The 63,206-nt window shown below is 46.1% G+C and overlaps 1 protein-coding gene across 1 annotated transcript; it reads right to left on the reverse strand.

Annotated features, from left to right (window-relative positions):
• Nucleotides 1–1,249: 1,249 nt before the first annotated feature.
• LOC108940899 (immunoglobulin superfamily DCC subclass member 3-like) lies at nucleotides 1,250–55,435 on the reverse strand. The gene is made up of 14 exons (XM_029256370.1): nucleotides 55,384–55,435; nucleotides 48,438–48,743; nucleotides 17,077–17,221; nucleotides 16,154–16,284; nucleotides 15,439–15,576; nucleotides 13,016–13,174; nucleotides 10,750–10,915; nucleotides 4,937–5,184; nucleotides 3,755–3,919; nucleotides 3,446–3,634; nucleotides 3,194–3,298; nucleotides 2,879–3,014; nucleotides 2,590–2,786; nucleotides 1,250–1,374 (listed from the first exon to the last, which is right to left on the reverse strand). The coding sequence occupies exons 1-14, from the start codon at nucleotides 55,433–55,435 to the stop codon at nucleotides 1,250–1,252; spliced, it is 2,262 nt and encodes a 753-aa protein (XP_029112203.1).
• Nucleotides 55,436–63,206: the final 7,771 nt, after the last annotated feature.

The raw sequence follows: 63,206 nt of genomic DNA on the forward strand, positions 1-63,206 counted from the left end.
CACACACACATATATACAGTATGTGTATGTATTCACTCGCTCTTTCTCACATACACTTATACATATATCTTTATGATGTACAGTACCCATCAGTCAAGAAGTTAACATATTTTCCTACCCTTCCCCTGTAAGTGTGACACAACTCAGTCAATAGCTGTAAAAATATCCTGAAGGTATTAGTCGCAGTACAGTGCATCTCTAACAGTCGTAATTCAACTGAGGCAACTAAAAATAAAATATTCTGTTGAGGTAAAAAATAACTTTAGAAGCACAGAGATGTGTCTAACTAACACTATAAAAAATACTTTACAAGTGAAATTCATAAACAATGCCATCTGTTACACTTGCGTGAGGTACCGCCAAATTCCCCCCTGCCAACCGGTCAGCAGAAGGAGGTCAGGATCTCACAAGGAAGTAAATGTTTCATTATGAAAAGAATAACAATAATGACAACAACAACATCATTATCTTGAGGTAGAACATTGACTTCAGTGTTTGGAAGTGCTTTTGACATAATTCTCATTTGAGGACAGTGAGAGTTTGGGACAGTTGAGGTAACGTAGAGCCCGTTTCAGTTTCTTTTTTCCTCTTCGCTCTGTGTGTGAAGCAAGCAAGCATGAGGGAAGACACCGGTCCCCGACGCTTCCCACCCAACATTCATCTCGGCTGAGGTAGGTTAACGTTGCGCATCCTAGGGTTCGCGTAGCCAAGTCTAAACAAAACCTTTGATATGACTGGGGGAAAAAAATCCTGAGACATAGAAAATACGAAATCCCTGGAAAAAGGCTCATTGTGTTCTTCATGGCTGGGTTCGTGGAATCATTAGCAGGATGAAAGAAGCTGGGGGGATCTGCAAGGACAAGTCAAAACCAAACAAACTGGAAAAATTTACATGATGAAACTGAAACAAAAAAGTGAGCTAAAAAGTACAGAAACATCAAAGACTCCTACGTTCTATTCTATATGCTGCCGGCAGCTGGTCAAAGACATATTCAATAAAATTAGGAAAATGAAGAAAAAAAAATCTGTCTGCCAGTGCAAAAAAAAAAAAAAAAAAAAAAAAAAAAAAAGTAGCTATCTGTCAGAAAAATCACACGAGAAAACCCAGGCCATGTATCCCAAGTTTCCAAAACAGGATTTAACTTAAAATAGGAAATTCTTCGGTTTGACCTGAGAATGAGAAGTAGTGACACATGACACGCCATTATCGTGGCCGTGCCCAAAGACTTGGCGATAACCCATCATCTGTTCACCCCTCCGAGAGCCTGCCGTCTTCTGGCACCTCCTGGAACTGAGTTTCTCCCTCTGGCTCAAGGCTGAACTCATCCAGAGACAGAGTGGACACCTGAGACTCATCCAGTGGACGGGAAGCGCCTGGACTCTCCATCTGCCAACCGTAAAAATACTGCCTTTAGCTCAGTGGTCAACACATGGAGAAGTTCTGTTGAGCATCTGTTGAGCTAAATATGTTATGAGGATTTTCAGAGTGGTGTGGAACTTCCTTTTACGCCTTTCTCTCACATATCGCCTGCGGGTACGACCTGTGATGCGCCTCTCTGAGGAGTCCAGCTTAGCACATGGCTTTCGGGTGCACCTATCTGGGCGAATAATTGTCTGATCTGTAGGTAGTGCAGCAATTAGAGCTGTAACCTTGCAATCAAAAGTCCTTCGTTTAGATCCCCGATCCTCCCGTAGTACCCTTAAGCAGGGTACTTAACTCTGAATTGCTTCAGTGTAACTTCCCCTGTTATATAAGTGGGTCCATTATTGTTCATAACTGAGTAAAGAAACCTATCATTGTAAACTGCTTTGGTGAAACGCATCAGCTAAATGAAGAAACAATAACAACGAACAGGACACAACTGAGTCTTACATTCATTCATTTAGCTGAGGCTTTTCTCCAAAGTGACTCTCAATGTTAAGCTGCTTAGTTATTTACCCAATTACACAGCTGAGTAATTTTTTTTTTTAATGGTGCAATTTAGGGTAATTACTTTACTCAACGGAACTACAGCTGGGATTCAAACCTGCAACCTTTGGGTTTAAAGGCAACCGGTCTAGCCGCTCTGCTACCAACTGCCCGTACAGTAATGGGTTAACTCTGACTGCTCTAATGTGTTTTTTTGGACACTTCTTTCACTAGTAAAAGACAATCTTCTGCTACGAATCCTCCCAATAACTTGCCATGACATACCAGTGTAAAACAACCTTAAACTATGATCGACTCTATTAGATGTGGTAAAATGAGCACTTCTGTGGCACTTTCAGTATGGATGCGGGTTCAAGTTACATATCCGAAGACACCAGGTAGCACAGGGGTTATATCTGCTTCCTCAGGTTCAAATCCCACCTCCTGCTGCAGTACTCTTGAACACTACAGTACTTATCCAGAACTGATATAGTAAAAATTACCCCTCTCTGTAAACAGATAAACTAGTATAAATAGTTTGACGAGATCATTTTTGGAGAAAAAGTGTCAGCTAAACAAACAAATAAATGTCACATTTGCCATGGTTGGACTTGTCTTTGGATCCGAGTACCAGCGTGTCTCCTCCCCACCGCCCGCTGTGCTCACCACAACTGTCCAGCTCACACTGCCTCCCTGACAAGTCCTGGGGAAAAGCCTCTCCAGCTCGCTGACGTCTCCCCTCGCCTTGCCTCCGCCATCACTGTTCGCAGCCAGGGCGCCGTGCGACCCAGAGGAGGCCGGAGGGGGGTCCGCGGGTACGCTGCGTGACGACCGGGGAGCGGCCAGCCTGTCCTGAAGGGTTTTGCACATTGCCAGTCTGCGGGAGGACAGAACAGGGGGCGGGGGTCACTGAGCCACACTCCGGACAAGGGCAGGCTGCCACAGGCATAGGCCCAGCATATCCCCTACCTGCCCCTGTAGCCAAAAATGAGGAAGAGCACGCAGAAAATGATGCACGTGACCCCGATGTGTATCCCGATGACGATGGCGGTGGAGGACGTTTTGGCCGACTCCTCCCTCGCACACTCGCAGGGGGCATCCGGCGCTGAAGAAATACACCCTGTCATTGCGGACACCGGGACAGACGGAACGTCAAGGTGCGGCTGCATTCAGAGGGCAACCGATTCGGAAGTTTAATCATTTACGCGGCAATTGCATTCCACCCGTGCGAGCGACGGTCCGGCCGGCGCGTCGGTGCGTGTAACGCGAAGGGCGGAGAGTCACCTGACGTCTCCGCGGGCTCCTTCAGCGAGACGAAGCGGACGGTGGCGTTGCCGTCGCCGTGCTGGTTGAACGCCAGCAGCTTCACCTCGTACACCAACGCCGACTCTACGGCAGGGACAAACAGCGTCACGGAGGGAGCGCGGTGGGGCCACGGGGTGCGTCAGGCGGACGTGTAGCCGCGGGTGCGAAACGGGAGAAGCGGCACGTCTAGCCGCGATGCTAAGCGGAGCGTCGCCGCGTACGGCTCCTCACCCAGCTGCGTGATGTTGTACTGGGTGACGTTGCGCGCGAAGGTCAGAGGTCCGGAGAACGCGGCCGATTGCACCTTGCGGTAGAAGAGCTTGAAGCCGCCTTGCTGGCCTAGCTTCCCCGAGGGCTCCCACACCGCTTGCACAGCGGTGGAGTTCAGCACCCGAGTGAGCAGGGACGGAGGAGCCGGCGCTGAAAGATCGAGGGCGGGGCGGACGTGCGTTAATCGCACCCGGCTCACGGTATCCGGTTTAAAGCAGGGGATTAAACCAAGCTTCCTCTTGCCCACCCCCCCACCGCCCGTACACTCACCCTCTCCCTGCGTGCTCGCCACAACCGACTCGGAGGGCTTGCTGGCGCCACGCGAGGTGTAGGCCTTCACGTAGAAGGTGTAGCTGGTCGAGGGTTCGAGGTCGCTCACCACCTGCTGCAGAGTGCCCTTTCCCACAGCCTCCTGGTACTCCATCTCCACTGGGTCTGTGAGTGTGTATGGGTGTGTGTGTGTGTTAGGTTAACAAACTGATCATTACTGGTTCCATGAGCGCTGCCCCCTTTGTTGCTACTGTTATAGATTTTTTTTTTTTTTTAATACCTTCTTTGTGGTCTTTTTAAGCTGTTATGAACGCAGCATGTGTTTTATTAACACTCGTGTCAATAACAATCAAGCGCTGAAAACGAAACTGTGGCAGGAGCTTGTTGTTCAAGGTTTGTTAAAAACACAAGAGGGAGAGAGGGAGGGGGGAGGGTTAACTTAGGCCCGCTTGGAAATTACCGCTATCGAACCCGGGCCAGTGCGGATCTCCCCGTTTTTGGCTGGTAATTAAAGTGTTTCCTACTGGATGGCCCCCAGGGTCTGTAATTACCCCTCCGAGCTGGAGTGCCGGGAGGAGCAGCTGGGCCCCGGCGCCGAGCACGGTTCCCTCTCCGAGGGTCACACCCCCCCTGTAAATACCCCCGCCCCCAATTTGCCTGCTTTCACACAAACAGGAAACAAATGGCAGGAAATAAGCCGCCATAAAATTAATTCCAATATCGTTATCAATTAAAAGCCCCTTTACAGCTTGCGGGTGCAGGAGACGGTATCGCACAGGAGCTGTCCATTATGGCGTTTTTGGAAGCAGGTGTTGCGCCCCCCGAGGAAACGGCCGTCTCAGCAGCGCCCAGATCAGCCCAGACCGGGGTTTTGCTTGTAGCTGTTGTGTATCTCCCAGCTGTCAAACCCCTTCTGCATGGGGGGCCTTAGTCTCCGTTTGCACCGTTTTATTTCCCTTTTAATTCTAAGAACATCAGATCCTGGCCACATTTACAAAGGCTGAAATGAAGCTGCCAGCACAGATTTAAATTGTCAGCCATGCAAATGCCTTGTTTATTCCCGAGGGAAACCGTCCCTTTGCTAACGGCTCCCACTTAAATGAGCAGGGTGGGTGGGCCGGAGTTTAACTTAATAGATCAGTTGGCTTTTTTAGGGGTAAATGCGGGGGGGACGACACCGACCCATCGTCCTGCGGATGTGCACCACGTATCCGATGATGTCCTGCGTGCCCTGCTGCGGCCTCTGCCAGGAGAGGCGGATGGTGGTGGGCGACACGGCGGCAGCATGGAGTAAGCAGGGAGCCCCCGGAAGGCCGTCTGCCCACAGCACAGTCAGCCGTGCGCTCGCCTGGCTGGAGCCAGCGCTGTTCTCCGCGATGCACTGATAGATAGCCTCATCCTCCTGGCTGATGCCATAGATGGTGAGCGTACTGAAGGGGGGGGGGGGGTGGAGGTGGGACAGAAAACGGGATGGGGGAACAGACAGAGCACATTATTGTCACTCATCAGAGCACACTTATGTGTATGTTAAATATTATTTATTCCGAGCTTTCTCCAAAGCAATTTACAATGCTTGGTTTCTGAAGTTATTATTATTATTATTTTCTAATTTAAACAACTTGGCCGTGTTTTATTGTAGTATGATATTCCAAATTTCAGTATTGTTAAGGTCAGCACTCATATATTATACAGCAAATTTATGTGTATTAACTGCAAAGGAACTGCAAGGTTGAAACTGAAAGTGCACAATAACGCCCACTCTGGGTAAACCACAGACTGAACGGAGAATCAGCACGTCGAAGAATCAGCGTGAACAAAGCCATGGCCACCTGTGGCACCACGGACACTACGGTTTACACGTTTTCCAGATTCACAACGGAACATCTGCAAAACATCCTTTAGCACGATTCAGGCAGAAAAACTTGGGACGGCTCACGGTAAAGCCCGCATCCCGTTTCATCATTTAGTGGTCAGAAAAAGTACCTGAAAGCGATAAAATTTTCTCCCCTGGGCTTATATGTTCGAAAGATAGGTTCCCCCCCGACCCCACCCCTGACTCAGAAGTGTCAGCCATGTGTGTGAGAGGGTGGTGGAAGAAAATGAGCGCAGTGCGTGATCAAATATCTGGTACGATGCATGGGGAGCGAGGCGTGCAGGGCAAACGACTAATGAATTTAAAAAAGAGAATAGAAACGCGTGGCTTTCCAGAGCTAAAGGGGAAGACTTCCGGAAATATCACTCAATTCCCCTTCAATATGATTTTTTTTTTTCCCCCAGACAGTGAGCCCCAGCCATCTGTCAGCACACCTAGACCCCCCTGTGCTGTTTCCCACCCCCTCTTTCTCTCTGCAGGTTATTGCTGGAGTACTTTGGGGGGTGGAGGGCATTATTAAAGCTGAATACATAATCAGACACTTTGCTCCCCATAATCCTTGGGCTACAAAAAATGAACACTTAAAGGAGAGGAATATGTAAATCAGCCCTAATTTCAGCCACAGATGGCAGGAACCCATTAACTTACTCATGATGACATTTATAACCATTTTTTTTTCTGGGTGTCCCCCCCAGTCCCCCAATATACGATCCGTGCCGCGAGAAACACGCTCCTTCCAGAGAAAGCCGGCGTGTCTTTGCACAGGAAGCGGTCCGGCGTGTGACATTCCGCTGCGTCAGGCTGCTTATTAGCTGCGGCCACCTCCGGACTACGCGGCGCAAGAGCACGAGATCAGATATGCGATCAGAGAGGGGGAAGGAGAGGTCATCTCCCAGGATTTCTCCCTGACGTCTCAGGCATTTTTCAAGGTAAATTTGCCTTTCTCTCCGCACTGACACTCGAACCCCCTAGGTCAGATCTAATCAAACGTATTCGTGGTCATCTGTCTCCGTGATAGCAGTAAAGACGAGAGCAGTCCGGCTACGGGGCTTTCATTAAATGGGAACTGGGCCCGGGGTGGAGGGGCTGAGAGGGCATACTAGAAGTGACAAATGACAATAAATATTCCACGTACACAGCCAAACTTTCTGTTTTGCTCCAATAACAGGATGGAATGGACTCCTTCTTCGTTGTGCTCAACAGGCTCATGCCTACTTAGCGCCAAGCTGACCTTTCGACCCCCGAGGTGGCGGCGGCCCCCGACCCCCTGCCCCCGCTAGCTTTTATGTGACGAATGGATGAAGTGTTCTCAGGAAGGCTACTCTAACAGTACCCCGAAGGCCCCCTTGGGTAGAGCGCTTGAATGGTTCCTGGCTTCGGCGAGAAGGAGAACGTGGGACATTGCATGAGCCGCTCGCATATTGCAGCGAGCCCGGTGGCCCCAGCAGCTCGAAAAGCAACCCCCCACTCCGAGACACATACACTCCTTTAATAAAAACACCACCGCCCCCAGCGGAACCTGACATTGACCCATGGCTTGTGAAATTCCACACCCGCTGGTGACATTCCTCACCCCCGCTTTGGCGCAGGCAGCTGGTAGCACTCTTTGAAAGCTGCGTCCGCTAGACTGGGTGGTGCCTACGGCGAGTGCCCGCTGGATGGGCTGAAATCGTATGCCGTCATGTGGTGGGGAGGGTGTTTTTACTACAGGCAAGGACATGGTGGCAATGCTGTACAAATTACACCCCACGTCCAGTCAACAACATTGGCTTTGAAAGGTCAGATTCTATGCAGTGTGCAAAATTATCGCTGGTATTGAGTGAAACAGCTTACATTTATTTATTTAGCCCATGCCTTTCTCCAATGCAAGTGAGATTATTAAGCTATTTCTAATGATTAATGGACTTATTTAACTTGGTAATTTTTACTTTGTTAATTAAAGGTAAGTACTTTGCTCAAGAGTACTACAGCAGGAGGTGGTTTGAATGCAGGTACTTCAAGTCCAAAGGCAGAGCTCAAACCATTCCTGCAACCCCATACTGTAATAAACAGGATATATGTCTAATCTTACTATTTTTATAACATTGATTACTGGATGCTGTGAGTATTTTTTTTACCCATTTATACAGAGGGGTAATTTTTACTGTTTCATTTCAGAGTAAGAACCTTGATCGAGAGTACTGCAGCAGGAGGTACCCGGGTCCTTCGAGTCCAAAGGCAGCAGTTTTAACCCTTGCAGTACTTAAGCTCTTAAATACTACAGCACCTAAATCCTTGGGTCTGGTACTTTTCACCGAAAGCTGAGATGAGATTGTTTCGATGCATGTGTGGTACATTGTGATCAGCTTATTATGAGCCTGCTATCTGCTGACCACCTCCGACACTCTACCGAGCCAAGGGTGGGAGAGAGGAACAGGGATTTGGGATGAAGGGGGAGGCGTTGCAGCATTTACAGAGCACCATCTAACCTTTGTTTGAAGGCCAGTATCAACGTCAGACAACTTAACCATCTCTGTTCCTCAGGTCATCTCCGGTGAGATGATGCATGTTGTTACTGACACTCTGAAAAGAGGAGTAACTACAAGCCAGTACACAAGAATCAAATAAACAAGCAGTGAATGAAAGCAAACACCATTGTTTTGGCACTTAGACAAAACGGCAGGCTGAGCTTGGAACGGCTCCACGCCAGCTGAGTCTTCAGGCCGGTGGGTGAGAGCTGTGTGAACGCCAAGGGAGCGTGCACGTGAGAGAAAGCATGTGTGTGCATCTACAGCAGGCAAGGAAAAAAAATACCATTGAACCCCTCGCCACCACCCCCACCACTCCCGAATGGTGCTAGGATGAAGCAGCACTGTAAATCTCCCCTGACTGGTATTCCCCCTTCATCTCGGTTTGGTATGGATGTTGTGCTAAGCATCCCTGACAGATCAGACACAAGCTAAACACAGATAAACCATCTTACACACCCGGGCAGTTCTTGCACGGCACTGGTCACAGCTCCATCGCATATTTTAAAATTTAGTAGGAAAGTATCACTGCAAATATGCTATGCCTTCCATTCCACCATATTACATGTTTGGGAATAGTTTTGGATTACTTTACTTTGTATTCACTGACTGCTTTATACTTGTGTACACACTCAAAAAAGAAAGTGTTTGGAGAGACACCACTATATAAGTTTAATAAATAAAGGTAATGGGGCAGAGAGGGGGTGGTTGTTAGAGCTATCACCTTCTAGTCAAAGGATGCCGGTCTGAATCCCACCACCTGCCACAGTAACCTTGAGCAAGGTACTTAGCCTAAATTGTTCCAGTGGAAATCACCCAGACGTGTAAATGGGTAAATCATTTTAAGTAGCTTAGTATTGCATGGTGCTTTGGAGAAAAGCATCTGCTAAATGTGAAACGTCATGAAAATGTAATGCAGACGATGTTATGGGTTTTATAGTAACAGTCATGGAAGCAAATAGGCTGTCGACTGAATACAGTTGACCCTTGAACAACTTGGGATTGAACTGTGCGGGTCCAGTTATACATGGATTTTTTCTATTAAATATTTTAAACATTTTTTTGGAGATTTGCAACAATTTGAAAAAACTCGCAGACGAACCGTGTAGCCTAGAAATATCAAAGAAATTAATTAAAACTTAGGTTATGTCATGAAGGCATAAAATATATGTAGATACTAGTCTATTTTACCATTTACTACCATAAAATATACACGTAATATGTATTAGATCTACAGTGTTTTGTATCATATAAGACACTGTTGATGTAGGTACTGACAGACAGACGAATCATCTTGCAAACGGACGACAAACTTATGGTATCGATAAATACAGTACAGTCCTGTAAATGTATTTTCTGTTCCTTTTGATTTTCTTTCTCTAGCTTACTTTATTGTAAGAATACAGTATATAAATCATATAACATACAACATATGTGTTAATGGACTGTTTATGTTATCAGTAAGGCTTCCGGTCCAGGGGGGTATTAGTAGTTAAGTTTTTGGGGAGTCAAAAGTTAGATGCGGATTTTCGACTGCGCGGGGGGCCAGCGCCCCTAACCCCCACGTCGTTCAAGGCTCAGCTGTAAAATTAAAATTAGGCAACACAGTCAACACAGTTACTCAGATTTTATCCTGGCAGGTCAGTGTACAGCACATGTAGGTTTTTTTATGGGCTTGACTGAATCAATCGTTTCCTTAATTTAAACAATTCAGACTTACTACGTAGTACAAAGGCTGGAGAGTATAAGAACAACTTGAGATCTGTTTTAGGTTTATAGAGTCCACTTTATTGTCCACTAGGCCTCTTCTTGTTTCTGAGTCGCATCTACAACCGGCAGGTACGGCACGACCCTGTTTGCCTTGTCAGGGTTGAGGATGCTGCTGTTGTAGAGCACGGATTTGATGACCATGGAACTCTACCCAACATTTCAAATCCAGGCCATAGCACAAATCCCACATCTATAGCCTACCCTGCAACTCAGAGTGAAGGCAGTCTGATCCCCTACACAAAGGACAGGACAGTTTGCCCCTGTGGCATGGACTACGGATGCAAACCCATCAAGGCTAAATTGGGTCGCTTCCCTCATTACTGCAGTGAAAGGCGCTCCTGCAGGAGCTGACATACCGCGGTGCACTCTCCTGTGTAGCAATGCCTTCCAATATAGCTTCAAAACAGTCAGCAATCATCTGTCAGTGTGTCTACACGGGGGAATATATCCGAACAGCTGTTTCCACGCATTCAGGCATATTGATGCAGCAGTATAAACATGAGCGAAAATAAACACAAATAACCAAGTTCACGTTATGTATGGTTCACCTCCCCGTCTCTAATTACAAATATGCATAAGAAAATGTTTTCTTCAGTGCTGACCACCCATACCGTCCTCAGTGATGTACCACGTAATAAAAGGCTGTTGTTCAATTACTGGGGCACTCACTTTATCATTTTTAATATTATTTCATGCATCGATGTTACTGTACAGCAATAATGTGTCACTGTTATTTTCATTGCGAACGCTGCTTCAGGTTTTTATTCCCATGAATATGTGCAAGTGATGCAGTGAAGGTCCATGCAGGTACAAGCTGACATATAAGTTAGTGCAGCGGGGCTCACCTGTTGTTGTTCCTGAGCTTGACGTGCCCCCCCGGCTCCAGGACCTGGCCATTCTTCAGCCAGGTGAGCTGTGGAAGGGGTTCACCCTGTGCCAGGCAGGTGAAGATGGCCGTGGTGCCCACTGGACGTGCAATAGATTGGGGTGGTTGGATGAACTCAGCTGGGGCTGAGCAGAAAGGAGAGACAGATAGCACATGAGTACATCGTTCGTTCGTTCATTCTATCTATCTATTTAAATGCTGAATGCATTTCTGGAAACATATCATTTTTCCTATTTACGCAGAATGATATTTTTTACTATAGCAGAAGCGGTTCTAGCAAACCCGGGGTACGTTACTTGAGCAAACCCGGGGTACATTTTGCTTCTGTGCATTTCAAATAATACATACTTTCAGTGTAAAAGCTCCAATCATTGATGGGTGCATAGTACGCAACAAGGATTCCCCGCTGCAAAGAGGCCTGTCCCAGCCCTTGAACGCAGGATGGCGAAGGCAGCGAGACAGGACACACACCCCAGAGAGCTGAATCTGAGCTCATTACGTACACTACACACAGTATTGTGAGCGGGGCATTATCAGAGGGCTGGCGACAGAAACCCAGCTATGAACCAGATTAACTTGATAATAGCTGTGAAAAACAGGCTTAAGGAAAAAAGGAGGACGAGGAACAGAGAATCCATTCATGATATGGAATGCGAATCATAAAACAGATAAATAAAAAGAGGCATTGGCGAGGGCAGCCCATTGTTGGTTCACCCTCTGCCCTCTTCCTGGGAGAGATTACCTGTCCCCTGGACCCCCCCTGTCAAACTCCCCTTTGTCTGAGTCATGCTTGACCACCGACAGTGATTAAAACTGTCCTGCTGGGGTAGCGGGCGATCAAAAACTCCATTACATCTGCACTGAACAGCATTCATTTCAGTGGAACTTTATGTTTACTGTTACATTAATTAAGGTTGCTATGGCTTCTAATATCGGTAAAACCAAAGCATCTGTTTAGATGAAATCTTATTTATCAGATGTGGTCAATCAGTATACACACACACTTTCTGACCCGCTTGTCCCATACGGGGTTGTGGGGAACCGGAGCCTACCCGGCAACACAGGGCGTAAGGCCGGAGGGGACACACCCAGGACTGGACGCCCATCCATCGCAAGGCACCCCAAGCGGGACTCGAACCCCAGACCCACCGGAGAGCAGGACCCGGTTCAACCCACTGCGCCACCACACCCCGTCAATCAGTATATCTATTCTTTATATTCAGTGGGGGTGATTCCTAGAAGAGACCAATTGCACTGCGATGGGAAGGTGTTCAGTTATAGGGCCCCTTGAAATGCGGAGTAGCTTACAAGCCAATGTTAAAGATACCCCTTTTGGTCAATACATACAAATCTAGTTTAAGGACCACTCCTTTTTCACTAACGTTGATTAAAGCCATTGGTGGCGCTGTCCATTCAACTGTCCAGTTGTCCGCCTGCCTGTTTGTGCTCCCATTATGTGTAGTAACCTTAAGTATCTCTTGTTCCCTTCCCATCTCTTGTGGTGATACGCCAAGGATGAACTCAGGGTTACGGTTGGGTTCGGGTTAAGACCTGCAAGCCCTCACCATACTGCCCAGTCCCCGGGCAATTACCTTTTTGACACAAGCATTTTACTAGCATTTCTCTCTAATTGCGTAAAGTTACCAGGTCTGAATAGGCAACCGTATATCACGGCATCTTCACCACACTTTGTATCACTGTTATTAAATGCTGGTGGCTACATGTCACTCTGCCTTTAGTACAGTATGCTACGTGCTCATATCTTCTCGTATCTCATTGTATGATCATCTTTCAACAGTCCACAGACATATCAGTCGTCGTTGCCTTGCGTTTCACCACCTGTACCGAGCAGCCACCCCCACATGTTTCCTTAGACTTTTTTTTAATTATCCCAAAGTGAATTCTGCTCTCATTTTTCATGTCAAATGAACAAGGCCAATACTGAGACTTCATTAAAAGCCGCATTTTCAGCCGGCATGCTTGAAAGCAGTGGCCAAGGAGATTGAATGAAATATTGACCACCTCTAATTGATCAAGCTTGGAAGTTCAAGTAACAAAGCTGTGGAAACATAGCTAAGAGGAGATGTGGGAGGCCTGAGAGTCGGATAAATGTCGTAGAAAATTGTAGAATATAAATACTGCTTAGTACATTTCCGACAGTTGTAAGATCTCTTCTTGAAATTGTCCTTCTGGTATCTCCCCACACGAGCTTTTTCCCAGCTCACCTTGCACCACCAGACGACCTTGTGCAGTTCTGCGTACGCGGGTCCCTGGCTTGTTGGCTGCGCAGACGTAGACCCCTGAGTGCTGCACTCCGACGTCAGAGATCATCAGATTCCCTGTGCCCAGAACCTGGATCCCCTCCACGCCAATGGGACGCCCATCTGTCAGACAGCCAGTGAGAGCACAGAATAGAAACTATGAGTCAGAAATAATGAGCAATAAACTAAACATCGTAACGATCTCATTAATCGGGACATATGGAAAATCGACATACAGTATTTAATGATAATCAGACGCAACGCGCTACCCAAGGAACCTGGGCCGCTGTCTTCTGCACTTCGATAGGATGAGGTGTGAGGATGATAATTGGGACGACAACCTCCCCGTTGCCACAGTTACCATAGACTCACGAGCGACAGCGCAGCACAGGGCCAAAGTGTGGTATTACAAATGTGGCAGAGCTGTGTTTCCCACACCAGTGAGTTACCCTGGTGCCTGCCTTGGTCACCTTAGCAGTTTGTATAATTGTATCTGTTAAAGAACTTGTACAATATGTCTAAACTGTCCAGTTTTTGAGAAAGCATGGAAAAGTAAACTACTGTGAGCAAGGTAAGTTATTATGCGCAGCACAATAGTGTAGCAGATATCTCACAGTGTGTGTGTGTGTGTGTGTGTGTGTGTGTGTGTGTGTGTATGCGTCTATGTGTGTGCATCACACTGATGTGTTACGTAGATGGATGAATGATGAGTGTCACTGCGTGAGAAGAACACTGTGTAAAAATAAACTGTACTGAATTGAATTCAACAACTGGAGGGTTTTTAGTGGGGGCACAGTGGTGCAGTGGGTTTGGCCTGGGCATGCTCTGTGCTGGGTCTAGGGTTCGAGTCTTGCTTGAGGTGCCTTGCGACGGACTGGTGTCCCATCCGGGGTGTGTCCCCTCCCCCTCCAGCCTTGCACCCAGTGTTGCCCGGTAGGACTCCGATTGTTGGGACAAGCGGTTATAGACATTGCGAGAGTGAGGGAGGGTTTCTACTTTAGTGTATCTGCTATCGCAAGTCCCCTTGGACAACAGTGTCCGAGAGATATTACACAGCATTCACTGTACGTGGCTTTTTGAGAAAATAATCTTTCAAATCAATAAATGCAAATGTGTCCTAGCAGATTACTGCTAAGAAAGCAGTTGCTTTTTAGAACCCAGGAGCACCTTTACTCCCTTTCAGGAGGTACAGTCTGAGCCGGGCTTTTAAACTCTAGAGGTTTCACGTGCTGCTCGCTGTCAGAGCTCACGAAACACGTAGGCCAAGCCTCCGGGCTGTCGCGTTACGGCCCGATAACGCTGACGCTAACTAGATTACGGAAAAGAGGAGAGCTGACCGCAGCGAGAAGGGTGGTCTTTTAGGATAAAAACCACCAAACCGGCAATCACATTACGAAACAACTGATGTGAATCTATCGGGTTCATTACGCGGCTCACCCCAGGCTGCCTTTCTGTAATCTAATCCTCCAAGATCCCATCATGTTAACATTTAATTCTGGCAACACTGTAAGAAGCAATATCCAGAATCTGATTAAGGGCTACTGTGGGCAGCAATATAAAGCAGGCTAATATTTTGATATTGCTTGGTGTTACCGGGAGGGGCAGAGAGCGGAACTTGCGTCAAGTGGAGATGAGATCGCGACAACCGTCAGCACCGTCGCGCAGCTATTGCCGTGTATTTGTATAGCATTGATCGCACACACCCACGGGAGGAGGAGAGGACAACCATCGGCATCAGGAAAAACACGCTGCTCTCACCCCATCGCCGTGCGAGTCCATTACAGCAGAAGGGCATGAGTGCACTCACACATACAGTGAACGTGGGAACTTCATTATTTTGTCATGATTACCTGAAACCTGTTGCCAGACACAATTTCGTGTTCATTCCTCCACAATATTGTCAACACAAGCAATTTTCTGGCTAAAAGCCTTTCAGCAATCCTCATATTGCAGACCCATTTGAAGCCACTTTAAAGGCAATATTAAGGTATCATGTGTTTCTCGCTAATGATGACATCAGTTGCTATTAAAACTGGTTATATTATAAATTATAATTTAATACCAGGAGGGAGCAAATCTCAAAATTAGGATTTCTAAAACAAAACACAGCCAGGCATATTTTTGTAATATGTTCATCCCTTCTGTATTGTGAAAGGCATGAGATCCAGAGCTGGACCACAGGGGTGTGGTATGACCTGGTATTTCTACGAACGCTGACAAATTACATTTATCATGTACTTACTGAGATTTATACCTTTATGTAAGAATGAAGATGAAAATGCCTTTAGTGAGTGCAGTTTGGACTTTTTGTGTACTATCACGGATTAATGTGGTGTTTTATGTTCAAGATATCGTCAGCCTTTATTTTAACCAGTTGACTGCCATACCCAGCCGGCTCCAGGAGACGATGGGGCGTGGGTATCCCGTGGCAACGCATTCCAAAATGGCAGTTTGGTGAACAGTGAGTGTGAGGTTTTCGGGGCCCACCACGATCATCGGCTCTTTGTAAACGGAAGACTGTGTGCCTGAAAGAGAGAGGAAATAGCCCGTGTCATGTCTGCAGAGGCAATCGCAGCACGTCAGATCATCTGGCTTTCTGAGGGAAGAGCCCTGGGCAGAACGAGAAAGCGGACGGAAGCCCAGACAGAAACAAAATCAAGTCCAAAGGTTCTCGGTCCAAAGTGGGGGAATGAGTACTCCTCTCTCACTCACAACCGCTGAACCCCTTTCAATACTCAAGAAGGGTCTCAAAACAAAGTTCACTCGGACCCTTTTCTATCCTTAGCTCCTATCTTCTCCAAGAACTTTCAGCTGACTAGCTGTAAAAAAACTCCCTACCCAATCTATGTACAGCTATTTGGGAAATGTATGATTGCGAACAAGGTGGTACGAGGATAAGGGACTATACTGTGAATTGCGTGTCTGCATCTCTAATCTCATCTGGTGGTGCGATGCAACTCTCTTTACTCTGAGTTGCATAAGTCAAAAAGTACCTGCAATAATGCGTCATTTTTTAAAACAAACATTATTTTGGATAGATTTTGACTTGGAAAAGCAGCTGCTCGGTGAATGAATGTAAATGTGAACAGGGCGATTGGGTACCTGAGATGCTGAGCCTGGCGGTGGCGCTACGCTTGACGCCGGCACTGTTGTGGGCCACGCAGCAGAACAAGCCACTGTCCTCAGGGTGCAGGCCTGTGATCTGCAGGACACCCGTGGGCAGCAGGGTGTACCTGATGGAGGAAAAGTGCAGGCTTGACACTGGATGAAACTTTCTGTACCCATGGACAGCCATCAGTCTTTACAAATTTTGTTCTAACACATCAATTAGGTTTTTTATAGAGCAACTTCTTTAACTTTTCCTTTTTTTAAAAAATGATCAAATATAAGGAATGGGAAATAAGGAATTATTTTATATACTGTGAATACAATACCAGACAAAAGTTTGGGAGAACTTGCTGAAGGCAATTATTTTAAAGACAACAGGTTATCAAGGTTGATCAGGAGGTGACATATCTACCTTGTACAGTAATTCCTAGATATGTAAGACAGTTCTCGGTCACTTTTGTTTTCCCTCTGTTGTTTAGTTCATCCTAAACAAGTATTGCCCTGGTTGCCCACATGTACTCGAACTTTTGACTTGCTCTGTAGATTTTTTCCAGTTAAGCAATTTACTCAAAAGTACATCAACATGTCCTCTAAAAATTTGAATCTTTTGGTCACAACTCCTTGATTTTAACTTCAAATGCGAAGCAGAGATTCATACGGCCGAGAGCAACAAAGAATGGATTACGACAAGACAAGCATGAAACGGGGTGGGTTTGGCTAGATTTCAGAGGGCTCCTGTCTGAGACACTAAGGGGTTGCAGCTGGATTACTGCTCCTTTTCTGACATAGAGTGATGGTCTGGCTTTGAACCCCACTGGGACAGACTGAAGGTTGAGTCTTTGGTAAATGGAATGCAGTATGACAGAACAGCCTTGACGCTTGACACAAATGAAAATTTACAGCAATGTCCGACATACCTGTCATCCTCGGTGTCCACAGGCCGTCCGTCCTTCTCCCAGCTGATGATGGGTTCTGGGAGGCCGTGGATCTGACACTGGAAGCGGCCTACACCTGCCTCCTCTGCGTGCACTGATTGGGGCTGCACATGGAACTCGGCCATCGCTGGGACAAAGAGGAGAACATACAGGAGTTATAAAAGCAATACTGAGGTAGGAGGAAGGAGGAGAGGAGAAGTAAGAGCAAAGTCATTGGGGAAAATTGGTAAGGGCCATGGGTTTACAATCTTTATCCCAGTATAGGCCTGTGGGGAAAAATAATTATTCTAGAGCGTAAAGGGTTGCTTTTAGCACAGAGGAGGGCAAGGAAGTTACTCACAAATTAGTGAACAACAATCACCTTACTACGACATTTCTTAGGTGGGGTGGGATGCGAGGAGAAGCGAGGAACAGGTTAGTGGTTAGCATGACATAGCAAGAATATAGTGATGACATTGGAATGACATGATTCGGAGTGCTCATGAGCGGAAAAGAGATGGGAGAAGGCGGCAGAAAACATAAGGGTATGAGCTGGCTGTCTGGGTGTGTCTGAACTCTTACAATATAGTGGTGGTTCCATCAAGTCTTACAATGTCTTGTCTAGTCTCTTTTATTAAGGGAAGAGTTTACTGTGCATGGACTAAGGCAGAAAGTGGTGATACACTAAAGCCTTGACCGTTACAACATCAAATTAATCACAGCATAGATTGTTGTCAACATTACAATTACTGTCATCATCACACAATCACAGCAACCCATTAGCTCAATAAAAATGGACAAACAGACAGATCACCACATCAGTAAAAAGATCAAGGCAGGAAACAAAACATGTGTATCAGTCCCATAACTCTCACCCTACATCTCAGCAGCTATTAACACTGTTAAATGACTTTGCTCAGAGCAAAGACAGTGACTCAACAAGGAGAAAAAAGGAGGCTAGAGAAGTGTAAATATCAATGCAATTGCATAATTACCCATATGTTACCGTATACAAGAAACTGCTGTCTGGATATGTTTGCGCTTCAGTTGTTGCACTACAATCACGAGTTCATCTACACGGTGAGAAAAAATGACAGTAAGCAGATGATGGACTGCCTCAACACAAATGACTTAACGTAGAATACAGTTTAACCAGCAATGCAGGTGGTCTTTTATTATTAATAGCCAGACTTTCCAAATTTTATTCTTGAATGTGGACACTGAAAGCACAATGAAGGTTTATTTTCTGGCACAGTTGGCTTGGATCAGACAAACGCGCGCGCGCACGCACGCACGCACGCACGCACGCACGCACGCACGCACGCACGCACGCACGCACACACACACACACACACACACACACACACACACACACACACACACACACACACACACACACACACACACACAGAGCAAGGACGAAACAATTGTGAACCTTTGAGCTACCAACAGGACGTTTGAATATCTGGCTACGCGTGAAATTAAATTTAGATGTAGGCCCCCATAGACAGATTGACCAGGCCAAGGCAGTTGGAACAATGAGATTTTTGAGAAGAATGAGGGCCCATATAGAAACACACAAGTGCTGCTCATTCAGTGGCCAAACTGCAAGGCGTATCCGTTCTGCTAAAGACAAAACCGACCGAGGTGGGGGGGCCGGATCTTAAGTTTCGGTAAGGGACCCTTCAACACGAACTTAAATTAGGGAGAGGCCTGTCTTTTCCGCAGCTCTCTCACCATCTTCAAGACAAGTGCACTCATTTAAATGTCAGGCGTAATTAACTCGCTCTGAGCAGAACTCGTATGGAACGCCTTTTGCATAACAAGAGGGTTAAAAATACCTCCTTGTTGTTCAGCTCGCTCTAACCCAATGGACAAATTTATTTAAGCCGGGCTAGCACTGTGAATCGGAACAAAAACGTAGTTAAAAGGCTATGCAGACAAGCAGATCTGCCGTTCCTTCTGAATTGAAGGGAATATACATGTATATTTACACAGTTAAAAAAGTAGCGGTCGTGGTGGGAACCACAAATCAGTCATTGACCAGGTCTAAGGGAAGTGTCACAGATGACGGATTCAGACAATTCTGGCTTGAAGGGTTTCAGCCAGCAGCTGGTGCCTCTATTGTCTGAACCCACATGAACTGATCCAACCTGTAAATGAACATCTGTACATGGCCTTACATCAGAACAGGCGGTCTGATTTTACATTTTTCTTAAGGGATATAAGGAGGGTAAAGCGATAAAAAATGTTTTAAAAGTATTAAAAAATCATAAGACACGAAGCACTAATATTATGATTTACTAATTATTTATTTATTTATTTATCTATCAAAAGAGCATTTTAGTGGAACAACTTAGGTTGAATATCTTGCTCAATAGCTTGCAGCCCTTCCTGACACTGGAACCCTTGACAACTATAGGCCTGCGTTGTTAACCGTACTACCAACTGCCCATATACCTATAATGGTTACAGATACAATGGAAGGACATTTACGCTGTTGACATCTTTTTTTAGTGGACAATTTTCCAAAACAATTTAAAATGTTAAACTACTTACAAATATTTCTTCAGTTTACACAGCTGGGTTTTTTTTTTTTTTTTTTACGTCATCAGGATAAGGTAAGTAACCAAGGGAACTACAAAAGGAGGTAGGACTTGAACCAGCAGTCTTTTGAGTCCAAAGGTGGCAGATTCGACCACTACGCCACCAGTCAGCACAAGAACTGGAGAATAAGGCATTAAATTGCAGACATTGGCAGTATCATTGAGTGTTAAACTGTGAATGGGACAACAGCCGTGGGAAAGAAAGAGCAGATCTATGATATTTGAGGGTACGAGAGTAACTTTTTCTCAGTAAAGGAAAGACAACGGCAGGTGAATACCAGGGTGACAGTCCCCTACCTCTATCGTTTTGGTGCTACTTAACTTGGACTCCTTTCTTTGTGTCTCTAGTACCAGGAATGACAGTAGGTGAAAAGAGAGCGTGATTTCATGCTTAGTCTTCAAAAATGTAAACTCTGTCGATGTACAACTGCTCCCTTCCCTCAACCCAACCATAACTCCTCACTAAATAGTGTCATTTTTAGCTTAATCGGTCTTTCAACGGGTCTATGATGACACCTGTAAGAAAAGTAAGTCATAAAACACGCAGTGGCTACTGAGCCCCCAGTGTCGTTCCGTCTCCAAGTTGGGGAGAGGCACTAGTGACTATAGCGGAGGTGAAGACCACCACCGCTGCTGTTCATCATGCAGAGCTTCCATACAGTGGTGTGCATCTGTCATGGAGGCAATCTCCTGTCCTCTTATCCCCACCCTCCCCCTTTCTTGCTCATGCAAACATGCAGGCCAGCCCAGATGGACTCTTGCTCATGCATTAAACATGATACCAGCTTGGAGAGGTCCACAACAGCCCCTCTTCAGAGACCTGGCACCTACCCTCAACCCTTATAAACATCTCCACTCTAAAGTCAGACCCCAAACCTTATGAAACACATATAAAACAACACAACCCATACGAAATATGGACCAGGCATCCGGCACTAGACAGCCATTTACACACAAAGCCGCAAACACACACACACAAGCATGTGGCAAAGTCATTAGAGCCACTGCCTTGGATTCAAAGGACCTAGGGTTAAATTCCTCTCCTGCCATAGCGCCTTTGAGCCTAGAACTTCCAAAAAAGTAAAATCTCCACTGCTGCATAAATTAGTGAATACTTGTAAGCAGTAGCCGAACATTGGAAGTTGATTTGGAGCAAAGCAAATATACAAGCAAACATCTGCAGGCGTACATATTTAAATAAATATACTCACAACAGGGAGGGTCTGCATGTACACACACGTAGATCCGAAACCCTGAGGATCACATTTGATGCAAACCTCTTGATAACGGGGCTGGGACTCCCATTAGAGGAGATGCATCTTAATCTTTACCAGTCCGCCCAGTTTACCAGACATACACATGCACTTACCGGTCAGTACCCCGAGTGTGTAAATGGAGCAGACCTAATTAGGAGAGGGAGCCCCAGAGGCCCAGGAGGGGAGCAGGCCTGCAGTTCAGAGGCAGCTGGCCTCCCCATGGGGAACAGCATAAGCACCCTGCCCCCCACTGATGGTAAATTAGAGAGAGGGGATCCGAGGGTGCTCTCACATGCATCACAGGGCAGTCACTCGCCACACCCAGGGGTACTGATGCTTTAGTAGGAACGAGAGCCACGCCTCTATTTAATCTAAAGCAAGGACGGGTGTGCGCGGGATCTGGTGGAACCCCACAGGAGCTGTTGTGCTTCGGTTAACAAATCGGCCCCTCTCCTTCCACTGGGGATGTGTTATTCTCTGCATTTGAGAGGTGTCATCCGTCAGCCACTTTCTGATGACATATTGACTCTAAACGTCTATGTAAATCCACTGGAGATGCCCAAAGTGAAAAGGTGCCTTAAAGACATATAACCCCTTGATTTAAGGAAATGTCTTAGAACCAAGTCTGAAGAGATAAACAATGGTATTTGGAGGTCTGAATGCAATCTGGTGATACTAAAGACAGTTATTAACTGTTGGCTCTAAGCTTGAAGACCAAGTCATAAAATATCTGCTTTCTGCAGTCTGAATTTAGAAAATGGAGATCATGTGATAGAGCAGTTAAGAAAATTAATGAGCTCCGATAAAGCTGAAAGAAGAGGAAACGGATGGATGGACGGATGAAGCTGAACAAAGTCATCCATGAATTCACTGCATATATATATATATATATATATTAGTGGCATGCTCTAATATCAGAATATGCAACATAAAGCCTATCCAGCTTGGAAAAAATGCTGCACTTAGGATCTTCATAAATACCAAAAAAATCACAATGTGCTGGCCTAGCACTAACATCACACTACTCACTGCCAACAGCTCAGCGCATTCCATTTACCTTAATTCTACAGTGGGGAAGCATCGGAACACATATGTATGACAGCAGTCTCCACCTCACCACCGTTAGCCCGTGTAATTTTAAAAAAAAAAATGAACGACAGTTATTTTACTTTGAAAATAAAAGTATCAAATGAATTCAGTGAAACCCTGGAATTGGACATTGCACTGTTTAACGTTTTTACATAACTCGCTTAAAACCCCAAACCTCTTTCGAATGTGGGTAATGTAGTGGTTAGGGCTGTTTCCTTATAATCTGAAGGCCTGAATTCATCACACACTGTGTTGATCAAAGTGCATATATTTATAAATGCTGTATGAAAAGGCCAATCATTGTAGAGTTCATTACCCAACATTGTATGTCACCTTGGACAAAGGAGTCAGATAAATACAGGATAATTTCTGTACCTCACTCACATTACAGCTTCAAGTCACCAACAGAGAACAAGGTGAACAAGACTTTTGGAGGGAATTCCTGACTGCTGCCTACTTGCTGTTGAACACAAAGAGCAGTTTTGCTCCTGCAAAACACCAAAGGTCTGGAATTATTTTCCTACTCACATTGAAGAATCTGACACGATGTAATGTTTGTTGAAAGAAATAGTATAATTTGTTCAACAGATTACATAATCTCTGGGCCACATTCAACGAGTAGATGTATGATGTTGAACTAGAGCCTAATGGCATTCTAACCATCAGGCACACACATGTACAATGAGTCTGCATGACAGACATATAGACAAGGAAATGATAAATGTTGCATACATGATCGGATGCTTCAGAAGTTCCATTCTCAACATTGATGGATGTTCTGAAGTGAACGGATCCATCCCAATTCACCGATGCCTGAACCTGGGGGCTTACGTCCTTCCAACGCTCCTTGAATCACCCATGCATTGTGCTCTCGTAATTTTATGCATCCTCTCCTCTGACCCCCACCACCAAGTTCATCTTCTCAGACCTACAGCACAATCCACTTGTGATCTCCACAGGTCAAACACTCCTGGCCTCATGGCTTGTTTAATGTAAGAGAGACCAATAAATAATGCATTTATGGTACCATTTCAGCATGACAGTCTTTAAATAGGGGCACTTCAGTACACTTAGCACTAAGGAGATGTCATGTTTGTGGGGACATGGCACAGTCCTTTACTCACCCACCTCTGAGGAAAACAACCACATGGGATTATTCTTAAGTGGGAAGGGCCTTGTTCGTCTCATGTTGGGTAGGATCCACCAGGTAGTGAGACGGCACAACATTTACTCTGTGCTGTTACCAGAGGTGGGTTCAAAGTAAGTCGGTGGAACAGGAAAAGGAAACAGGGGTGAACCACGAAAATGGAAAGGATGCTATTCACTTTGGGGATGGGGTGGTTTTTCAAAAAAACTCCCCACCAGTCTTTTCGAACTGAAGAAGCCACTTGGATGAGTGGTGAAACGCATCACACATTTTCAGAACCGCTCGTCCCTTACGGGGGTGCGGTGGCGCAGTGGGTTGGACCGCAGTCCTACTCTCCGGTGGGTCTGGGGTTCGAGTCCCGCTTGGGGTGCCTTGTGACGGACTGGCGTCCCGTCCTGGGTGCGTCCCCTTCCCCCTCCGGCCTTACGCCCTGTGTTGCCGGGTAGGCTCCGGTTCCCCGTGACCCCGTACGGGACAAGCGGTTCTGAGTGGTGAAACGTTTTCAAGAAAACTCATGTAAATCCAATTACTTTTGTTTTAGCTTCGTTTCTAGATACTCCTCCGTTCTACTTCCTCCAGAGAGTGCAGCTTTACTCTCAGGGCAGAGCCGGTCCTCCTCATCAGTGTATTCAGCCTGACGGCTTCGCCTGTAGAAATGCCATTGGTCCAGCATACAACTACATAGAGGACCGCAGTCCTACAGTAGACTGGTAAAACATCTGGTAGAACATCTGCAACAGTGACCTATGGTCTCCAAATGTTCTTAGCCTGCTCAGAAAGTTAAGGCAACTGTGTACACAGCCTCGGTGTTGGTTGACCATTCGAGCTGTTGTCCAAGCAGGTAGCTGTATATTCCCACCACCTCTACTTCACCTCCATTCATGATCCTTGAAAACAGCAGGTTAGGGTCTCCTGAAGTCCATCATCATCACAAATGATGGACAACTAAGGAATTTACTGTCTGTCTGGTGATAGAGAATAACTTTACACCTCACTGGAAAGGTGTAGAGTCAGTTTCAGGAATAAGAGGAAAATTGGTCAGTGTTGAATGAACAGGGTTCTTCAGTGGTCTGCTTTCTGAAGGTAACTGTGAAATTGTATGTTTCCAGTGGAAAACGGCATGAAAGGGTTCCACTCCCCAAAACACTCTCCAAAGCTGCTATTTACAGCTTGCAGGATTGCAGGTTCCACAGCGATGCCATTATTCCTTGCATATTTGGCGAGAAAAAAACAGCAAAAAATATTTAGTTCCAAGTTTTATAAAGTTTTATTTTGTAATTATTGTTATTATTAGTCACTATTTTCAGTCCATTATTCCCAGATTAATATAGATGTGCATATACTGTGCATTTAGATGAATATTCTTCAGATGTCCTGTTGCTTGTTTTCATTTTGCTGTTGGAATACACAGTTTGAAGTGATATTTTATCCATCTTTATGCCACTCCCACCATTTTGCATCGCTGGTCCACTGATAATGACGTCATTTCCTACTTTATTACCTAACTGTGTACACGTCGCGATTTCCACTGCGTACGGGAACGCCGATGAAAGCTTTCTGCCGAAACACAAACGTCCGTAAAAAACACGTAAGTATTTCAGGTAGCCAGCGTTCGCTCTCCCATCAACAAAACGTGCTGCTTGTTCAGGACTGGACCTCGTAGGTTCCTCAGCAAAGAGCGAGAGCATAGCGGTGGAGAAAACGGCCAAAAACCGGTCGGCGGGTAGCGACAGAGCATGGGATCCCCGGCTAATTAAGAGATCATTGTGTGTCCGTCTTTCTTCGTCCCCCTTCAAAATAGGCAGGGAAGACGACGGAGAACAAGGCCGTTTTTGTGATTTGTGTCGTAAACAGTGAATCCGACTGGAGCTCGGGTGTGTATGGAGGCATTAGGAAAAGATAGCGAGGTAATTAGCGATCAAACATGAAAGCTTTCTCGACGAAGAGGAGCCGGAGGGGGTTGGGGTGGTGGGGGGGGGGGGGGCTGTATCACTCATTAAGGCATTGCTCGGTGGGGGAACCGGGTACACCTCTGTCCTCCTCACCTTCACCCACCCATCGCACACAACAGAAAAATATAATAGCCGGTAGAGTGTCTTCCAGAATCCAGCAACAACAGGGAGTAGTTTTCTTAACTCTCCGTGCGCACTCACACTCACACTCTCACTCACACACACACACACACACACACACACACACACACACACTCTCACTCTCACAGACACACACACACACAAAGTACCGGGTTTAATTACAAAGGAGTGCCAGTGAAAAGACAGCAGATGCTGAAAATGAAGAGATTATTTAAATGACTGCATGAGGACAGGCAGGAGGAGGGATGTGGGGGTCGCTGGTGGGGGATGCTGGGGGGGGGGACTGCCATATAAAGGGAGCAAGAAGAGAACCAGAGGTTGCAGGCCTTTTGAAATTAATTAGCAGCTCCCCCCCACCCCCCACTTTTTTTTTTTTTACGCCACTGTCATTGTTGATATTTTTGTCCCTTTGGAAAGAAAAAAAAAAACATTAGTAAGTGTTCATGAGCAAGGAGGCACCAGTTGACGGATCGAAGGGAGCGCAGAAAGGGCCCTTTGTTTGTTTAAATGATTGGCCGGCATAGAGCTGCGCGCTCATTAGAGCACTTCAAACAGCGCCCTCCATAATTAGAGAACTTCACATGAATCGCGGTAAGCGGCACCCAAGAGCGCCCCCCCCCTGCCCCCGACTCGATCCCATACCCAGCCTACGCTCTCCGGAGACGTCGGCCTGATCCGGAGCCCAGCGTTCCCAGGACTTGAAGCTCCGTCCTGTCGCTGTCCCGGCAGTTGAAGTTCCGGACACAGAAACCAGAGCAAACCACGGCCGTTAAAATTATTCTAATTTATTAAGCGGATGCTTTTCTCCTTTCCTCCAAACTGATTTATGACATTAAGCTACTTGGAATTATTTTCCTGTTTGTGCAGCTGGGTAGTTTTTACCGGAGCAGTTCACGGTAAGTACCTTGCTCTCAGGTACTACAGTAGGATGTGGGATTTGAACCTGGATCCTTTGGCCGCACGGCGACGACTCCACTACGCCGCCTGCTGCCCACTAAAAGCTTTCAGTGGGAATTAAACGCCGCATGATCTATGTTCCATTTTCCCCTCGAGCAGCGTCTCTTAAATAAGGATAAAAAATAAATAAACTCACTAAGGCAAAAGATGAAGTCTAAACTGCACCACTAATATTAGTCTTTGCCTTGAGCGAGAAACTGAGCCTGTTCATCTGATGTAAAAACTATGGGATTAGATGTGTTTTACATGATGTGTAGACATTCACAAAGGGCAGACACCACAGGAATTCTTAAGCTTCTCAGTGGCACCGATTGCCATGCTTGGTGACATGTTGAGCAATGAGTCGCAGCTTTTATCTGGCCAAAAAAAGATTGTTGTGTAAGCAGCGAAATCGGGGAAAGTTGCCCATGATGCCAAAATACAGGATCCCGTTATCCTGGCGCAGCAATGAAGCCATTTTTTTTTTTTTTTAAAAAACAATTTTACCCCCATGGGTGGTGCCCCCGGTTCCCCCACAGCTCCGAGTCCTCTCCATCTGCATCAAAGTTCTGGAGGTCCTTACTAGAAAGAATCTGATCTGTCCTCAACCTGCTCCCCCCACTCCTACTACCCCCCCTCCACTCCATCAATTACTGCCTCATTAAAGGCTTTGCAGCGAGACCCACTCTGGGCGCAGAGTGACTAGCCAGCTTTGATCGGCACGTCATCCCAAAATCACTTTCCCCTTCTCGGCGACAACACAGAGCTGTTGGAGAGGCAGCTCTTCCGAGTTAATAGTTAATGGGCTTTTCCAGCCTCCTCCTTTCACTGCGGTTAATGCGGAGGCACCAGAACGTGGCGAGAGCACGGCAAGTCGCTGCCCCTCCTCCGGCCTGCCAGAAAGAAGCTTTAGCTGGAAAGGCGCGATACCACCATTCTGCCGAGAGAGGGTGCGCGCTTGACCGATAGACCAGCGACAAAAGGAAGGAGAGATGTGAGAGAAAACAAGAGCAAAAGGGAGGCAATCATCACCACGTGGAGGGGTTGAGAGCTTGGTGATCTGGGCACTTATCAGATATTCATATTCACAAATTCCATCATAAATCCTATGGATTCCTAAATCGTAACCAGTGTTAAGATTACCTGTAGAGAACCTCAACACCAGCTCTATGACCTGGTCCCCCACCATACTGCATACTCGACCCTCAGCGTTACCCAAATGAGACGGAAGAATATTTTGTGCATGTTCGTGTTTCGGGATAATATCGCATGCTCACATGTATTTCGAAACATAACCGTGTTTCATAAACGAGGTCATTCTTCATTTTTGATATGGAGTGTATTTCACACAGCTCTTGTGACTGACGATAATTAACCAATGTACTGTAATACAGTATTACGATTAAAACATAGAAAACCCCCATTTCACAAGTACTGTCCTTTGCACTGATTTTCATGTTCCAGTCCAAAAGAAAGAAGCATTTAGACCCACAGCGTTCGTTGAGCACAACACCCAAACACTTGTTCCGGAAATAACCTCCATCCCTTTGACATACAGCGCGTTTCGGTTTGCGTGTTTGCTCGCGTGTTTACATGTGTATGCCGACGTGCGCAAACAAGGGTGCCCAGCCCCGCTAACAGTCTTCCATTCCAAATAAAAGCCGCCACTGATCTCCATTTCCCTCGCAACTTCAAAGCAATCTAAACATAATTATTATTGTTATTATTTAAATATTTTTTCTTTATTGTAACCCTCAGGACGGCGGTAATTTATTCAGCACGGCTATACATTGGTATAACTAATCCGCCCTAAAATGTATTTCTCTGTGAGCTTCTACCTCATTTTATGAGCAGAAAATAATTTTGAGAAGTGATTGTTGGTGGAGGGACCATACAGTGTGCCATTATACAATGGCCCTGGGCCACAGATCTAATTATAACACCAATATCATTTGATACGTGCAGCTGCTTAGAATTTAAATGATATGCTTTTTCTCCCCTCCTGTCAGTAAGTAATGTCACGTCTGTGGGAATAAAAACTATCTCTCATTCACCTCTACGACAGAAACGTTTGCTTCATCAAAAGGGAACCGTTTTAAACACTGCTGTTTTCTTCCTTTGGAGGCGTTTGAGAAACTTTAAAAAAAAAAAAAAAAAAAAAAATGTGTGGAGAAATACCATTTAAATTCAAATGGAAGCTCCAAGACATTTTTTTTTTCTTAGTTCTTTCCCTTTTTTCTCAGCTTTTGTCTCTCCCAGCTGAAATTAAAGGCATGAATTCTGTGCGCGATCAACTGGCCCGGGTTTGAACTGGTTTGAACTGGCAAAGAACAATTACTTCCACTCCATTAGTGGCCCACTGTTGAAACCCATTCTCATGCATATGGCATAAATCTTTGCACATTCCGCACTTGTTGTCCGAGGTTCACCGCCATCGCGCTCCACAAACTGCGGCAGAAATTTACGCCTCGGAAAGCACCTGCGACGATCTTGGCCATGACTTCTAAGAGGAGGAGCATAGGGGGAGAGACAGGGAGAGGGGAAAGGGGGACCCCTAAAAGGAAGGTGATGGACTGTCCCACATCTGGCAGCCCTGCTCGTCTCTCAATAGCAGCGGACTACGACAGCTCTACTACGCTTCACTGCACATAAAGGACGGATGCGCATTGGAAACCTGGATGTGGCCGCATAAATCAGCACCGCCTTGTCCAGGTTCCCACACAAACACACACAATGGCTCCATTGGACATTCTCCCTGAGGACTTGGGAGGGAGTGTCGCATTGGTGTGCGTCTCTTGCTCAGTCATGGGCATCTCCCATCGCTGTCGGAGCCAGGCTGGACCGGCTGGACAATCTGTTGAAATTCCGCAACATACCTGCACCCCAAACTATAAACACCCAAAGTTAGGTCCACCAAGGCTCCTCTATGAGCAGCCTGACGAAGGGAATCTCCAGGAGCCTATGTTCTTCAGCAGCAGCTTCAGATGGATGGATGGACGGTCGGACGGACGCATCGATTCTGTCCCTGTCTGTCACGCCAGGCCCCAGTCGGCACCATTCCACTAAGATGCACGGAGAGAGAGACACCTTCACTTGCTACACTGCTGTGTCCCATGCAAGACTGACCCCTACTTGGCCACCACACAACTCTGTCACCTTCTGGTTCCCAGCATGACACCCAGAGACCAAGAATGTTGCCTCAAACAGAACACCCTGGAGGGCGTTGCCATCGCACACAGTTGGGTTGATTTTAACACCCTTTACATTTTCCATATCCTTTATTATGTAAGTTTCTTAGGAAATGCTGGACAGGCAGTCATGTGTGTAAAATTAAAACATCACAAAGACCAAACACGACCGGGCTACGTCAACTCACTGGGTAATCCCAAGAAATGACAAGTTTCCAAGAGTCAAAGCTTATCGGTAAATATAGGCCTTTTCAGGTCCAAATTCTCCCTCGCTCTCTATTATAAAAACAAACAAACAAACAAACACGCGCACGTACACACACACACACAGACACACACAGGGCTCATTGAGGAGGAATGGCTTTGCTGCGGATGACTCCTGGGGTAAGCCAACTGGCACCCACTCAAGGGAATTTTTCGGGCTGAATTGCTGCCATTAATCACAATCTAGGGCAAAACTGTGGCATCATGTGCATGTGGTGTGTGGCATTCAGAGGGTGGGTGTGTGTGTGGAGGGAGTGTGAGAACGCAGCAGAGAGGAGATGGAGAAGGAGGGAAAGACAAGGGGAACGAGACGGTACAGACACACAGGCGAACGGAGTCCCTCCCAGCGCAGGCGGATGAAACGCGCAGAGCTCAGGATTAGGGCTCGGAGAGAGGCGCGCAGCCTCGACACAGCCGACAAACACCGCAGACACGTTGCGCTCCATTTCGGAAGGAGCGACCCCATTACATCAATCACCAGGGGGCTGTGCAGACACAGAGGGTGAAGGGCCTCTTTAATGTTTCAACAAAACCACATGTCTTCCAGGAATCCTGAAAAAATCACGCTGCTCCACAAATACAAGAAAGGCAAAGCAGCTGAGATGGAATCCATAACTGTAGGAATTAAATGCGACTGTGGAAAAGGCATGAAGAGAAGTCTGAGGTGGAGGAGACGCTGCTGTAGGAGGGGGGACTATGAGGGCTGGGGACAGGTGAGGGACGAGAGGGAGGTCCTGCGGACCCCTCTGAGGCCACGAGCGGAAACAAGCGCAGGAAGCAAGGAAGCAAATCTCCACTGTTCTCTTCTTTCCTTATGGAAGCGTGGTTTCGTGGTGGGTCTAAACCCTCGCACCCGGCCAGTGCCGACAGCTGGCGGTGGAGCTGCTGCCGTATTCTGGCCACCAGGGAAATCAGTGCTCCCAAAGATCCCAGGCCCCACGCCCCCCAACCTGGCTAATCCATGTTAATTCATGCTAATGCATGCCCCCCCCAATGTCCTCAACTCCATCCCACTCAAGATGAATTCACACTCATACATGCGTCCACACACACACACACACACACACACACACACACACACACACACACACACACACACACACACACACACACAAATGCACGAAAACCCTATCAACGATACATGGACATCCACGGACATACAAACACAATCAGATCAACAATCACACACACACACACACACACAGCATGTGTCCAGGCCAGTCCCAGTGTCCACACTCAGTGGGGAGTAAGAAAAATGAGAAACGAAGGAAGAAATATAATGAAACAAGAAGATGAATAGAGATCGCATCACTGCTTCTCCTCATACACCCTGGACCAGCTCCCACATCCAGCTGCAACCAAAAAAAAAAAAAAAAAAAAAAAAAAAAAAATCAGTGCTCAGACTAAGTCTAATGAGAGAAAAAACAAGTATACGTACTTCACTGAGTAACTCACAAGATTTAGCGGTTGCAACTTGTTTGGACGAGTTTTTGCGGCGATAATGTGCACGTTTCCTCCATAAAATGCAGTGAATTTAGGCCTTGCAATGATTGTGGGGGGGGGGGGGGGGTCCAATCATTCCAATGTATCATACCTAAGATTTTTTTTTTTTTAAATCATTTTGACACAATAGCAATTCTTTTTTTTTTTTTTTTTTTTTTTTACAGTGAACAAAACAGTTCAGCAAAACATTACTAATGAAATGTATATTTATTGTCATCGACTAACAATGCACTGCATTGTAATGTAATAATGCAAGTAAATCACTTTGATGACTGAATTAGTGATTTTTTTTTTATCAATTTGCATTCCACTCTGCCAATATTTTACATTTTGAAAAAATAAAAAAATAAAAAAAAAAAACAATTATGAAACTTCAAATATATTTTAAAAATAATATTGTGAAGCACTGGACCGTCCCATCACTTGAATATCATTTCATGAGCAGATGAACTGCGGAGTTTTAGTTTCTGCGACAGCGTCACGGCGACGCGGTCAAAGCCTAGCCGAGCTTGGAAGAACGCTCCGAACGTGGGACTGCAAGAGCGCGGTCCACAAACAGCTGTCGCTCCGTTTGTGAGAACAAGCCCCCTAAAAGGGGGCCACTTTAATCTCTTTGTGTTGCGCACTGGACCCCGGATTACCTGGGTTAATTAGGATTAGCATTCGCTCTTCCTCCGTACAATGCTCTTGTGTTCCCCCGCGGACTGCCGTCCCGTCCCGGGGGAATACTCGCAGGCCGGCCTGCTTTACCACACGGACCGTCTGGGCTGTTGTAACCCGGTAAGCCCCATTCAGCCAGCGACTTGGCTTTCATCAAAGCACATTGACCACTTCATTACAGCCCTTTCGCGCATTCCAAACATACTACTCCTTTTTCCTCCCTTTAATTGCATTGCCTCCTTTCCCCTCTCCGTCTAAAACGCACACGGCCGCATGCTTCGCTCTAACAGTTCTTATTTTTGCATCCGGCTACGTCGAGCACGACGTCACAAAGTTATGCCTTCTGCTCGTGTAGGTTTTTTTTTTTTTTTTTTTTTTTTTAAATCGGATTCCTTCATGTGCAAGAGGAAAGCCACGCACCGGACACACTAACGCGAACAGAGATGCAGCAAATAACGGACATGCGGTCTTTTTCTCTCACTTTGAAATACGCTGATCTGTATGAACAGGACAAGGAAAAAGGAAAAACACAGTAACAGCAAAGACCCCGAGTCGGGAAACACTCGGCCTATAGTTTCTTTACATGATGGGCGCATGGTTGCCACGCGGCCCATGAATCACCAACAAAACGACAAGGAACATTTATAAGGCTTCCCCGTGCGGCGGCTCGACCACACTGACAGTTATGGAATTTAACGGCACTCATAAAACCACCGGTCCTATGCGCTCCACTTCAGGCCACGTATTATCGCCGGTCATTTCTCTGCCATTTCGCATCGGAGACTATCTCATACGTCGTTTAAGCAAAGCGACCATAAAGCGACGTTGTCACGTAAGTCACGAGGGCCACGGTTTAATGGATTGCATTGTCTATATTGGCCACAGCTGTGATCACCGAGGATTCGTATCCGAGATCCCGAACTGAACAGTAATTACACATCTAATTGGGTCTTAACCAGGGGAGGAGATTTGATGAGATTCACAGAAATAAATTTGTATCAAACATAGGCGGCGGACCATGCTGGGCTTCCAACTCGTGCAGCTCATCTCCTGGGTGATCGTGGAATTCCGTGTCAGCTACTCTATCAAATGTTCTTCGAATTCTATTCCAGGTCCACGCAGCTTGATCAGTAATGTGATATACAATACACTATGCGACCAATCACTGGTTCTCACATTCTTCATCGAGAAGCTCAAAAGTACAAAACCAAGGCATTAGAACCCATACGCTGGGTGACACGCTTCTTTATTTTGACTAAGTAAGAGGCACCCGTTGGCGAAGAAGAAACCTTCACGCAGACCTCTCTGACACCACAGCAGTGTGTTTTTCTCCATGTGTGGGTTTCCTCCGGGCCAGAGTGTTGCGTTTGTATTGAGGAAACGTGCCCGGGCGGTTCACTGGTTGAGGTGGCTTCATCGGGGGGCCAAATCCAAGGTCACAGCCACTCGCCCATGGGCTGTGGGTGTGAGGGGGATGGAAAGGTGGTTAAAAAGCAGAAGCTGAAGGGTGGGAGGGGCGTTTTGCCTGAGTGCACCCACAGAGGTTACTGCTTCCCATCCCCCAAGGCACCGTCCTTCCTGACCTCTGACCTGACCATCTTTGAGTCAATAAAGAGAGACGGGGAGGGGGCGGGAAGAAAAAAAAGAGAAGCGTGGAAGGAAAATTGACAAAAGGGGGCCCCAGACAGCAAGTCAGTCGGTCACTCTGGACAGAAAAGCATCCTGGTCATCCTCACAAAGAACGGAGAGCCAGCAGCCTTCTGTCCCCTATTCCCAGCCACTCGACAGGGACTTCTACACAATTCAGTTCAACGGTCACGTCATGAGACCGATTGCGTGTCCTCTCCGATTCAGACGGCATGATCCCGTTGCTCTACCCTGCCAGTGTCCCGTTCCATGGAGGGAGAGCGGCACAAACCAGTGTTCTGGAAACAAGCGCAGCGGTCACCGGGCTCCTCCCGAGCGGAGAAACAGAGGCCATGCAAACACTTGCAGGGGAACACGGATGAGCAAAGACAGAGCATAGAAAGGCACGCAATGAAAACCAAAGGGGCCTTTTTCAGAAGCTTCCTACACTAGGGAACTGGGGTGTGAATGAATGTGCGAAGCACAAAGTCAGGTAAAGAGTAAGATAGCGTTTCATAGTTTTAGCATAAAAAAATTGAAACGCTACACATTTACATTTGCATTTATTTATTTAGCAGACGGGGGGTGCGGTGGCGCAGTGGGTTGGACCGGGTCCTGCTCTCCGGTGGGTCTGGGGTTCGAGTGCCGCTTGGGGTGCCTTGTGGCGGACTGGTGTCCCGTCCTGGGTGTGTCCCTTACGCCCTGTGTTACCAGGTAGGCTCCGCTACCCCGTATGGGACAAGTGGTTCAGAAAGTGTGTGTGTGTGTGTGTGTGTGTGTGTGTGTGTGTGTGTGTATTTAGCAGACACTTTTCTCCAAAGCATCTTTCAATGAACTCTATGTAGTGTTATGAGCCCACACACCTTATTCACCAAGGTGACTTACACTGCTAGATACACTACTTACACTGGGCCACTCATCCATACCTCAACACTGCTGGTGCACTGCAAAAAAATGGGATTAGAAGGTGCAAACTCTGGTGTTCTTCCTAGCAACATTCTTGCAAAACTGAAAACGCACAAAGGCTGGAGGAGAAAGGCAAATTGAAACACACAGCGACACGCAGACATGGGGGCACGTGATCCTGACAGCAGACAATGAGCTTGTCAGACACACAAACACAAACAGAGGGGGCAATAAAAGAATGCCCCAGACTGCAGGCACCAAGAATTTAAACAGTGTCCCGCCCCTGTCTCACCTTTGACCTTTCTGCTACCCTGCCCCCAATGACCTCCAACCTCTATTACTCAGGAATTTCCCCGATGAGCCCTAAAAATCCCTCACGGAAGAGCCGTCCGTTTCTTCTTTCACTTGCATGTTTGAGGAAGGCCGGGGTGGTCCGGAGACATCCGGACCCAGGCCGAATTAATTAGCAGCCCCACCCCCTCGGAGCCACTAAGAAACACCTCCCATGACCTCCCAAGTAACACCCGCCAACCCCAATACCTCATTGCGGGCGAGAATCCAGCGTAGGGGGTATCTACCAACCCTTACTGCTACCAGACATCCATGGTCAAGGTCAAAGGACTGAGCAGAACAAGGAGGCAACAATCTAACGGCTCATCCTCCACTTCTCTGCCCCCTCGTGTTTTAGCTTCAGCTCGTTTTTGTAGATGAATAACTCAGAACAACCATTATGCATTGATGACAAAACTTTTGTGGAAAAATCATTTAACGTGAAAGGGGTACTGAACCGGTACAACAATATATAAAAGAAAATATGAGCAGAGCTCAAAAAGAAGATGTTCGAAAGGAATCAATCTTTTTTTTTTCTAACAGCTTCACGTCACACTTTCTGACTGGCAGCCTGCTTGCCCACCGCATCTACCATTTACATTCAGCTCCTCGCCTCTCGTATGGAACTTATTAGCCTTAGAAAGAGCGGGAGGAAGCGAGAGCAAAAGGAAGCATTGAGCGACTGGGGGGAGTCGGGGCTGGGGGTGGGGGGTGGATCGAGGCTACTTCATAGGGCCTTACTTAAGTTACTTAGCCTTGTTCTACAAACTGGTTGCTTCCTTGATATCTTGAGCGAGAGCAACATATTCCCTGTTTAAAGACCGCAGATGCAGTAAATGAGACCTCATCAACTATAAGGACACCTGTGTGAGCAGAAGCTTAGGAAAGGTTTTATGCAATAATCTTAATGTCAAACTACAGGCCTTCTTCAGTGTAAACTGCCAGGGTGGCTCTCCACAAAACCACAAATTTGCTGGCTCCCCCCAAAAAATCTGTAATTTACGCTCTACGGGCCAAATTAAGCGACGTGTTCTTCATTTAGCGTGCTTGACAAAGCCTTTTTTTGCCATCAAAAGCTGATTCACAGAAGCTGATTTTACAGAATAAATACCAGTATTAAAATGTGCCGAAAGGTGTCGTCTTCTAGCATCCTACAGCCCACTGATCTATTTGAGAGTGAGACATGGGGCCATGTGGTGATCATGGCTACAACAAATGGGCTGCAAGCATCCAACAGAAACTCGGCATGTTACATTTCAGATACAAATAAGGACACCAAAAATCCATAATGTTTAGAATAATTAGTGCATAAAGAATAGGATAAATCTACAAAAGCGCACAAAAATCATGCGCCAGCAATATACTACAATTTTGAAATGGACACACCGATGGACAGACAGAGACAGAGATAAAGATACATAGAGAAGGCACAGACATTCCAAAAATAAACCTAAATATTTTGATTGATTTGACAAAATCTTGAGTCATTTCTGTCAAAGGAACAACAAGGAAAAATTAAAACCTCTCAGAAGGACAAACAATGACAGCAGAATAAATGTTAGTCTGTCACAGCCTGAGGAACACTGACTGACAACTAAAATAAATAAATTAATTAAATGTCACTATTGCTCTTGTCCCAGTTATACTTTTGTGTTAATTTTAGCAAATTTCATTTCAAATATTCAGTGTGCTTTCTCAAACATTCATAAAGAACTAAATATTACAAAGTCCATACGCAAATGCTGGATGTTGACACACTTTGAAAATATTTACTTTACGTGTTTTATAGCAAATGAGTTCTGTGAAAAGCTCCTGGATTCATTTAAATTATTAATTTTTAAATTAAGCTCTGTTTAATTTCTACTGCTTTTCATCCTGAAGCATGTACTGCTCCTTTTTTTTAAATTTTTTTTTTTTAAATGTTCATTCATTTCGCAGCACAAGAGAACTTGTCACACAAATGAAGCATCTGTGAGTGTGAATTTGAGAAGAGAATGAGACGGAGAGAAAGATCATGTCCCCCAAACTGCTGCCTCCACTTTGTATCCAATTAAAAGGGATTCAAACCCTAGGTAGTCACAACAGCGCTTCACACACATTGCACCATTTCCACTATGACCCCCCCCAAGCAATCAAAGGCAGTGAGACAGACAAGGAGGATGGATCTCTGGCTCACTGCTTGGGGGAATGGTGGGGGGTGGGTGTCACGGGGGGTGGCGGGGGTCCTGGCCCGTTGCGGTCATTGCTGCTGCTGGCTCGTTGCCAAATATTCATTTCACACATGAAGAAAAGAAGAACCTCCGTTTCGGAAATGCATCGTCTTTTACAGCTACGACTGCACCTACACCAAAACGCCCCTTGTGTTTATGTCACTCCGAAAAGGCATTAAAGAGAAATGCGAGGCTTATGACATGTGAACGCTGCACCATTTCTGAATGCAATACATGAGCATATCGGTTTCCAAAAAAAATGGTGGCGACCTTTCAATGATCTATGCGCTGCAATTAAATACCCATCAGACACACATCTCTGTGGTATGTTTCTCTAAATTACCCCGACTCCTTCCAGGGTTAAGTGTACGTCAGCTCTGGTAGATGCTGAGTCCGACTCGGAGCACATAAGCGCAGGAAAAAAATAAAGAGTTGGACCCTTTGGCCTTCACCAGTTTCACTCGTGTGAGATAAGACAGTATGACTTTAAGGCCAAATAAATTTAGACATAAGGAATTTGATACAGCGAGGGCTCCTTCAGACACATTTGTATCAAGAGAAAAAAAATCAAAACATACAGAACAACAGGAGAAATGGTGAAACAGGTCTACAATTCTGAAGAAGCTGCTATGAATAAATAATGAACAATACCTGCAATCAGAGTACAGTTACATACAGGGATGTGTGAGAGTAATATATTTATATAATATGGGCACGAGGTTAGAAACAGAAGCAAAATTAAACCTAAATAGGTGTAGTTGTTAAATTAATTTGCAGCTAGATTTGTTATCTCAATGTCCACTCAAGGTTGGATATAGATTATCATCTATTCTTCACGGGTTATTATGTAACGTATGATTATTATGTATGCTTCATAACCAACAGTTCTCGAGGTAAAATCAGTTTTTGTAACTTTTTTTTTTTTTATTTTTAGCTATTATTAATCTCATACTTGTTCAAGGCAACATACAACGGTAGGTTTTTAAACTAAGCTCCTTAAAAGTATTTACAAAATTACACAGCAGGATCAGGGATTCAAAGCCTTCGGGTTTGAGGGAACAGCTCTAAGCACGATGCTGGTCTCGAGGAGCCCTGCCAAGCGCTCAGGCAGAAAGGGTAAAGTAAGTAAGGGGAAATTATATTGTAAGGGATGGTACTGGACCTTCGTGTACAGCGGTGCACTGAGTTATACCGCATGGACAAAGGCAACATCCCACTGCAGTCTCAGGTGAAGGTCCCAACAGCTTCCCCTGAGCACCAATAGAGAACATCCACCAGACTGTAAATGTGTTCCAATGGCCTGAAAGTGCATCATTTTATTTCGGTTTTCACCAATATGTAACTTTTATTTTATTCTCAAAAAATATATAGATAAAACCCCTAAATACGTTTTTGATGAATAAAATAAAATAAAAGAAAACACGCAGTCTGTTTATGCAATGGACTTGTATTTTTCTCTGAAAAACACACCACTTTGGAAAAAAAGCATCTCCTAAACAAATAAATGTAAATGTAAACGCAGTATACCATGGGACAGCTACTGGGAAAGTTCACTCGCAAGCTTACAACACCATTTGTAAGAGGCCACATACCAGCAGATCCCACTTGCAGCTGGGAGATTTTCTCCACGGGTGAATTAAGCAACAGAGCGGGATGCTGGGAACTGATTGTACACCAACATTTCCTGGTAGGCAGGTAGGGTGTCACTGAGACCAGGGAAAAGGAAAAAAGAAAAAAAAAAAAAAACACACCACAATTACCAGTAAAAACCAGCTGCGATCAATGAAATGTGTACAATCAGTATAACGGGACTCCTTTTACAACATCCCTAGAACGTTAAAATGCAATAGCGAAATCTGACACAAATTCGATTAATACAGTAATATGACACTGCTAATTTCTGCAAATGTGTAATATTCTTCTGAGATTCTCTATACCGAAAAGGTATTTGTAAAAATTATTGACAGCTCATATTAAGTTCAAAGAGGTGTCTTATCTAATCCAGATGCAAGGACGACAACCGACCCAAGATAAGTTGGGCTTTGTGCATAATTGAGCAGAATTACAGGACAGCAGGTCTTCGATGCCTCTCTTTTGTCATTATTTTTCTTAAGATGTACTGGGTAACTGGTTGGCACTTCTGGATCAAAGCTCTGAGCTATTTATTATAACTGTATGCAGGATTTCAGCAAACAAAAAGAGTGCAATCAAAGAACGTGATGCTTAATAATAGTCAGCCTGAAGACAAAGTGTGTGTGTGTGTGTGTGTGTGTGGGACCAAATGATGTCAGCTGCCAGTTAAGAACCCAGTGCAAAGAGAGACGAATGCAGACAGTCTTGTTCTCAGAGATAAGTGAACAAGTTGATGTCATTTTGCAGGATAAAAAGGAAATTAAAGATGAAAACAGAACGTGCTGGACATGAATGTGAGAGGAAAGAAAATGGCACGATACCGCCGATCACTGAAATGTGCTTTTTTCTGCTGCCCTTTCCTCAAGAAAGTATAGAAGAGCTCCTCAGTACCTCATTTGCACTGCCGATAGGCATGATGAACTCACTTTATTATTGCCATCATTTACTCTTATTCACCTGTTACCTATGACTATTCAATATATTATTTATTGCACTGTGGCATGATATATTTGGCTTTTTTTTTTTTTTTTTTTTTTACACACATGAACTGCATGCTGTGGAAAGTACATTCATTCATTTAGTTGACACTTTTCACCAAAACAACCCACAATGTTAAGATACATGCAGTTATTCATCCGTTCAGACAGCAATGCATTTTTAGTGGCGCAATGTAAGGTAAGTACCTTGCTCAAGGGTACTACAGCTGGAGGTAAGAGTTGAACCTGTGACCTTGGGGACTAAAGGCAGTAGCACTAACCACGGTATCACCAGCTTCACTATATGGAAGTTATATAAAGAAGGCACCTCAGTAACCTGGTAAAATGCCACTTACTGGAATCGGAGGCTAAAAGACCCCGGATGACATCGAGTAAAAGCAGGTAAGGAAGCGCCAGGCTCTATGTAAGGTGGAAGAGAGATACGCAGAGACACATAAGGTGCACGAAACACATGGGCACATGAACGTCAATGTGTGTGAGCGTCAGTGATGGATAACACCTGGTAAAATTTCACAGGACCAGTAATAAACATTTTTCGGGTTTATTGCGTCTCATCGCCGAGTCTCCGAAGAACCGCAAACAGTCTACGACAAGATCAGTTCCAACAGGCTGTGCTGAAGAAAACTGGATTAAATCATCCTTCCTTGGTAGAGCTGACAGGAAACACAATATAAGTTTGGGCAGGGTCTTGGTATTTTTTATGACAACACAGCACTAATCTTAGTTTGGTCCGAAATGTAACATGTTTAATTTGTGTAACTATGTGTAAAACATTAATAGCTAAAAAGACTATAATTGAGTAATTATGCTAGAATGCAATACGGTACATAGCAAATAACTGAATTTTAGAGAAATTTCACAGGGAAAATAATAAACATTCTTAGGCTTTATTCTGCCAGTCCAAGAGACCATGCTGAACAAAATTGTATTAATCCATCCTTCCATTGGTAGAACATTAACAAATAAAAAAAAAAAAAAAAAAGAGACTAAAATTGACTTATCAGGGTAAAATGGAATAGAGTAAATATCAAAACTGGGAATTTTGACCACAGGTGGTATAACAGTTATCCTGGAAAGCAGTATATAGGAGCATGCTCTAAGACGAGTGTTATGAAACCAAAAAAACGACCAAAATCAGAGAGGAAAAAATAGGACGCAATGACTTTACTAAATGCATAGTGTAAATAGCAGTGTAAAAAATATTAACAGAATCAACGTGCCATAAAAATGAGTGTAAAGGAAAGTCAGCTTGGGCCCCACCGGTGTCTAAAAACAGAGTACAGCAGCCGCAGAAATGAACTTTTTCGTTTAGCGATTACACAGTTTTTTTTTTTTTGCGCTCTACTCAGCATCCTTTGTGGTCTTTAGTATTTCATTTACACATTAACAACATTTTCCAGCCACTGTTCAGGTGTCAAATCTCCAGCCGTGACTAACCGCGAACTAACTGCGCAAACATCCACGTCCATTACGGTCCATTACAGTCCGCAGTGCTGTTTTTGTGCCGTTTTCCATCTTTGGACAGACGCCCGTCAGAATGCCGTCTCCGCAGCGGTCTGCTGAAGAAAGCCAGAACGTGGACGACACGTAATCACGTCATTATGACCACGTCTCCCGTGGTTCGACTATGCTGGCAGGACTGAGAAAGAACTAGGGCAGGAGCACACATTACGGTGCGCATGGGAGTGCTTTGAAGACAGCGAAGATTTGTGGGGGGGAGTTGGGGGGGGGGGGGGGGCGGTGCTGGGTTTGCGTCTAGCTGGCCCTCCTGCAGACACCTTAACGTGCCCCCCATGGGGAACAGGTCTCCGCGTCATGTCTTTCAGGTTCAGGGACAGATTCCCCCTCCGGTGCTCGGCAGCAAACAGGACCCAGCAATCAGGGGAAGAACTCTTCCCTTTTCGGAGCCTTTGTCTCACAACGCGACGACGCTTTACCGACCCGTCGGCGACACACCGCCCTACAAGAGGGACGCCGAAGCGACGAACTTAACTCGAGCGTGCGGCCCGCGACCAGATGCAACGCGTGCGATCGCGGCCGCGCGAGAACCTCTCCGGCTTCACCTCTCCTGACACGCTTAAGATGCGCAGTCGACGGTGTCAACAGCGAGGCTTCCCGTCAGCCTCGGCCCATTAATCCCGGGCCGGGGCAGCCGTGGGGCAGCGCTGAGCTCGGTGCTCTTAATTAGGGCTCTCCCTCCCTCCCTCCCTCCCTCCCTCCTCCGTCTCTCCTCTCGCGCGCCTGTTTCCTAACCCCAGTGCACTCCTCCGCCATTGTGACAGCGCCTTGATCTGCACGGTCCCGTCATTGAGCTCAGTGACAGTGGGAAGTGTCAAACACATCTTCAAAGGCTCATAATGAACTCACGGGAGGCTGCGGGAACGGGAGGGGGTTACAAGGCCAACAAAGGAGGCCGGAGAGATGGACAGGCTAAGCCGGGCTTTTGGTGGGGGGGGTGTTGGGGGATAGGCAGAGATGTAAGGGGAAAGTGGAGAGGACGCCAACTGAGATCCCCCCCCCACAACCCCCAAGCCTGTTTGAGGAATATCCCCTCGCCCCTCCCACTTTCTGCCCCCTCCCACTCCTCCCACCATGCAAAGCGACCTGCAAACCGCCTTTGAAGATTATATGTCAACATGACCTCGCCGCTCCGCGCCATGAGCTGCGACGCACAGCGCCCGGCGAACGACGGGCGTCTTGTTTTGTACGTAATGTTTTTAAATGTTCTCTTTCAGAAAACAGGAAGTGGCGACAGGAGATAAAACATGTACAGCACAGATCACGCTTCATCGGGATGGTGGGGCGGGGGGGTGGAGAGGAAAGCGATCTTGCCGTGTTAAATTTCTTAGTATAAATGTTTAACTGAACGGTCTAACCTGAGACAGCAGCCTTTCAGGCATGTTTCTTCAGTAACAGCACAAGCCAGTCTTTCTTGGGGAAACTTCCAGTTAATAAAAGAAATCAGGAGGTTGTTTGTTATTAAATCATTTATATTACATCTGTTCACTTATCTGATGCTTTTCTCCAAAGCGACTTAGAATTATTTACCCGTTTATGCAGCTGGGCAATTTTACTGGAGCAATTCAGAATAAGTACCTTGCTCAAGGGCGCTACAGATGTAGGTGAGATCTGAAGCTGCAATTTTTGAGCCCAAAAGGTAGCAGCTCGAACCATTATGCTACCAGTTGTCCCTTAATGTTTTGTCCTTTATGCAAAAAAAAAAAAAAAAAAAGTTAATTTTTTTTTTCCCCATTTACTGTTCCTTTGAAGGAGAAGTGCATTTCTGAGCAAAATTCTCATCCACCAGGATAATAGAATGATACAAAATTCTCTGAAACATTAGGCAAACCAATCCAGCATTATTTATTACATCAGCGTTCATGTTGGTGTTTTTCATGACTTCACGCTTCCCCTACTGCTCCCATGTTTGAGCAAAAGACAGTACTTGAGTCTATCTTTTCAAGGCTACACCTCCCAGGTCTAAGACAGCCTCCCCAACCCCACCCCAAAAACGTGTAGCTCAACAAAGCATCGTTTCCAATGAACACTCCAGAATTAGACAAAAGCCCATTTTTCCCACCGATCCTAAAAGCTATTTTGTGATGCACGCTTTTTATGATGAGCCGCTTGGTGACGGTGCCGGGCCAAAAGAAAGGCTGCAACGTCGGTAAACAGCCGTTACCCCAAAATCTTCACCCCCCCCCCCCAACAGGGGTGCATAGTTCCACTCTTGCTATTCATTGAAATGATAAAAAGCTTCCTGAGCTCAAGCTAATGAGCAACTCCAAGGAGAAGAAGGGTTGGGGGGGGGGGTTGAGGAGTGAGAGGGGAGAGGAAAGCCATCAAAGAGATAACATTTACGAAAATAAGTGTTTCCTGGAAGGGCCCGGGCGATTGAGAGAGCCAACAGGGGAGCCGCGTCGCACCAGCTCCCGACCGCGCGCTCACACAGACGACTGACAGGCAAAGAAGAACGGCGATTTATGGGTAGGGGTGGGTGTGGGTGTGGGGGTGCACTTAAGAGCCTTCACTAATCGCGCCCCCCTTTCGCACGACATTCTCGGATGTCCGCAATAGTGCAAATTACCTTAAAGTACAAATTGAGCATGAGCACCAACGGTGACAAATACATTGAGCCGAGAAAGACCCCAAAAGAGCCTTTGATCCTTAGGAGCCTAAAGAAGATCTACATTTCAACATCACTTAAGGGGGGAAAAAAAGAGATCCCCCCCCCCCCCCCCCCCCCCCTTCTCCTTTTCCCTTCCAAAATGCCCCTCTTATTTGTCGGCCTTAAAAGAATGAAAGGGGAGCTGAGATTGTTGGAAAGGCTCTCATATGCTAAAGTACTGTGGCCTGACGCTGGCCATTAGGCTGCCGCTCAGCAGCGAGCCCAGGGTGACGTCCGCACAACGCCGGCACCGCAGCATCCGGGCCCCTCCTTCCCCTCTAGACCCACTGTATGCAGGGCATCAGAGCATCTTCTCAAAGTGACAGGAGCAGCAAGTAGTAAATGGGGCTTTGTGACTCAAAAGGTGCTGCTTTAAATGTCAAAAAAGACCCTGCTGTTTCACCCTTGGGCCAGGAAGCATTACTGCGGCAAATATGTCAAAATTATGTCAAGAGCAGTGTTCAACTGTATGAAAGTCTAACAAGAGCCTAGAACAAAACAAAAATATTTAAGCATTTGTTGCATTTACACGTAATTTACAAAATTATTATCTCAATTTCTGCTTTTCAGAGAGCAAATCCTGAGACTCACGATCCTTTTTTTTTTTCCAAAAAAGCAGCAGTCCATAAGAGTGAGCGATTGTGTGTGTGTCCATAAACATGTTAACAGCAATTTGCATGGGCGTGGATGTGTGTATTGGTACATGTGTATTGGGTGTTCATGGAGGTAAGCTCTCCCTTTAACACAAAAACGTGCATTCTCACTCTTGCCTTTGCTGTGTGTCACTCATCAGCACATCACTTGTTCACCGCAGGAGAGGTGTGAGCAAGGTTTCTGGAGTGGCAGTACCACATTGCACGTTCCGTTTCAACAAGTGCCATTCAGTCCTTAAATCCAACAATTTAATTTTATTTTATTCATTCAATTAGCCCAGTCTTTTGTTCAAGGCGATTCACTATCATTTACCCACTGAACCTGGCTTCAGCACAATGGGGTGAAAATCAAGTTCAAACCTCATCAAAGGCTCCTCCATGGGAAAAAAAAAAAAGCCAAATAACCTTTGACAAAAACTATGAAATTCTGGGGAAAAAAATCTCACTTCCCTTTAAAGAAGAACTATAGATTTTCCTTCCAAGTCTCACTGATGCTTTTCTCCAAAGCGACTTACAATGTTAAGGTCACAATTATTACATGCTTACAATCATTTACATAGCTGGGTAATTGTACTGGAGCAATTTAGGATAAGTACCTTGCTCAAGGGTACTACAACCACAGGTGGGGATCAAACCTGCCACCTTTAGATCCAAAGGCAATAACTCAACTCACTACACTACCAGCTATCCCTGAGGAGCCCCCTACTTTCAGATAAGAAGACCCAAGGTGTTCTTTCCACAGGCTTCCACGTGTGGATCTGACTAGTCCACCAGCGCTGCTGGTGCCACTTGAGAGCTCAGAGGATGGTGGTAAATTGACGGTGGGACCACGTCTTAAAGAAACAGAGAAAAAGGCATAAATGAACATAAGCAAGACCTGCAGAAATCCCTCAGTCCATATCTTCTCTTCATGCCCTTGAGGCAGATGCCTCGCTGTTTCCCGATGCAAATTACTGAGTCATTAGGGCAGGGCCAATGTACCCGCGCTCAGCCTCATCACTCAACATTGCCATCAATTAGGTGAGTCGGCATCAGTTCGCAAAATAAACACTCCGTATCCCCTCCCCCAGCTGAATCAGGAGAGAGAGGACCACAGGTCTCATCAGCCACCAGTGCTATGAAAGACTTTGTGCAAATCCTTAAAAGAGAGCAAACTGATGTGTCCTTGGCCCAGGGGCCAGAGATGAGCAGGACACAACGTTGCCTACTGGCCACTGGAAACCTTCGAATCGCCCAGTCGATGGATGTCACACGTGCAGTGATCATCAGTATTTCTGTCTCTGGGCAAGGGGGCAGGAATCACTGGCTGCTGGACAGTGGGATTCGGCGAAACAGACCAAGTGACCACGACCATGGACCAAGCCTCAGTTTGACTGAAAAAAAGGTATTTCTTACATTTACATTTATTCATCTAGCTAATGCTTTTCTCCAAAGCGACTTACAATGTTAAGGTCACAATTATTGCTTAACAACCAAAGTGCAAATCAACAGCTAATTTTGTTTATCTCCGAGTTCCCCATCAAGTGAAACGCAATCTGAATGTTAACGGAGTCAAAAATGATGTGATGCCACTGAGAGATGCACAAGAAAAACAATACCCCCGTTGTTCTGACTGCTTCTGCTAATTTCATTCATTTTCATTAATGATTCCCAGCGCATCCTTTCCATCTTTGTCCAAACTATTTCTAGATGAAAGATCCAACCGATTGTCCACGGGCATCAATGACCAATTGCTCTCCAGGCACAATTTTCTGCACGAATTTTTAATTCCACCCTATTTGAACAGAACTCATATTTCATGCAGTAGGAAGATTAACGCTCCCCCCAATGTAAAATCTGAAAGGTGCTATAAATGTTACGGTAGCCTGACCTTTAGAGATGGCATCCCTGGGGGAAGCTCTAAAAGGTTTGTGTGCCTGACCGCAGAGCTGCACATAGCAGACGGTCACCAAGTTACCACTGAATGCAACACCACCGCTGCACCGGGGGCAGGGGAAGCCATGAGTGGCGTGTGAATAAAATTAAATTAAACATGTCAATCAGAGGAACCGTTTTCCGCTTGCTGTTAAGAAACCTGTGGAGACAGACAGAGTACAGGGCAGCGGAAAGTCCGTACTATAGAGTGATGCCGCCTCCATTGACAACAGCTGAGCAACAGGAAGACACACAACCGTCAGGTCTGACCTACACAATACAGTAAAACCCACACGCTACTTGCCACCTCTTAGCTTGGGTGTTTAGCGATGCTGCGGTTGAGTACGTGCGGCCGAGGGCGAGTTTGCGAGCTGAAGTGTTTGAGAGGACCTGCAGTGACAAATTACACACTTGCGCGGTGTCCTTGCATTCAGCCACAGAATCAATAGCCAAAGCTGCGTGCGGCCACTCAGCTGGTAGATTAGAAAAGCCGAGGTCAGAATGACGTTCCGCTTATAGCCGGCTGGCAATTCTGAGCTTTGCACCGAGCTTCAAACTCAAGTGCAGAGATTCACACTTCATAATGACATTCACACTGACCTTTACCCCAAAGCTTCTCATTAGCTTTATATTGATGCTTCATTCCAACTTTTACGCCGCAGCTTCACGCCGAACTTCAACCTGAAGCTCGGCTGACGAGCGCGCGCACGTCAGGATTTTCTCCGCGCTCCGACTTGGGCATCGCCTTGGTTACGGGGGCTCAACAGCGGTCAGTGCCCGGGGGTTTCTGTTCTCTGTGACGCACCATGTCACTTCTGACCAACGTCAAGAGCAACATATTCCAATCTCTGTCACTTTTCAGTCCACATATTCATTAATGGCAATACTTGTTTTCCATCAGAGTCCCCCAGGGCTGGACCATCACTGCTGCCCAAGTCCCTACCACACACACCGAGTTTTGCATTAGTGCACACTTTGGCACCTTCTGTGTTCCTGAATGCCAGGCAGCAGGACCTGAACACCTACAAACATCAGTTGGATACGCCGGCTGTCAACCCCTCTTCTTAGCACCAGTTCCCGTCCTTATGGGAATTCAGTTATATGTTCAGGAATATATCGGTAAGTATTAGAATGGGTCACATGTGCATGGAATAGGCTGCAAGGCAAGGAACGAAGCCAAGAACTGAGTAAAGCACAGTATCGCGGCAAAGTTGTCGTTCTCTTCCCATCTTACGGAGATGGTCAACGTTAATCATTAAAATGACAGGTGGGATGACGGGAGTTCGGGATGCAGATGGATAGGCAGCATTTACACAAAGACTGCGGGGGAGAGAGCGATAGATGTCTTTCAGTTGCAGTAGTGCCAATGGATATGATGATGAACGTTTCCTGGCCAACTTCAGAAAGAAGGGCAAGATTCCAAGGAGCGCAAAGGGCAGAGAGAAACAACGTCACCATGTTTCTCCTTCAACACTTCAGAGCTGCGCAAAGGAATCATGCGGACAGAATTCCCGAGAGAAAGCCATTCCCAGTGAAGGGCCAACGGCAACACTCTGAGCTTGTGTTGAATGTGACAAAGGCAGTTTCAGAAAGCACAGCATGCAGGGGATTACAATGGTGTGTTTGAAAGAGTGCTCAGATTTCCGTTCCACACATGGGATCACTACCACTCTAATCAAAACAAGCATGGGCGCCATTCGGTCGAACATGCTTCTATAATTTGGTTCAAGCAAGAATAATTTGCAGTAATTTTGCACATTCCTTCCTGGCCATAAATTGTGCCGTTCAGCTCTTCCGGCAGCCATCACAAACCCCCTTTAGCCAGCAATGTCCATTGACATGCTTAAGCAAATGCATCTGAGAGCGGACCTGTGGGTCAGAGGTCTACGGCTCAGCTAATCAAGCTTAGACTCACGAGTGGAATTTGAATTACGGCAATTACAACCTAGGAAAAGATAAACGGGGAAACTGACAGAGCGACCGAAAACGTCAAAATCTGAAGGAAGTGGGAAAGTTATACTGCGCCATGTTGTCCCCCACATTAATGACAAGTTTGAACACAGAGAAAGAAAACTAGGGGGGACTTCGGAGGAATGAAGGAAACGTCAACGTCAAGGAGATGTTAAGGTTGTAGCTTCAGAAAATGGCTCGGTCAGCTCAGAAGGACTGAGGGTATGACACTTACTGGCAGCCTGTACTCGTGCCTTGCGGCTCAAGAGCAGGCCAAAGGCATTCTGGGCCACGCATTCGTAGTCTCCCTCGTCAGAGGAACCGTCCGACTTGGTCCTCTGGAAGTGGCCTATCAGCAGGGAGCCGTTGGGAAGCATGGTATAGCTGTGGTCCTCTGGTAGAGGCTTGCCGTTCCTCCTCCACTGCGTGGTGATAGGTGGGACGCCATCCACCTGGCAGGGCAGCATTAGCGGCTGCTCCTGAACGGCAATGATGTCACTGGGCTCCAGAGTGAATGACAGCTCAGCTCCAGAAGTCAAACCTAGAGACATCAAAACACACGTGGATCATTTGTTAACGTTCTTGTAACTTGAATTCAAATGCTCGGGTCCCCAAGCTAAATTCCCATTAAGAAACACACACACACACACACACACAGAAATCATTTTAACTTTTCATTGTTATTGTCACAAACCCCACTGTCCTCCATGGTGACAACCAACAGAAAGCGAACCCTCCAAGAACGGACCTGGACCAATACCATCTTGTAGATAGTCCTGTTCCCTCCTTCCACCCCCTACTCCACACTCTATCACTTACAATTGCACGCTACACAGTGTAAATAAACACCTACACTTGGATCCACCTGCGTGTGCACCCCGTCACAGTCGTCTACAGTACATCCATGTGTTCACAGAGCCTGACAAGTTGCATTATACCCCTGCAAAAAATAATTCTGTGATAAGAACACAGTGGCTATATCAAAAAATACAATGAAGCCTGCTTTTTTAGATTGCATTGAATTTGCTTGAAAAAATATACATTATATGCAAAAAACCATAGTGCCGACTGCAATTCCTACTACAATGGTGGCACAACGCACAATGAAACCGTCATTTTCATTGTCTAATCTGATAATAGGCGCGTTCCATGTCCATTATTCCCAGTTGTGCATCCTCTTCATGTTTGTACTCCCCACAGAACCACAAGCACCTTAACACTTTAACCCCATCCCCAATCACTGCTCAGAGTACACTGCTCACTCTTACATCTTCAAAGGAGTCCAAGGTTAGAGGTCATAACCGAAAGAGCAAAGACTTTACGGAGGGTTCCTTTCTGAAATACAATGCAGAAAGCAGAGCTCCGAGACTGCAGATACATGAGTGAAGAGCTCTACAGAACGCTGACGGAGAGCGCTAAAAACAACGCAGTGAAAAGTACATCACAGTCTTGACATATGCACATGCTTCAGAAACAGAGCCCTTGTGCAGCATGCAAAATGCTCTATGGCATGTTTTGACTCCCTGGTCTTTGCTTTGCAGCCTGAGAGATGGAAAGGTTAAATCTCATGGCTGAACGTGAATTCCGGGGGGGGGGATTTTGCGCAGGCTATAATTCATGTCTAGTCCCGGACATTTCAAATTCTTCTCACTTCTCCTGACCCTTTCCAGACTGATCCTGACTCAAAGACGACAAAACTTGGCAGATCGGGGAGAAAGTTGACTCTCATTTCAAGTGGTGGCTCTCACTGCAAACCAAAACACAGTACCTGAGGTCATTTATCCTATGGGGGGGCAGCATAGTGACAATAGCATTGATAAATCAGAATCAGAATCCAATTTATTTGGCCAAGTATGCACACGCATACAAGGAATTTGGCCTTAGTTCCCAATGGCTCATAGTGTAGAGTCGATTAAAAAAACCACAACATAATAGAGTCAAAGCAGTATTTTTATTGGTTTACTTAGCTTTCATCAGTATCATTATTATTATTATCACTATTATTGTTGAGCTGACGTCCTTAAATAGGCAACTTACATTGCTAGACACATTACAGTAAGCTACTTACAAGTATCCACCAATTCACAGAACAACTGATGTCTTTGAACTACAGTAGGAAACCAGAGCACCTAGAGGAAATGCAGGTGAGCAGGGGTTTTTATGCAGACTCTCACAGGCCAAATTTTTCCTTGTGGACTCTGCATCTGACATTTGTTGAGAATATGGAACTGACGCTCTGCCAGTGGGGAATTTTCCCTAGGTGGGATCCTTATATAGATTTCACCTACTGATTTGAGTGTTTTCCCGCACTCGTAACGTAGCGCTGTTGACATTTTCTATGGCCAAGGGAATAACGGATTTCCAAATAACGGATCTGTTCAGAGCTTGGCCAAAGCCAGACCATTTCTAAAGTAAACACCAAGAGCTATGCTGCCACATGTTGACAAAGAAAACGCTTATTTACACTACTCTGAACCACTTGTCACTTCCCGTGCCCTCCACGCGGGAGATATGATGACAGTTTTAGTAGAAGCAGCACTGCTGTGCTTTGATGATATCCAAGAGGAAATTACTTCTGCTTCTGTTGTTTAGTTTAATGTGCTCGCCAGTTTAAAAAAAAAAAAAAAAAAAAAAGACAAACAGGAGAAGAATAAATAAACAGATGCTGCCAGGTAACAATCCGACTCAGTACTCCCGATGATACGAAAGGCATGGACGACCCTCTTTTGTACCTCCAAGCACGGGATTTTACGGTCTCGAGTTTCAGCCGCTCTGAATTCAGCCACAGCCGAGAGGAGTTAAAGCACGTGCGGGTGTGAGTACCGTCCATGACAGAGATGGATAGGTTGGGCAGGAGAACGATGGCAGGGTGTACTGATGCACACATTCCAGCCTTGAAATACCCCCAACTTCAATCCAAGAAGGTGTAAGATTGCATCGTTTCATGTTAGCCAACCTTTAACCTCTGCCCCTCCTGAAATCAGGTCTCCTGGGAAGAGGTATGGGTGGAAGAATTTCCATGGGGCACGTGGTGGAGGTGTGCGTGGTCCTCAGTGAGCATGGGCGCCACCAAAAAGCGCATTTTCGATTCCATCCACAAACTTAATTATGGCTATAAATATTGGATCTCGGCCAGTTACATTTCCCTCGTGCCAGCCCTGATTTTGTTGGACTGTACAAAACCCGGCCAGTGAGCAACATCACCTTTGCAGCTTTTACTCTTGATTATATATCTACCTTCACATCTACACTGACCCTCACGCTGGCATTCAGTCAAAAAGCACGCAGATGAAGCACCGTATGCAGGGAATCTCTTCAGCAGGCTTCAAGAATCTCATAGATTGAGAGCTCCACTCACTATGGTGACTAGGTAGCCTGGCATTTACGGCTGTTGCCTGGCAGTTGGAGTGCTGGAATTTGAATCCCTGTTACTTCTGTAGTACCATTCAAGGTACTTACCCTGAATTGCTGCAGCAAAAATACCTAGCTGTATAATTGGGTAAATAATTATAGCTTCACATACTAACGTTAACATTGAAAGTCACCTTCAGACATCAGCTAATGATGATGGTGATGACATGGAAGAGCCTTCTATTATCACATTTTGGATGTCAGCCTTTAACAACAAATAAATGCATTGCTCAACACACATTCAATCCCAGCGAACCAGGTAGGAACCAGCCACATAAAGCGAGAGAAGCCCCACTTCATTAAAGCTCACTCTGCAAGTTCCTCAAGGATCCTCCTGCTCTGGATGACTAGCAGCTCATACCCAAGTGTAGCTGGATCAGGGCCAGCTGAGTGGAGCGGCTGGCTTCGAGGACACACTCCTTTACAGTTATACATTCGGCAGATGTTTTTCTCCAAAGCGACAAAACTCAGAGCAAACAAAGATCATTTCACAGCAGGCAAAGAGTTTTAGATGCAAAGTCACAGGATTATCGATGCACGGTGAGTTTGACCCACATGACACTTCCCTAGAACTCAACAGCTTGTCAGTACTAAGAGAAGGAGCAGGACTGCTCGGTCACAGTCGCTTTAGTTGGTGCAGTTTACACAAGTAGTTGCCTAAAGAACTGAGATCGATAGGAAACATACACTACAAACTGCCCACAGGTCACAGCCCATGTCCGCATCCACGTCCTGTCCTGTGTATTTATTTACTGTCTTGTACTCCTGTTCTGTGGTGCACCATGGTCTCTGGAGAAACGACATTTTGTTCACTGTATACAAGCTATATAGAGGAATGACAATAAAAATTTGAACTTGAACACTGATCATGACAGATGGTGTGATGCCAATTTATGAAGCTGTTGGGGGATATGGAGAGAAATGGGTATGAAAGGGAAGTGTTTTGAAATCCTTCTTGAAAGCTGAAAGGGGTTCAGCAGTTCTGAGGGAGAGCAGGAGCTTGCTCTGCCACATTGAAGCCAAAAACAAGAACTCACTCATTTTTGATTTAGACCTCTTATAAGTGGTGAGAACGGAGTATTATTTGTGTAAAAAGAGTGGTGTACGTAAAACCCACATGACACTTCCCCAGACCTCAACAGCTTGTCAGTACTAAGAGAAGGAGCAGGACTGCTCAGTCACAAAAGGAAAAACACCAGCAACATGTATGCACTACCACCTGTCGTATGAAATTCATAAGCTGTCCCAGAGCATGGACATTCTAAATTTAGCACGTTTTTTTACACAGCTTTAATGACTTTGAGTTGCATTCACTTCATAAACCCTAGAAGTGACTTCCTTCATTCGCCAGGATCTCCCTAAATAACCATGTTCACATGAGGCTCTTTTTCAAGAACACAAGAAAAGGCACCAGGTGTTTACCTGAGGCACACGAATAGCTCTGAAATGTCCTCAATGGTTTGTTTGTTTGTTTTCCCCCATGAAACATGCAGCAATATCACACAAGGTGACTTCAGGCTGAATGGACATCTTTGCCATGCACCAAAGCTCTTACCACTGAGCCTCTGGCATCTTCACGTCTCTAATCTCTGTGATATAAAGGTGTCCGTTACATTTATATTTCATTGCTTGCAATTTAATGGAGAAGCTGCACGCACACACGCACACACACACACAAAGACACACACATACCTTATGTACTGTATATATTGCAGGTGCATCGGACACATTTACTTTGATTTATTATAATGAGAGTGAGCACAGGTGAGAAAAGCATCACACCAAAGATTCAGTTCAATGAATTGTGACCAGAGTCAAAAGTAGAGTTTGTGAAACCTGAAGACTTGCTGAGGTAAAGGATGGATGGATGAGGTACTGGACAACAAATAAGAGCAAAAAGACCAACTTCTTTTGTCGACTCATAACAGGGCTGCTAAACAGACCAGGAGAAAATGAGACGTATATGAATATTACATTTATAATGAAACCACTCCACTAGTTAAAGTTGTAAAGGAACCGAACGGTACGCTAATGGTGCGGGAGGAGCGGACGGCGCCCATTGCATTTGTTGTGCTCATGATCATGGACTCGGACCGGTCCAGCTGGACACAGAGAGACAGAACGACACGACACCACCCTGTGTCCACTCTGTCTCACCGCCACGCTAATACAAAAATAATAACAACAACAAAAATAGCGAAAACTGGTCTGCGTTGCACCAAGTCTGAGGCGAAACGGGGACCTTTCTTTGTGAGGCGAACTGGTCGGCGGACACAACAAAGACCACGCGGGTGTAAAATGAGGCGAAAGGAGGAGCCCGCTCGCTTCACTTATTTCACTCCAGCATTTTCACGTGTCCATACACGGTAAAACGTGGGTAACCTGTGCTTCACCTGGGAGGAAGGAAAATTAATTTCCGTGAGGAATTTGATGCTTGCGTTTGTGTTGGGGGGGGAAAGGCGGGGTGTCTCTGAGGCGCGTATCCTGTGTAGACGGCTGTGGTGCCATTCGTACGGCACGCGCAGCTCGCGTGCACCGCGCTCGCCTTCAACTGGAGGCTCGTGCAATATTAAAATGTCATAATAATAATGAAAAAATGAGTCTTGTATCAGTTTGACTCACGGGGTAAGTCGGGAACAGCCGGCCCGTCCGCCCCACACCCAGGATGATAAATTATTCCAAAATGAAACGTTTTAATCGTCTCGCTTGTCAATAAATCAAGGAATGACCCTGTCAAACGACGCACAGACATCATCTGACGCGTTTACACACTTGAGCGAGACACACAGACACACGACACGCCTACTGAATCTTTACGCCTGCAAAACCACATTATTGAAGTAATATCGTAGGAGTTTCTCCAGAAATTAAAAATTAAAAAATTAAGGAAACAGGGGGGAAGAAAACAATAGCCTGTATCATTTTAAAGTCGCGAACCTCAGTCTCTTATATTTCGTTTAACCGATGAAGTTCCGAAGTTGTACATTACATGATTCACCGCATTCCATTTAATTTCAAATTCATTACCAGTCATCACCTGTAAAATGCTGAACATAATAATAATACTACATTTCCGAATTTCCCAGTTGCACCACAAACCGTATGAGGTTACTGTATTTTTATATTCGTGGCTCAGGTATAACACATGATAAACAAGAACTGTTTAAGTAGACTCCTTGTATGATGTTACAGCTTCCTCACTGTTGCTTTTTGGTACCACAGAACATCCCCCACGAGCGAAACCCAGCTCAGTCTGTCAGAACGAGTTTGGGATTTGTTTTCCTTTGTCGTCTGAAGGTTCCTGGTTCGATTCCCATTCCGGCTCTAGTACCTTATGTACCTGGCCTGTTTAACCGATACAGAAAACTCTGCGGTTCAAATGGTTAAACCACAGCAAAGTTCGTTATCTAACAATTAAGTCTCACTGACTGGACCATCCATCCAAGGCGCGCGCTAAGCGAAGCCTGCGTACAATCCATTGTTTGTGCACCAACTAAGTTGGTCATATCGACAAATTAAAAGAGCTGCACAGCAATGAATGAATGAGGGGAACCCGCTAACACAAGAGCAACACTCTGGAAAGGAGAAAGCGCGCAGACACACACACACTTGGGAAAACTCAGCTTTTCACTTTCAGCCACGCACTTTTTCGCTTGTTTTTAAATCGCAAAGAGGGAGAAAAGCCGGCGCAGAAGAGCGCGCAGGTGAGCGGGGCCCGGAGCTCCGTGCGTCACTGCGAGCGCGAGCGCGGACGCGAGCCGCACACTCACCCAGGACAGCGACGAGCAGCACTCCCAGCGAGCGCGCGCCAACGGGAGCCATTGCATTCAGCACCTCCGCTGTCAGCTCTGCAGGCACGAGGCTCGGGACAAAAAGCAAGAAGAGAACGCGTGGCAAAAGAGAGGAACCGGCGGTGCACGGTGTGTTCATCATAGTCCGAGCTACAGCAGCCGGGGGCTCCCGGCAGTCCAGCGCGTGGGATCCATTCTGCGCGTTCGTGGAGAAGCTGTGCGCATTACGGCCGGCGCGTCCCCGCGGGTTCCTCCTCTTCCCTTCGTCTGTCCCTCTTCCCTCCGGATCCCTCCTTCCCTTCCCTCTCTCTCTCTTTCTCTCTCTCTCTCTCTGTCAATAGGTCCCGGTCCCCAGATCGGGTGCGCGTTCACGCCCCCGAGGCTCGCTCCCTGTCCCCCCTATCCGCGCGCTCACCTTCTGTCCCCAGATCCCCTTGTCTTCTGCACACACTCTACTCGGGAAACAAAAGGTCTCCCTCTTACAGGGCAAACGCGCCTTTCTTATTTTACTGATATGACCCCCCCAGGCCCAGAGCGCGCGCCCCCGTCCTCAGTTCTGCCGACTGTGACACACACATCCGCATCGTTACACTAACCGCGCCGCAGAGTCGCTGAAAATAGCACTGAACAGCAATATTGCCATGATTAACACAATAATACCTCAATAAGAGTAAAGGTAGCAAAGCAATCTCTCTGTGCTCCATGTGACTCAATTTCTTCACTCACCATAATTCTTTTTTATAGGCCTGGTTTGGCTTTCTTTATACTAAAATAAAGGCTCATAATGGCAAATACATCATTTCTGGAAGGGGGCAAATGCATGTGTGCTTATTCGTCTTCTGCGACAATATCGAGGGATCATAGACGAAACTGAACTCTTACATTGCCACCAAATTTTTAATATACTGCAGTCAGACTGAACATGACAGTGCGCTAATATTTTGGGGAAAACAATAATTAAAAGGGCGAGAAATGAAGAATCACGAAGGGCCGAAGGAGGAGCAGTGACATCTAGTGGCGAAGCACGGTACCGTCAAGCGGGCAGCAAAAACAAACAAACAAAAAACAAACAAACAAAACATTAAGCTATATTTAGCCCACATCTTTGAATAATGGGACTCACAGTGTTTGATAATCAACATTACAACCATTTAACCATACAGCGAGGTATTCTTACTGGACAGTTGAGAAAAGGTTATCAAGGGTACTACAGAAGGATCAATCAACCTTCACTTTTTCAAGAAAAATGAAGAAAAAAAAAATACTGCACTACCTGCTGCCCCATGATTAAAACAAACATGGTCGAGGGTAAAGGACTTGTTTATGAGTATTAATATTCATACTTTCTTGCTTTTATTCCGCTTACTATGCCTGCGCCTAGTTAAATTACACATATTGTTATTATTGTTACTGTTATTTATTGTTATTGTTATTAGCATTACTCACCGTCACTGTTATTGTTTTGTGTAGTATTTCTATTGTTTTTGTTCATAGTCTGTGGAGAAGCATTCAAGAAGAATTTCATGATACTTGTACATGTTCCTTGTACCTATGACAATAAACTTGAAACTTGAAACATATTAAGTCACTTGCAGAATTTGGTAGAGCAACACAGTCCAGAACAATTTATTCACCTTACCACATATTCAGTTCTTTTTCATCAGTTAATTCCTTCAGTTTTACCGAAACCCTCAGCATCTCAAATAACTCTGAACCATTGTCATTATTTCCCTGCAAGAAACCATGAAAATACACACACACACACACACACACACACACACACACACACTTTCAGAACCGCTCGTCCCATACGGGGTCGCGGGGAACCGGAGCCTACCCGGTAACACAGGGCGTAGGGCCGGAGGGGGAGGGGACACACCCGGGACGGGACGCCAGTCCGTCGCAAGGCACCCCAAGCGGGACTCGAACCCCAGACCCACCAGAGAGCAGGACCGTGGTCCAACCCACTGCGCCACCGGGCCCCCCCCTCAAAAGAACCAAAAAAAGCAAATTAAAGTCCAGTGTCCCAATGAAAAGATAAAACCTTAGCAGTAATATTTTCTTGGCAGTTACACTTAAAATGAACACTAAATAATAAACATAATGCTATAAAAACCCAAACGGTTTGTTTCTCCTACATGTTTAACCATTAACATTTTAGTCATGTCATTATGTCATACAATCAAATCCATACCAACAGTCCGAATAGCCTTCAAAATCAGCTCAGTGGCGCCATCCTCGGGTTGAATGTGGCTACTACATCCTGGAAGAATTCAACAAGGGTTACACTTAGCAGACACACACACACACACACACACACACACACACACACACACACACACACACACACACTTTCAGAACCGCTTGTCCCATACGGGGTCACGGGGAACCGGAGCCTACCCGGCAACACAGGGCGTAAGGCCAGAGGGGGAAGGGGACACACCCAGGACGGGACGCCAGTCCGTTGCAAGGCACCCCAAGCGGGACTCGAACCCCAGACCCACCGGAGAGCAGGACTGTGGTCCAACCCACTGCACCACCGCGCCCCCGCGCCCCCTCCACTTAGCAGACACTTTTCTCCAAAGCGACTTCCAATGCACTCTATGTAGTGTTATCAGCCCACACACCTTATTCACCGCGGTGACTTACACTGCTAGATACACTACTTACACTGGGTCACTCATCCATATATAAGTGGAACACACTCTCTCTGTCACCCACACACTATGGAGGAACCTGAACAGCATGTCTTTGGACTGTGGGAGGAAACCAGAGCACCCAGGGGAAACCCACACTGACACAGGGAGAACATGCAAACTCCACACAGACTGAGCAGGGATCGAACCCGTGTCCTCTCGCACCACCCCGGCACTGTAAAACAGCAGCACTATTCACTGTGCCCCCATATTCCTAGAAGGGTTCCTTCTAGCTGTTGGAGCTGTCATCACTTATTGCCAATATTAACAGCCTTAGCTTAAGCCAACGCCTTTTCCCAAGATGAATTATAGTGTTAAATTTTAAGAAAAAATATTGTTTAATTCTTAAATTGACAAGAAAGTGATCAGAAATCGTCAATATTCTGAAAGTTTTATGCAGCCACTCGTGTGATGTACTCTGGTTCATACGGTGGAAAGAAACAAACTGCACTTAATCATACGTCTGCATCTATGTCTCTCTTTCTGCTAATGTAATGCACACATCGTATTTTCTCTGAGACGTACGTCGCTTTGGAAAAAAGCATCTGCTCAATGAATAAATATAAATGTAACCGTTTATACATTGTTCTTACTGTATCAGTTTAAGGTATCTTGCATATATCCTGTATCAGTATATACACACTGATCAAAGGTGCAGCAGCAGGAGTGGGATTCGATTCAGAAGCCATCAGGAACACGAAGCGGGACTTAATCTGCTGCCCTTCTTGCTTTAATTTCAGCAAACCCAGAGTTCCAACCTTCCTCTTACATCTGAATGCAGCTCTTTCCCGAAAGCCCGTCCACAAGGTCAGGGTACGAATAGCCAAGAAGCCGTTACCGCGCTTCCCATGAGGAAAAGCATCTGTTCCTGTACAACACACAATGCGTCACAAATTGCCCCAAAACCTACACACCCATTGACAACGTCCTCCCTGTTAAAATATTTGTGCCCAATGTCACCTTTTTAAATTAACAAAAGAGAACTGGGTCACAGCACCGTAGACGGTGCGACCGAGACCCCCGGACTTCTACTAACGTCTCTTCAGGTTAGAAGAGCGTCGAAATGCTCACGGTTCTCAAGTAGACGAGGAATCCGGGAGTTTTTTAAACCGAAAGCGAAGACCTCACCAGTGCTGGGGAACGAGAAAAAGGCTGCAGAGCGCACACAGAAAAATCCAGCCTAACCCAGAACCTGCGACTCCTTACTTTAATTTGCACAGCGCAACAATAACATTCATGGTAAATGTGATAAAGCAGAGTTGTCCCTCTTACCAAGTTTCAGGTGCCGCCATGCGTGTGTGTTCTACGGAGGGTTGGTAGTGTAATGGTCAGGCCCGCTGCCTTCATCCCCAAAGGATGCAGGTTCAAATCCCAGCTTTAGTACCCTGGAGCACATTACTTACCTTAATTTGCCCACCTGTGAAAATGGGGAAGTGTAAGTACCTTAATACTGCAAGTTGCTTTAGAGAAGTGAATAATGTGAATGTGTGCTGTGATTGAAGGGTGTGTGTTATGGCTGTTCTGCTGGCAGATCCTACATCTCATGACAATTTCAGGTATAGGGAAACAGTAGCAAAAGTAAATGGAAACAGCTCATTCGTCTTTTTGTAAAGGAATAGATCTGTGCAGTGGACATAGTTTAAATGGAAATTCAACGCCGAGCAGCGAAACACAACACCGCAAACCGTGGACACGGAAGATGGATGGAGCGAGGACTCTGCAACGCGTTGGAGAGTGAAATATGGAAACGGAACAATACGAGGCAGTGCTTAGAGTCAGCGCAAACTGCGACGGTGCACATTCCCAGCTTCTTGACACTGCACTGTCCACGTGTCCGTCCGGTGGGACTACAGTGGCGTATTTACCCATCGTAGCCGGTGCCTCATTTGTTCTGTACGATCAGACACATTTCTCCTCATTTGGTCCACTTATGGAATGGAAACATAAAAAGAGAGATAAAGATGACCACAGGACAGGATCCTCATATTTGTTTGAATGGTGCAAATTTTTGCCCATCATCACCCGACTTCCCTTTTTAAAGCACAAATAATAAAACATTGATACTTACCTGACACGTGTAGAGGCTGTTAATTATTTAATTTCTTAGCTGTTGAAAATCTGAAATGGGCCCTCGCTTACAGCGGAAAGACGGGGGGGGGGGGGGGGCAAGTCAGAAAAAGGCAATCGTACTTAAAATCTCGGTAATAGCCAAAGGTCAGGATTCATGGCTTAGAGCAGTGGAGGAAGATCGGGGGCTGAGGACAAACATAGTAAGGTGGCTGAAAGCTAAACTCCAGGAAACGATGGTTGCCTATGAGCCAGAGGTTCCTGTACCACCATATCTCTCTCTCTCACACACACACACACACACACACACACACACACACACACACACACACACCAACAAGAAGTGGGCAAAAAGGGAAGAGGATGAGGAAAAGATTTGGCTAAACAGCGCATTCGACTTCAGTTTCTTTATTAAGATATTTACAGCAGAACATTTTTGCAGAGTGTGTGTAGCGTGTGGGTTCAAGGGGAGGAAACTTGTCAATCTGTACACATGTAAAACCCCGGGATTTCAGTGACAACTGACACCTGCATCCGTTTTGCACAAGACTCCATGTGTGAAATGTACAAGACACTTTCGAACTGTATGAAAGACCTAGAGAGCTGCACCATTAAAGACACACGATCTGTTGAGAACGGAACAAACACGGTTCAGTCATACAATCTTAGTGATGCTTTCCTACTCGTTGCGACAGCAGACGCAACTTGCCACAGCCAAACTTCGAATCTGCCGAAGCGCCAGCATCCGAAGCTCCCTCCGCTCTGCGGAAAACGCCAAAAAAACTATTGCGCTGGTAGAACTTCAGAAGATCCCATGGAAGACTACAGTCAGAGACTGATGGGGGGGGTGTGTGTGTGTGTGTGTGTGTGGCCCTGATGGAGAGGCGGTGATGAAAGGAGTGGTGTGGGTAGGGGAAGGTCACATCAGATTCCAACACCAAACTCTTTCCAGCGATGCGACAGCTTCTATTCCGAGGCACGTGGGCCTGGGTGCACGCACGCACATTTTTGTTTACACCGTTGGGGCCACAGCTTTGGGGCCAAAGTGCCGGAAACTTTGCAGCGGACAGAGAAGTTTGAGGTTGGTAGCGGCAGGGGCGATGAGGGAGGGGCTGGCGCATGGCACTGTGTGCAGAAGGTGGATCAGGGCACAGTCTGGATGGCAAAGCTGCACATGTCACCCCCATCATCGCAGCTCCACGCACGGCGGTATTCCCGCAAAGCAGCCAGGCGATTACATCCAGCGGCTCACCGGAGAGCAGGTGCTCATTCCGAGCACCGCTTCGCATGCGGCTCCGTCTCTCCGTGGGATGGCAGCAGCCGCAGGTCGGTTCCGGGGGAACAACGCACGGCCGGGTCACGACACACTTACATGTTCCTTTACAGGGCAGACAGGGCACCTGAGTAACGACGGGAGCTGAACAGCATCTGTTTCGAGGTAAGGTTGGCAGAGCGAAGCCTTTCCGTGTGCCGGGTGGCTTTTCCTGGTCCTCGTCCTCACGTGATGAATCCCCTTGACCACACTGTGCCACACTGCGCTCCCTACGCTGTTTCACACTGTCATGGTGAGTCTGGAAATGAGACACCGACTGAAGGAAACATTTCATGCTGAGGTAAAGGGAATCAATTGCTTTCAGCGTTCAGCCTTTAGAAATTATTATTCTCTCCCAGGGCCGACACTAACCAGAAGATTTATCGCATCACAGTTCCTTCACTCGTGTTACAGTGCGCAGAGTTCTGAAAAAGTCATCATGAAAATTAATCATTAAATTAACAGGAAAAATGAGGTATCCTATAAAACACTTTTCTCGCCCTATAGAACAGACTGCAGTTACCGAAACTGCGTCTCCGAATATCACAGAAAATAAGTGTATGTCTGCATTGAGCATCTGTTGTCTTCACTGTTTTTCTTATACAGGCAATGGCCAAAAAAAAAAAAAAAAAAAAAAAAAAAAAACAAATAAAAAATGAAATCCAGTTAGCGCATTCCTTATGCTGGAGGCAAAATTCTGTGAACAGTGCTGCGGAGCTGCCTCCACAGACTTCACTTCAGACAGTGGAAACGAACTCCAGCAGACAAGCGTCGCTCCCACAGGAGGCCCCAGGCTAAGAAATCGGCACTTTCGGGAGCGCTGCCGTAACCACGGTACGTTCAGCTTATCGATGCGATACACAGCAGAAATTACGTGTGTAGAGGCAGAGTTATCAGGCTTTTGCACAGGTGCAAAACTTGCATTTTTTTTTTTTTTTTTTGCTCCGAGGCAAAAATGTAAACTGAAGTTTCTCTTGCTTTACATGTTCTCTGATGTCCTAGTTCTGATATGCATCTAAATTTCAAATCATTCCATCAAGTTTCATTCTACTGGTGCAAAAGCTTGGTAATTCTGACCCACTGTCACTCGTTGACGGAATCAGAATTTCCCGGAGCCCAACACTACAATGTGAGCACTGCATCTCTTGACCCCGACATGGAAAGACAAGCTCCTCTCAGCATCCATACTTTGATTAGCGTCTCACAATGGGCATTTTTTGGCAGTTTTGTGTGAAAGGTTTTACATGGTACTCTGTGCAACTGCTTAACATGTAAATTTCCCCAACTGCTTATTTTAATAAAATGTGGAGCTTCTAAATCCATCAAGGGTAACCTACTGGAAGCTACTATTTTCCCACAGAACACTTAACAACATCAAGGCATCAGGTTCGCCGTAACTCTGAATGCGAAACGCTTGGGTCGCGTTCTCGGACAATCCTGACGGCCGCGGTTGGGCACCGTTCACCCCGAAGCGTGTCTGCGATATAAAACTGGAATGCTTTGCGAGCCGTTCCTCTGCGCAGTGGTTCCCGGGTCCTGCCTTGCTGGAGCTGCCAAGCAATTGTTCGCCATCAACACCGAAGGTAACGCCGGTGTTTGGCCAAACAGCTCACCCGTCCTCTCTGGGAGCATTTGGAAGGTTGGAAGGCCCGGTACCGCTGGTCCGGCCTGACGGCGCTTCCAGTCAACGCGCAGCGACAGCAGCAGAGAACAGTACTGTTGAGGTA

The sequence above is a fragment of the Scleropages formosus genome, chromosome 11 (genome assembly GCF_900964775.1).
Source record: "Scleropages formosus chromosome 11, fSclFor1.1, whole genome shotgun sequence".
Lineage (NCBI taxonomy): Eukaryota > Metazoa > Chordata > Actinopteri > Osteoglossiformes > Osteoglossidae > Scleropages > Scleropages formosus.

What these genes read in the sequence shown, in the direction of transcription:
- LOC108940899 (XM_029256370.1), bottom strand. Translation starts at nt 55,435, where the DNA reads ATGGCTCCCGTTGGCGCGCGCTCGCTGGGAGTGCTGCTCGTCGCTGTC. An exon ending in GGCGAGCACGCAGGGAGAGG is followed by an intron (nt 3,635 to 3,754) that starts GTGAGTGTACGG and finishes TCGATCTTTCAG; the next exon opens with CGCCGGCTCCTCCGTCCCTG. An exon ending in GGAGCCCGCGGAGACGTCAG is followed by an intron (nt 3,015 to 3,193) that starts GTGACTCTCCGC and finishes GTATTTCTTCAG; the next exon opens with CGCCGGATGCCCCCTGCGAG.